Source organism: Meriones unguiculatus, chromosome 6, assembly GCF_030254825.1.
Source record: "Meriones unguiculatus strain TT.TT164.6M chromosome 6, Bangor_MerUng_6.1, whole genome shotgun sequence".
Taxonomy (NCBI): domain Eukaryota; kingdom Metazoa; phylum Chordata; class Mammalia; order Rodentia; family Muridae; genus Meriones; species Meriones unguiculatus.
The window spans coordinates 44,643,082-44,708,492 of record NC_083354.1 but is presented as its reverse complement, the minus strand read 5'-3'; the positions used below and the strand labels follow the sequence as shown (position 1 = coordinate 44,708,492).

The following is a 65,411-nucleotide window of genomic DNA, read 5'->3' as shown; positions in this document are numbered from 1 at the left end:
CACACACACACACACACACACACACACACACACACGTATACCCAACCTGTAGTCCCAACTGCCTGTTGGCCTCTGAGCCCAACTGGGTTGAAATATCACTGTTCATTAGAACAGTTTGTGCCCTTGTACCTTCAGGGCACCATTCCAGACACCGCAGCCATTGTCTCACTGATCTTATTCAGCTAGCCTGGTGCTTTCACCCATCTAACCTCCAAAGGCCAGCCAGGCCTTGCTCCATATCCTCTTATGGTGCCTGATGTGCTGTACAGCACACAGAGGGAGAGCTGTAAGTGCATGCTGGGCAAATAGGATGCATGTGTGTCAGGGCGTGGGAGTAGTGAATGAATGACTTGTCCAAAGTCCCTTTGACAGTGTAGCGCATGAAGGACTTGAACCTAGGACCTGTGCATACAAGTACTGCCTATCTTACTCTGCACTCAGTCAGAATCTCCTCTAGGCTGTCTATACAACGGAGCATCTTTGATCCGTGTTCTCACTTCTAGATGACACTGGCCAGAGTAGATCAACAGATCCTGTGTGGGTGTGTCTCTGTGTGTGTGTGTGTGTGTGTGTGTGTGTGTGTGTGTGTGTTCTGTTGCTATGCTATGATGCCTCGCATCAGACCCCAAAAGGTTGGGCTCCTCTGGAGAGAGAAGGTACTGCCTAGCCCAGAAGTCTTTCCTGTGATGTCGCCTTTTGGGTCCGGAGCAGAGACACAGCTGGGAGAAGGCCAGTGAGAGGGGTGAGTGGTGGGAGCCAAACAGCCAGACGGCATAATGGTTTGAGAACCTGCAAACACCCACCCCAACTCACCTTCCACCTTCTCCATGCCCCAGCTCAGTCAGCCAGGCCTCGGTACAGCTTGTTTCTGCCAATCACTGACTCTGTGCCCTCAGGCAGCCTGCTTCCTGTTGAATCCTTAGCTGACTCACCCAGAACCAGGTGAACAATGAGACAAATACAAAAGTTCTCTGGATACAGACTCCAGGCCTTTGTAGGTTCCACAAATGATGGCTAATCTGTATTGCCCCATTTTCTAAAAGGAGAAACAGAGGCCTGGAGACTACGGTCCTAGCCTGAGGGCAATGACAGGCCCAGATTCTCCTGGATATGTGGCTGCATGGTGACCACAGTGACTCCTGGTGTGAGGAAGGGGTCAGGTCCCGGAAGGCCCAGCAGCTGAAATCTATGGTTTCGTGTGTAGAGAAAAGTCACTCATGTTCAGTGACTCCGTCTATGTGGCCTCATAAACAGGGTACCTGGCTCACCCTTATGCGGACTGCCCCGAAAGGAGACTCTGTCCCACACAGTTTGTCTAAAATTCTACCTGGAGTCATCAGTCCTTTTTAATGTTGAACCATGCCCCACCCCTGCACACGAAGCCTTCAGGATCACTGCCCAGGGGCTATCTTGGGCCACACTCTTGGCCTAAAACATCTTCTGGGTGTGGCTAGACACCCATCTTACCTTTGAGGACATTGGACCAGGATGGCCAACACCTTCTTGGCTCATTCTCAGAGCTGCGCCAAGGTACAGGCTGTTCCTGGAAGACAGTAACATGAGCTGGGCCTGGTGGGGACTGTGCCCATGGCCCACAAGGCCCAAGGCAGCTCTCAGGGCGGTGACTGCAGGCTGCGCCGTGATGAAGCTCTGCAGAGCTCTACTCAGACACAGCAAGGCATGGACTTCAGGCATGTTGTTAGAAACTTATTCTTTCCTCACAAAAGGGGCTAAACACCATTAATAACCCTACCCTCAGCTTCATGGAGCGTGATAATTCTGTGTACCTCACCTATAGTTAGTGAAGTATAGCAATAGCACCTTTCTCAAGCGGTGATGGTTGTAGAGTTTTGTAGACCAGGACCTGAGCAGTATGGGCTTTGCTAGCGGTTTCTCTCTACCTTGGCTGTGACTCTGGGAGAAGGGGCCATCGTCATTCTCCTTCCATAGATGAGGTTGTAAAAGCACAGCAAGGACGGTCCATAGTCTGCAATCACACATCCTTCTAACTCAGCCTGACCCCCTGCACCGGAACCCTAGCTACCACCAGTACCATGGAAGGCATAGCTACTACTAGCAGATGGACTAGAAGCCCAGAGAGCCAGGCTGAGTGGCAGGGCAGCCAGGGACCTTGCATTATGGAGAAAGAAGCAGAGATCACCCCAGGAAGACATCCTGGTTGGACCTCTCTTTTTGCCTACTCACTGGACAGGGTTAAAGCTCTACAATCTTGAGGTGTGGCTGCACAGGCAGCAAGGACAGTGGCTACTCGCAGACACCCCTCAGGGAAGGCGTTAGCTGCACAGATGCACAACTGTCTTGTAATAGTCTGTGACTTGTTCCTGTCACTAAGAACTGGCAAGCCATGGATACTCCCATAATCCTTTCCAAATGCCTCACTGCAACTGTCAGAGCAGAAAAGATCTCCAGTTGAAACCCTGTCGCTGCCTCCCCAGTGACTGGAGCGCTTGAGGCAGGTAGTCACTGTTCTCTTTCTCGAAGTGTGGTAGCTAACACAGAGACACTCAGTGTGTGTGTGTGTGTGTGTGTGTGTGTGTGTGTGTGTGTGTTAAAGGCATGGATGATGTTTGGCTGGATGGCTACGCTACAGGCTAGATGAATCGATGGTGTGTGTAGTTCCTGCAGCTGCTGTTAAGAGATTACCATTACCATGAATGTAGTGGCTTGAAACAATACAAATTTATTCTGGAAAGGGTGTCTCCGTAGGCTGAGATCTCCCAGGGCTACATTCCATACTCTCCAGGGGAGTATCCGCTTCCTTGCCTTTCCAGGCTTCCTATCTTCCTATTTTCCTTATCTTTCCGGCTCTGCTTCTCTTCATTTTTAGACTCAGCCCTGTTGGGCCAAGTCCTCACACTATCAACTCTCTGCTCCTCTCTTTCGAGATTCTTTTCTCTTCTCCAAGACCCTTGCGATTACATTAGGCCCACTCGGAAAATCCAAGGTAATCTCCCTATTTTGACTCCAGATAATTAGCCACCTACATTCCATCTGCAACCTTAATTCCCTTCTGCCGAGTTAAGTAACAACTGTGAGTGCTGGGGATTAGGACATCTTTGGGGAGTCATTATTTTGCCCCTCACAGATGTTAGTTGTATGGGTGTGTGGATGGTGGGTTGAAGGATGGATGGAATGATGGGCGCCTGCCAGACTGAGTGCCTGCAAAGAGGATGAGGAACTCTGAGACAGAGGAGGGCTTTTCCCTCCCATGATCTGTTTTCTGCTCAAGCCATCGAGAGCCTTGGGTCAGTGGAGGGAACTTTACTAGGCCCTGCTCTTCTTCCCTTGCATTTTATCTCCCCATCTGACCCTGGTGCCTTCAGACACAGAGAACTTCCGTTCACCTACCAGCCTGACACTCTGAGCTGTATTGGATCCACTCATAGTGAGTAGGAGAAGGACTTCACGGGCCATTCAGCTAGAATAGGATATAGAGGAGTGTGGTGATTTCACTGAGAAATGTTCCCCACAGGCTCAGATCACTGGGCGGCTGGTTCCCAGCTAGTGGCACAGTTTGGGGAGGTGACGCAGCCTTCATAAAGGCTTTCAGAGTTCACAGCCTGACCCCATCTCCAGTTCATGCTCCCTGCTTGACACCTGTGGCTGAAGATGTGATGGTTCAGGTCCCTGGTCCGGGCCATGGCCATGATGTGTAGCCATGCCTTGCCGCCCTGACAGATTCTTGTCCCCCTGGAACCGTGAGCCGCCAAAACCAACCAACCAACCAAACAAAACAAATCTCCTCCTCCTGTCTGTTGTCTTGGTCTCAGGGTTTTATCCCAGGAACAGAAAAGTAACTAAACAGCTGTGGCAGGGATGCTGGCAGTGCACGCTTTCAATCCCAGCACTCAGGAGGCAGAGGCAGACAGATCTCTCTCTGTTTGAGGCCAGCCTGGTCTACAGAGTGAGTTCCAGGATAGCCAGGGCTATTACACAGAGAAACTCAGTCTCGAAAAACCAAACCAAACAAAGAAAAACAGAGAGTAACTAATACCAGCAACCAAAAGCAACAACAGCCTGGAGTCGGAACTCCTGGTAAATGTGATGGAGCACCCATGAGCTCAGCCCTCAGAACCAACTCACTTCTGTGGGACTTTGTCCCAGGGTGAAGGAAGTCACACCACTAATTATGTATGTATCCCCTGTGTTTATCTGTTTAAATATAACAGGTTTGACATAAAACAACACCTGCAAGGGACAATAAATAATGGTATAATGGACACTTGTGATCTACCCCAGACGACATGAGCCTACTTTGCCAGTGGACAAGCTCCCTGAGGTCTAGGACTGGCCCCGCCTTGCTCAAACCCCTTTCTCCCCAGCGTTAGGAAGAGCACTTGGCACCTTCGGGCCCCAATAAGCGTCCGTAGATGGAAGCTTCCTAGTGTGCCTTGTTTACCCAGCTCTGCTTCCCTCCAGAGTGTCACAAATCGCCATGTGTCACCTCCCGGCCTTCTAACAGTTTTACCATGTTTATGTCAACCCCTCAAACCGTACTGTTTAGCTTTGTTTGGGGCTTTGAACTGAATGTAGCCCCTTGCAATTTGCTTGTTTCATCCCCATCAACATGGTTTGGGAAACAGTCAGTGGTGGTACACCCCTTTAATCCCGGCACTCAGGAGGCAGAGACAGGTAGATCTCTTGAGTTCCAGGCCAACCTGGCCTACAGAGTGAGTTCCAGGACAGCCAGGGCTACACAGAAAAACCCTGTCTCAAAAAAAAAAAAAAAAAAAAAAAAAAAAAAAGGTTTAGGATTCACCCATGTGGCTAGGAGAGCCGCAGTTAATTTCTGTTTTCTGTCGATGCTATTCCTGGAGTTTCTAGTTTCTGCTTAGGAACAGTGCTGCTAAAAACGTCCCCAGAGCTGGGATGGGTTACTGTTCTTAGAGTTATCATCACTGGTCTTGTTCCCCGTCAGGTAGAAGCACACTTTCTATTCCTTTCCCTGGACCCCTTACTTGCACAGCCAGGTCCTAGTCACTGGACTTCTGTAAACTCAAGCCAGCAGTGGGGGAGTCCTGGGGGAGGGGGTGACAGGTTTGAGGCACAGATGCAGGGAATGTCTCTTATCACAACCCATGCCCTCCAACCCTGAGGTGCTTCATGACCTACCCCTTTTCCAGATGACTGCCATGCTGGCCTCTTGCTGAGTAGCCTTGGGCTTGGCCTTCCAGGCCCTTGTGTCCCTTCTCCCCGATCTGTCCCGGTGGCCCGGCTACATGGAGCTGGAGATGGCACAGGGGCCATCATTGCAGGGAGACCATTCTCAGCAGCCACCATGGACCACACATGACCCAGTCTCCAGCCATCACAGTCTGCCCTCCACAAACCCGTAGGTCCTCCGTGCTCCCCATCAGCCATCTCCGTCCAGAGGACTCCAGGTCTAACAGAGGCCCCATTGTCCTCTGAAGGGTGGGTCACAGGACAGCCCCTTGGCACCAAGGTTTGGACAGGAGCCAGGAGCCTGACACGCTATGGATAGGTGAGATGTGGCCCGCACAGTGGGGAATGGGGTCCAGCGCTTGGTTTCACAGTCTTGCCTAATTTTCAGATGAGGATTCTGGGTTCAGTGTTCCACACAAGGAACAAGACATAAGTCCAGATGCACGCCTCTGCCTGATGCCTGGTAGGCCTGCATTCCAGGCATAAAGCCAAGAAAGAGTGCGCAGTGTGTGTGTGGGGGGGGGGGGGAGGCTAGGCTCCTGCTGTGTGTGTGAGACAGAGACAGAGACACAGAGACACAGACAGAGACAAAGAGTGTGTGTGTGTGTGTGTGTGTCCTTGTCCACACATACTCTGCTGTTGGAAAGAGCCCCCATGCCACACCTCAGCCAGGCCAGTCACTCCAATACCAAAGAGCAGGGGTGAAAGCTACCTGCCTCCAGCCCTTCTCCAGAAGCCCCGTCCCAGAGGAGTAGACCTGGAGGCTGAAGGGAAATGAAAAGAGACCACGCTCCCTTCCGCGAACTGCACCCTTTCCCACCTGCCAACTCCGCACTCTTCTCGGCTTCCTTTCAGGGAACCCCCTCCTGGCTGCTGCCACATTCCCTACAATGTCGCCCCCGCACCCCCAGGCCCCTCCTCTGCGCCAGGGTGGGAGCCGCAGCGATTCAAGTTATTTTTAGCCAAACTGCCTCCTCCAGGAGATTCAAGTCAGGGGAAGCCGCCCCCGCGCCTCCAGGAGCTGCTTGCGGAAAGCGACCGATTAAAACCAGTGCTGCGCGGGCTGGGTGCCAGGCGGGCAGCAGGCGGTGAGACAGTCCTCTCCCCTGCTGGCTCCGGGTGCTCGTGTGCATTGCTAAAAGTGCCGAGGGTCCCCATATGCCCTATATTGCCACCTCTCAGCTGCTGGTCTTCAGCCCAACCCACAGGTCCTGTTCCAGCTTCCACCCCAAACCACACCCTCATCCCAATCCATTCCAAGCAATGCACAAAGAGAAAAGGCAGTCTCTCCTCCCATCAGGGGAGATTTACGGGTAGGGTAGGGGAGCTTCTATTTTGCCTGTCTGGCTTTATGCTCCATCCATCCATCCATCCATCCATCCATCCATCCATCCACCCACCCTTCTCTTCTCCTCTCCTCTCTTCTCCTCTTTCCCTCCTTTTTCTCACTCCCCTTCTTGTCTCTCTTCTCTTTCAACAAGGTCTCCCGTAGGCCAGGCTGTATCAAACTTACTGATGTCTGCTGGTCACTGTGGTGCACACCTGTAATCCTAGCACTCTGGGAGGCAGAGGCAGGAGGATTGTTGTAAGTTCTAGGCTATCCTGGTCTACAAAGAGAGTCCAGGACAGCCAAGGCTACACAGGAAAACCTTGTCTTGAAAAACCAAAACCAAACCAAAACAAAACAAGCTTACTGATAGCCTAGATTCATTGACTTCTGATCTTCCCTTATCTCTTGAACGCTGTGGGGTTACTTGAACCCTTTGTCATTTGAGTGAACTATCAGGCAGGATGAGAAGGCGCTGACCCCAGTTGTCAGCTCCTGGTCTTCAGGAGTTGCCAAGAGGCAAAGTCCAAAGCAACAGTCAAGCCCAGGGAGCAGGTTATCATCCTGACCAGAGAGCACCCGTGTGAGCAAGTCACTGAGTCAGGGTCCTTCCTCTAGATGCGTAAGCTGCCATCAGTGTCCAAGCCCGGAAGAGCACCCAGGAGTAGTTTGGCAGAGGAAAAACAAACCTCAGTCTTCCCATCTGCATCATGGGATCACCAGATCTTGGTGAGAATTTAGCAAGGTCTCATCATAACCATGCAAAGTTTCTCTGATGCCGTCCCACAGGAAGGTTCCTTCCCCGGCCTGACCCTGGTTTATAGCTGAGTTCAGGGGAGGTAAGACCTACCCCAACACACACACACACACACACACACTGCCATGTCTCTGGCGTTTCAGAAGAACAGTGGTGGTTTAAGAAGGTCTGGATCAGCTTTGAGAGCTGTGGGGAGCACCTGGCCTTGGTCCTGTCTAGCCTGTTATGTCCTTACCATCCAGCCTGCTTTTTCATGAGGGTTCTCAGGCCTCTTCTCCATCCCCTGGGATCCCTTCCTGCTCCACCCTTCCTCTCTGGGTGTTGTGTTCCACAATCCCCAGCCTCTGCACATAGCACTCTAGGTGGTGGCAGTAGTGACCCTGGCCTCACAGACACAAATCTGGGCCTTGAGCCTTACAAGAACAGCTGCTGATCTGCCAGGTGGAGTCTGAGGGTCGTCGCCCTTTGTGTCCCCAGCCTGGGTGGAGGGAAATGGAGAAGCAAGCGGGGAGGTTTAGCGGCCCCTGGGCAGTTAGTTGAGTATCTTACCCAGTGTCACCCAGCTAGCAAATGGGTGTGCTGGGATGAGAAGCCCAATGCCCTTTGCCACAGCCCCTCTGTCAGGGGGCTCATGAGGCATTCAGGGGCATTCTCACAGATCTTCTGTTCTTCCTGTAGCATCAAATAGCCTTTGTGGCCAGAGGCAGGTTTCATTATCCTTTATTCGGCCCACATTGCCTTGGGTTGGTGACAGAGGCAAGAGTCTCTCAGGGTCCAGGAGCTGGAGGAGGCCGGGCAAGCTTTCTGGGAATCCCTAGGAGGAACTGCCAGACACTGCCTTCCCCTGCTGTGTTCTTCCTGTGGCCATCCTTGCTTGCCAGGCATGCCTCAGCCCTTTTCTTCCCTGCCTAACTTTGCCACATACTTCTCTCTCACCACCAGACTAGTGCCTTCTCCCCTGCCTCAGTTTCCCCACCCATAGGCCTGTTGATCTTCAAGCCCCTGTTCCAGGCCTTGGTTCCCTAAGCTTGGCAAGGGGAGCCCCCAGGCCACAGCCCTCAGGCTAGTAGAAGAGGGTGGGGACTCAGAGAGTCAGGGCTTGAAGTCTTTGGGCCATGACAATCCCCCTCATCCATTCAAAGGAATTCTTTGAAAGGTCACGTCATCCTGCCCTCTCTTCCCCTTCAAGCGCCTTCCAGAAGATCTCCAGGGAGGGGCAGTCCTGGGAGGCAGTCAGAGCTTTAACCCCAGTGCTGCTTGGTAAGCAGAGTCCTCCCTCCCTCAGCTAAAGAAGGGCCTGGGCTGGGGGTGGGGTGGGGTGGGGGACAGACAAGAGGGGAATCCAGGCAAGAAGGGGTTACAAGAGAAAGGGGAACTGGAAAGGGGTTGTGGTTGCCACGGCAACGGCATTGCTGGGGCCAGTGGAGGCTGCTGGGGAGGGAAAGGAGAGGGGTGTCCCTCTCAGCCCTAGGCTTCATTCTTCCTGTTCTGATGCTCTTTGTTAAAAGAGTTGCTTTAGCCTCCTTTTGTGTCTGGGGCTGGGTGTGGGGAGCCTAGCCCAACTCACCTATTCCCTCCCTCTCTCCCTCCCTCCCACCTTTCTGTCTGCTCAGTTTCTTACTCTGAGCTTCTTGGTTCTCACCCACCAGCCTGTCTTCCCAGACCAGCAACATGGCCCTGACCGGAGCTGTAAGGGGCCTGTCCACCTCCCAGGGACATACATACCTTCTTTCTGGGCTTGCTGAAGGTTGACAAGATTGTTTGAGTAGAAGAGCTACCAACACACACACACACACACACACACACACACACACACACACACACTTGAGACATTCCAAGCGTCTGTTGGCCAGAGAAGCCAGGGACTTTTATATCACCTGAATGTCACTGTCATTGGTATCCCTGCATGGCCTCATGGAAGACAAACCATCTCACATTCTAATCGATCCTAGTGTGTACCTGGACCACGGTAGCTCTCTTTAGGGCTGTGGACCCTCTAGAAGAGCCCTGTTTCCCCAGCTGTGATGTGGGTGATCAGAACATCTGTCAGCCCCAGCTGCTGTGCTGCCTCTGGAGCCAACCCTCAGCCTCTAGGGCATACAGCCTGGGCTCTGGGAGGCGTCCTGCTCAGTCAGTGTTGGGTGCGGCAAAGTGAGGTTCAGTGAGGGGAAAACGCTATTCTAGCCCGTGGAAGTCAGAATCTAAACCTAAGTGTGTCTCTCGTGTTGCAGTCTGTCCCTTTAACTGCTGGGAGGCATGGCTTTGGGGAACCTGGAAGTGGCCCAGAGAAGCCGTGTCCAGTGGTGCCCACCATTGTCCTTTTCTTCTCTGGGGGAAGACATTTCACTACCACCTTAGGAGTCCAGGATGACCTGCAGGGTCCGTATCTGCAGATTTGCCAGCCAGAAAGGAATGAGAAGTGGCTTCAGCCTGGCCGCTGCAGTGTCCTCCTAAGGGAGGCAGCAGAGCTGGCGTCTGCCTGCTCTGCTGCTGCTGAACTTCATCTATGGTCCCACGCTGCCTCCTTGCGGACAGCCTCACATTCTCCACGTGGGATAGACTAGCCCACAGCCAGGTGTCTGTCTTTAGGGATAATCAGTAGCCTCAGGCTGAAGGAGGGAGTCGTCTGTGGTGACCTAGTGATGGACCTGGGCTGCACCTCCCACTTCCCCTGAAACTGACAGATCCTGAGCCCCAGGGAATGTCGATGGAAGCACATCTTTCTCCTAGGGACTTTGGAAATCTAGGCTCTTGACAGAAAGTAGGGTTAAGAATTGTATTTTCAACCTTTCATTCCCTGTCCTTGCTTGTTGGTTTGGTTTGGTTCCCTGCAGTGCCAGGTGCTGTTTCATATCTCTTATTTTCAGGCACTCGCTACCTGCCTCTGTGAGCAGACAGTGGCTTGGAAACAATTTGGGGATCAGGGTCTGTCCTTACCTCATGGAGACTTAGAATCCCTCCTGTAGTCAAGGTTGACCTTGCATTTGTGAAATGTGTGCATTTATTTATTTTTGGTTTTTCAAGAGAGGGTTTTTCTGTGTGGACTTGACTGTCCTGGAATCAATTTGGAGAACAGGCTGGCCTTGAACTCACATAGATCTGCCTGCCTCAGCCTTCCAGAGTGCTGGGATTACAAGTGTGCGCCATCGTGCCCAGCTTGAAATGTGTGCATTTAATTCTTCAGACATTATCAGGTCCCCACATACACCCAATACTGTGAGAACTACTGCTAGCGTGTTACTTTGCTAAGCTGGCGCCGTTGAACCCCACTTAGATTGAAGGCTGTGTGGTTTAGAAAGATGGCATGCAGATTGTTCAGTCCAAGTTTATCTTGGATTTGTCTTTGTGCCTTAATCGTTCTCCATTTTATGTCCAAGATGAGACTAACTAATCCATGCACTGCTGAGTTCAGCCACTGTTCTGCTCAAAGACTGTAGCTCAGAGAAAGACAAGATGGTCCAGGCCTCCATGTGGACTGGAGTCAAGGCAAAAACCACTTACTCAAAGATAGTGTGGGCACACTCCCAGCCCTTTGGAGTCAGAGGCCTGTTTCCTGTGAGTTTGAGGCCAGTCTAGTCTAAATATCGAATTCAAAGCCGTCTGGGGCTATATAGAGAGACTCTGTCTCAAGTAAAAAGATAGATAGATAGATAGATAGATAGACCAAAATTAATAAATAAATAAACAAATGAAACAAACCCAAAACAAGACACAAATAGAATGGAAGGAGTTATAGTCAGAGAAAGGTCTTCATTCTCTGTCTTCTTAGGCTGGTAGCACGTCTTTCACACTGGTCTCTTCCTGTGCTCTCTACCTGTCACAGCCCAGTGGTATACATAGTCATCCACCATTTTTGAATCTGCCTCTTCCTCAGACTGTGGCTTTTCCATACTGTTTATTCTGCGACCGTCAACTTTTAAAGTTTGTTATTTTTATTTTATGTGCATTGGTGTTTTGCCTGCATGTGCGTCTGTGTGAGGGTATTGGATCCCTGGAACTGGAGTTATACACAGTTGTGTGTATTGCTGGTGGGAATTAAATCTGGGTCCTCTGGAAGAGCATTCAGTGCTCTACACTGCTGAGCCACCTTTCCAGCCCCCACTACGCACTTTTTGAGGAGCTGTTGGACAGAACGCCTACTCACCTGGAAGATTAGTGTGGGATGTCACAGGCCACAGTGCATGTGTGGAGGTCAGAGGATAATTGGGGTGGGGGGGTAGGTTCTCTCCTTTCACCATGGGATCTGGGGTTCGAACTTGGGTCATTCGGCTTGTGCAGAGGGCTTTCCTGCCTGTCCCAGCCTGGTCCCTTTAAAGTCATCACAATTCCCTTTGCTAAACCCAACTAAAAATAGTTACCTTTCAGCTTAGTACAACTAGAAAATAAGAATGAAGAGGAAAGCCGGATACAATAGCGCACGCCTGTAATCCCAGCACTCAGGGAGGCAAAGACAGGTGGATCTTTGTGAGTTTGAGTCCAGCCTGGTCTACAAAGAGAGTCCAGGAAAGCCAAGGCTACACAGAGAAGCCCTGCCTTGAAAAACAAACAAACAAACAAACAAATAAATAAATAAATAAAGTTTCCTTTCATGCCCTGTTTCAACCTCTGACCTCACCACTCCTGTAGACAGCTGGGTGTTTCTGGGTTCTTGATGTGCTGTTTAAAAAAATTAAAGCCAAAGAGATGCTGGTTACTGCCCATGGCTTCCTTTCATGGACCCAAGATTACGAGAAATTGGTTGCTTGGGGCAGGATATGGGTCCTTCTAAAAAAAAAAAAAAAAAAAAAAATTGTTAAAAAAATGGAGAAGAGGGGCTGGAGAGATGGCTCAGAGATTAAGAACACTTGCTCCTCTTTCAAAGGTCCTGAGTTCAATTCCCAGCAACCGCATGGTGGCTCATAACCATCTATAGTAAGATATGGTGTATAAATAATAAATAAATCTTGAAAAAAATGGAGAAGGGGGTCTGCTGACCAATGGTGGCTCATAACCATCTATAGTAAGATATGGTGTATAAATATAAAGAAATCTTTAAAAAAAAACAACAAAAAACAGAGAAGGGGTCTGCTGATCAGTGGCTCACAACTTTGATCTCAGCACTTAGAGGCAGAGGCAGACAGATCTCTGAGTTCAAGGCCAATCTGGTCAACAGAGCAGGTTCCAGAACAGCCGGGGCTATTCAGAGAAACCTCATCTTGATGAAACAAACCAAGCAAGTAAACAACACTGTTGATGGCCAGGTGTGATGGTGCTCACCTCTCAGCACCTGACAGGCAGAGGCACATGGATTTCTGTTCAAGACAGTGAGTTCCAGGACAGCCAGGACTACATAGAGAGACTCTGTTCTCAAGAAATTTTTTTTTGTATTTTTAAATTTATTTTTTTTATAAATTACAGTTTATTCACTTTGTATCTCAGCTGTAGCTCCCTCCCTCATCTCCTCCCAATCCTATCCTCCCTCCCTCCCTCATCTCCTCTCATGCCCCTCCCCAAGTCCACTGATAGGGGAGGTCCTCCTCCCCTTTCCTCTGACCCTAGCCTATCAGGTCTCATCAGGTCAATCTGCATTGTCTTCCTATGTGGCCTAGTAAGGCTGCTCCCCCATCAGGGGAAGGTTAAAAAAAAAACAAAACTTTTATTTTTTTTTTAATTTAGTTAATGCATATTGGTGCTTTGTCTGCATGTATGTGTACCACTTGAATGCAAAGCCTGAAGAGGCCAGGGTGGATATCGGATCCACTGGAACTCATTACAGATGGTTCTGGGCCAAAATGTGGGTGCTGGGAATAGAACCCAGGTCCCTTGGAAGGGTAACCAGCCCTCTTAACTGTTGAGTCATCTCTCTAGCACCTCTTTGCTTTTGTTTTGATTAATGGCTTTGGAATACGCATGCCTGTATTTGCTGAGCACGTCCTTTCCCATGATACTTCCGTTATTCAGCACATGCATGCGGCATCAAGCATAGGTGTAAAGATGGAAAATAGGAGTTTTCCCTAAGAGTCCACATGGAGGACACCATTTAGCTCATCGCTCAAGCACCCCAAACTAGCCCAGTGCATCTAATCCTAGAGCATGTTTCAAGATGTTTTTGAACACAGAAGAGTAGCTACTAAGAGGGTTCGAAGGAGGTGTTAGAGCGGTGAGCAGTTTAGAAAGGGGTGTGCTGGTAGCTGATGCAGGTCAAGTGCCTCACTGGGAGAAAGGTGTGCATGTGACTAGCACCGTGTGGGATCCTGGCTTGGTAAACTAGCAGATGCTTGCCTGTCTCACAGCCATGGGCTGAGGCCTTGAACTGTAGCCAGGCATATCGCTCCCAGCTCCTCCAGTCCTCCTCCTGCTCACAAGCCCTTCACCCATGCTTAACACCCCACGTGGACTCTGTTCCAGACATCTTCCTCTCTGGCTCGAGCGTTCACCTCTTGGCACGAGCTTGCACTCCACTCTCCCAGTGAACACCTTCCTTTTCAGGAATGCCAGAGTAAGCTTCCCTCTTCATGTTCACGGTCTCCCTTTCCACCCCCTCCCTAACCTCTGCAGTTCCATGGACTTGCCTTCCCTGGGACCATTTCTTTAACAGAAGTCACAACACTACCACCCTTTGCCACTGTCATCTGGCAGAGGAAACGATGAAGGTGGTGAACCCAGGGCCAAATTCAGCAACGTGGCAAGGAACGCACATGGGATAGAGAAACAATGTAAGTAGAGTCTGGAAAGGTTCCTCGGAGGAAACAATTAGAATGAGAGGATGGATTGGGGGGATGGGGTGGAGGCTCTCCATCTGACACAGGAAATGATCACACCATCCAAAAGGCAGGGAAAGGGTAGACCAGGTAGAGAGAAGGATGCAGGCAGGCTTCAAGGCAGACCAGGCATTTGTGGTTGGCAGGAAAGGCCATGTGTTTGGAGGCAAGGATGAGACAAGGAGAGTTGCCAGGGTCAAGCAGGTAAAGCATTTGTGTAAGGGATGAACTTATTTAAGAGATTGTATCTGGTACTGGGAGGTGGTGGCACACGCTTTTAAGCCCAGTCCTGAGGAAACAGAGGCAGTGGATCTCTGAGTTCGAGGCTAGCCTTCTCTACAGAGTGAGTTCCAGGACAGCCAGGGATATGTAGAGAAACCCTGTCTTAAAAAAAAAAAAAAAAAAAAAAAAAAAAAAAAAAAAAAAAAAGTAAAAAAAGAGATACTTATCTGGTGCAGATCTTTATTTCTTTTCTTTTTTTCTTTTTTGGTTTTTCAAAATAGGGTTTCCCTCTGTAGCGTTGGCTGTCCTGGACTCACTCTGTAGATCAGGCTGGCCTCAAACTCATAGAGATCCGCCTGCCTCTGCCTCCTGAGTGCTGGGATCACAGGCGTGTGCCACTGCACTGGGCTCTGGTACAGATGTTTAAAGGGACGGCCCTCAGAGGCTGAGGGTGTAATTCAGTTAGTACAGCGCCGCCTAGTGTGCGGGTTGTTCTGGGTCCTGATCCCAGCTCTGCATAAATCCAGGAGTGGTGGCTTATCCTGGAGTCTCAGCATTCAGGAGGTGGAGGCAGGAGGATCAGAAATCCAAGTCCATCCTTAGCTACGTGGCAAGTTTGAGGCTAGGCTGGGATACATGGGTCCTCATCTCAAAATAAGCCAAAATGAAAAGGTATAAAATATATGGAGTCCATGGGCTGACTCAATGGGTAAAGGCACTTGCCACCATGCCTGACAACCTGAGTTTGTTTCTCAGGATCCACACAGTGGGAAGGATGGCTAACTCCTGTATGTTATCCTGACTTCCATATGCATGCCTTGGCACATGTACACACACACACACACACATATTTTAAAGGTAGATTTGGTTGGAGAGATGGCTTGGTGGCTAAGGGCACTGAGTGCTCTTCCAGAAGGACCCATGTTCAATTGCCAGCATCTACAGGGCGGCTACAACCGTCTGTGACTCCAGTCCCAGAGGACCCAGTGTCTTCTTTTGGCCTCCCTGGGAGCCATGCATGCACGTGGTTGTGGACATACAGACAAAACACTCATGGGACCTCCGGACTCACTGCTACATGGAGTGTGAACTGCAGGGGAAAGAGGCAGAGGACAGAATCGCTGGAAAGCAGCACTGATTTAGTTTAGATCTCTCCCTCTCTCTGGTTCAGGGATTGAATTGAGAGCGTATTAGACAAACATGTACCATGTTACCATTGTAAGCCTGCATATATGCCTGCAGGCCAGAAGAGGGCACCAGATCATATTTTAGATCGTTATGAGCCACTATGTGGTTGCTGGGACCTTTGGAAGACAGTGCTCTTAACCTCTGAGCCATCTCTCCAGCCCCTAGTCTTTCACTGTTTTAAATGCTTTTTTATTTAAAAAAAAAAAAATCACTATTATTGTGAGTCTGTATGTGGGTGTTTAAGGCAGTCACAGGACAACTTTCAAGGGTCTGTCTACCCTTCCACAAGTGGATCCAGGGTTTGCATTCAGGCTTGAGCAGCAAACATTCCTACCTGCTGAACTATTGTCTGACCGGCACATTGTTTTTGCATTTAGAGACAGGGTATCATGTTACCCAGTCTAGTTTCAGCTATGTAGCTGAAGATAACCTTGAGCTCCTGATTTTTCTGCTTCTGCCTAAGACCCTAAGTGCTGGGTGGATGGTGTAAGCCACCATGCCTAAGTTTAAAAAAAAAAAAAAATTGTTTTTGTTTTTGTTTTTTTGAGACAGGGTCTTTCTACATAACCGTGGCTGTCCTGAAACTCACTACATAAACTGAAATCACAGAGATCTGCCTGCCTCTGTCTCCTGGGTGCTCGGATATCCCAGCAGTATTAAATCTTTTGGAGACAAGGTCTAGCTGAATTACTCAGGCAAATTTCAAACTTACAGTTCTCTAGCCTCCAACCAGCTATTACAGGCCAATCTCACCTCATCCAGCTTCATCTCACATCTAATGTATGTAAAAAGAAATCACAAACCGACACTCCAGCGGGGCGATGGTGGTGCACGCCTTTAATCCCAGCACTTGGGAGGCAAAAGCAGGCAGATCTCTGTGAGTTAAGAGTTCAACCTGGTCTGCAAAGCAAGTCCAGGACAGCCAAGACTACACACAGAGATACCCTTCTGAATAAAACGATCACTCAAACACCCCCCCCCCCCCATCCAAACAACAAAAACCTGCCACTCCCTCCCCCCCCCCCCCCCCCCCCCGTGTACTCAGCACCATCATCTACCCAGACTTCTGAACCAGACTTCGGCTATCTTTGCCTCTTTTCTCTCTCTCATCTTCTGCACCACAAGTCTAGTCTATTCTTTTTCCTAGTTAATTCCTCACCATCCTCCGGCAGCCAGCCGCACTCTTGTGTGGTGGTCTGCACAAATCGCACAGCATTTCCTCCTCAACTCTGTCCCTCTACAGTTCGCTGTACACGAAGCAGCCAGGTGAGGTTGTTAAGAACACAGATTCGGAGTTTCCTAACATTCATCCCTCAGAGACTCCCTTGGCTTTCGGGGTCTTCAGAAGTCAAGCCCTAAGAGCAAAGTAGGCACTACAGGGAGAGGCTGAAGAAGACAGATACGGAACTGGCTGGCGTTGTGGTCCACGGCAGCACCACGCTCTTAACCCCAGTAGCAGAAGGCTGAGGCCGTAGGATGGAGAGGTAAAGCCCAGTCTAGGCTACAGAGAAAGAAAGACCCTGTCAAAAAAGAGGGGAGAGGAGTAAATAAAAGAAAGTGGGCAGGACCAGGCTCCAACCCGTCCCCTGTCGACTTGAGCCCTTTCCGGCCTTGGAACCTTTTTTTCCCCCCCAGTATTGAAGGAAGCTTTTCCGTTGGACCTTCCGGCGGCACCGGCCCTATTTCCCATGCTGCACTGCGGGCCTTTCTTTCTCTTCCGGTCCCGGACGCTGTGGGAGCCGCGGGTTACTGTGAGTGTTGGCAGCGAGGCATCCGATGCCATCCGTGATTTCTGGGCAGCGGCTGGTGGCGGGGCAGGCGACGCGGGCCACAGGGAGGACAGGGAGGGCGGCTGCGTGGCTGTGGCGTGCCTGTGGGACGTAGAGGTCGCGGGGCGGAGATCTTGCCCGATCGTCCTCAGGTAGTGGGATGGAGGGGAAAGCCGCCCTGGAGGCCGGCAGACTTAGTTTCAGGACCACATTTGCTCGCGTTTGAGAGGTAGGATCGCGTTCTGTGACTTCGGCGAGGCCTGTGGATGTCGTAAGTCGGAAGCGCCTGCTGCAGCCTTTTGCCTTCATGTTACACTAGCTCAGGGCAGCAGAGGTGGCCCAGTCTGGGGAACCCCAGCTCTGATCTCTTGTCTTTCCTGCAGGTGCAAACATGGCCAAGTCCAAGAACCACACCACACACAACCAGTGTAAGTTTCTTGGGCTCCAGCTGTCACTTGTACCCTAGCAAGGATTGGTTTAGGGTTGCTAGATCCGCGGGAGGGAAGAGACTTCTCCGGTCAAGTGAGCTTGTAGCTGATTGGTGTATTTAGGGTAGTTTTGAGATTACAAGATTGGGAAGAAGGTTCTGCTTTGCACTGGGTCCTGAGTGTTTTCCCCAAACTCACAAGACCATGCCAGCTGTGATGCTAGGTGGTCTTATTACCTCCTTTTCTGATATGTAAATATTTGTTACCCTACAGCCCGCAAATGGCACAGAAATGGCATCAAGAAACCCCGGTCACAAAGATACGAATCTCTTAAGGGGGTGAGTGAATACATTGGATCATAAACTATCTCTGGTCTCCGGTCCACAGTCTAGGGCCTGTTGTATAATCATGATTATCGCCTCTGGCTATTTGGGAGCTGGGTTGTTCCTGACAGGGTTTCTCTGTGTGGCCCTAATGTCCTAGAACTCAGAGCTCTGCCTCGCAAGGTGCAGCAGGGGTTAAGGACACCAATGCCCAGGACCTCTGGTTACTCTCAACTGTTCTTTGATGTAGTGATACCCCAGGACCTTCTGCTCCTTTCTCTTCCCTGCCAGGCTCCTGGCAAAGCTTTCTTTGACCTTCCCAGTCCCTGGTGTAACTTGCTCCTGAGAACAGAAGAACTGCTTCCCTTGCTTGGCAAAATCATTGAGGCGGAAGTGATTTTGTGTATTGGGTAACTTATGGTCTGCATCTTTTGCACCATGTAGTTCTATACATTAGATACCGCCTAGTACTAGACTGGAAATAGCCAGGCCTGTACCTGTTCTGTTTGTTGCCTGCAGCCTTCCTCTCTGGTGTAAATCTAATGGACTGGCCTTGGCATTTAATTGATAATCTCCATTGAGGTGGGGAGGGTGGCCCTAGGGGAATTTCACACCCTTTAACTCTTTCATGGTTAAGTTTGACTTAGTGCTGAATTTCTTGTCACCCTTGTAGATGGGGCTCCAGGAAATGGATTGGGACTGTTAACATGCTACTACATGTATCTTCTCTGTTTTCCAGGTGGACCCCAAATTCTTGAGGAACATGCGCTTTGCCAAGAAGCACAACAAGAAAGGCCTGAAGAAGATGCAAGCAAACAACGCAAAGGCAATGAGTGCGAGAGCAGAGGCCATCAAGGCCCTTGTGAAGCCTGCAGCTGTTAAACCCAAGATGCCAAAGGCCCCCAGCCGCAAACTCAGCCGCCTGGCTTTCATCGCTCACCCCAAGCTTGGGAAGAAGATTCGAAGCTACATGGCTAAGGGTCGTAGGCTCTGCAAATCAAAGCCCAAGGTTCAAACCAAGGCAGAGGCCACAGCTCCAGCTAAGGGCAAGGCTCCAGCTCCAGCTCCAGCTCAGGCTCCCAAAGGTGCCCAGGCCCCTGTGAAGGCCCCATAGGAAATGGTTCTACTAATGTGAAGACAGACGGACTGGTGTGACACACCCACCTACACACTATTTACAGATGACCAGTGTCCTATGCTGTTTTTACAAATAAACCTGAGGCAAGATCTGTTAACTTGTGCCTGTTGTCATGGTGTGGGGTGGAATCGCAGCCCCCTGTAGAAAGATTTCAGCCTGCAGTGAAAGGGGTATGGTTTGGAGTCATGAGGCAAGAGCCTGCAAGGGAGGGACTTAGTGAACAATAGTTGGCTGAGCTGAGGGAGTGGAAGCCTTACACACCTTCGCCTGGGTGCTCTCCAGCTGCTCTGGCTTGATGGAATGCATCTGACGGGCCACTGCTGGGTTGTGCTGGATCAGGAAGGGGAGAATCGGGCGATGATACACCTTTCAGCCCTGCTGGCATGGCCCTGCTATTGCTCCAAGTGGTGCTTCGCAGGCACAGACCTTTAAGATCTTTTCTAAAGTTCTGAGTGGGGATTCACTTGTGGTCAGAGGACATGTGGAAGGAATGTCCAACTAAACAGTCCTGCCAACCTTATAGCCTTGCATTGGCCTAGGCTGGCGCGGAACCTTTTCTCTAGTTCTTTGTGTGTGGGAGATAAATGGGGTGGCATGGAGCTCCTGTTGGAGGGTAGGTTAGAGGACAGCTGGGATCAAAATTCAAGATGAGGTTTAGCGGTAAGTGAGCCAGCTAGGCAGCCCTGGCCTTGACAGCTTCTGGTAGGGTCTTAGTCTTCAGAGCAGCAAGTAAGTGACTGGTTTCTGAGGCATTCTGTAGAGCAGAGTGAATCCTTTCCTGAGTACTATTAATAACCTTCAGAACTAGCCTGGACCTCTTTGTGTCTCAAATGGATGCTATAGTGCAGCTTTAGCCCATGACAGACCCTCTGAGGTGTGTGCTGGCGGTATTCTTGCTACCCATGAATGGGATCTGATCACATAGCTAGGGAGGGCGGGAGAGGCAGTCTTCCTCCTCCTTTAAGGAGCTCTGTTCTGAGGGGAGAGCCATGGCCCTAGTGCAGAATGTCTGTTAGGACCTCAGTGCAAAGGCTGGCAGGGCTCAGTGTGAGTTCAGAGTGCTGGCCCCTGGTAGCCCACATGCCAGGGTTTGAATTTTCTCTCCACAACTAAGGTCCGTAAAAAGCCCCATCTCTCCTGCTCTGTGCTCACGGAATTTAGGTCAGAGCCTAGTTCCTGGGGTCATGGCTAATGGCTGATACATAACCCACTAGGGGATGGCCCAACCTGTTTTCAGAGAAGCAATACACCACCTCTCCAGGCCCTCGGCATCCACTGCTGAGGTCAGAAGTATGCTGGTTCACACAGCAGCTGGGTTCTCAGCTGGACACCGCTGTGGTGGCGTGGGACTGAATGTTGTGCCATGCCAAGAGCGAGCAGTTCAGTTCAGGACAGAAAGGTCCCAAACCCAGGCTCTCTTTTTTTTCATTTGTGAAATGGAGATAAGTCCCCAGAGAAAAAATTTCTACTCCATGATTGTCAACAGTATAAAGAAGATCCCATCCAACACTGGCTTTATTACTGGGCAGGAGCAACAGATCCTTGGCAGTGGCTGGGCTGGAAGCTGCAAGGATTGGAAGGCATGGGGTTCAGCTTTCGCCAGGTAAGGCGGGCACACTAGCAAGTGCAGCGAGTAGGTGTGTATATATGTCAACCCCACGTAGGAACACAGCCTCATGCAGCCGTTCGTTATGGTCATGGAGCAGCACAGGTGTGCGGTTCATGGGCGAGAAGCCCAGAGCTGGGATTCCCATCTGCGGGGGTGATAAGGCACTGTTAGAGAAAAAAGGCAGTTTTCAGGCACCCCACTGCCTAGCACTGCCCTGTAGTGAGTCGCTCACCGCCCGGATATAGCGGCTGTCAGTGGCAGCAGGAAAGATCTCTGGCTCCAGAGTGAGGTTCCTAAGGGGAAGAGCCTGGTAAATGGAGAGGAAGGGAAGGGAAAAACCAGAGGGGCATAGGACGGTGGGAAAGCGGGGGAGAACAGGGAGGAGAGGTTCTGGGGTCTGGGCTGTTGGAAGAGGACTGGTCAGCACTCACATTTCCTTGCAGGCCCCGCTGAAAGCTGCCCACCAGGGATCAGTATCATCAGTGCATGTTATTCGGGGCTCCATAAACTTCTGGGGAAGGGAAGGAATGAAATGTTAAGGACTCACAGAATGTGCTGTGCTTGGCACAGGGCACACCTACCAGGCTTCCAGGTGGCCAGCACAGCCCCAGGCCCTCTTCCATTCCTTCAAATGTCCTAGGTCTGGGTCTTTTCCTCATTCCAATCTATTTCACTCTAATTTTCAGATCCTAGCCTAAATGCCTGTTACTCAAGTGCCCTGGGCCTCAGACCGGCAGAATACATATTCTCTGAATACAAGGTCCTACTTTCCTGGACCAACATGTGTGCATAGTCACGTAATTATATCAGTAATTTTTTTCTTTGCTTCAGGACAGGGCTTCTCTACATAGCCTGTCTGTCCTCAAACTCACTATATAGACCAGGTTGGCCTCAAACTCATAGAGATCTGCCTGCCTATGTCTCCAGAGTGCTGGGATTAAAAGTGTGTGCCACTTTACCTTGCTTTTGTATTGTATTGTACCTTGCTGGCCTTGAGTGTGACCAAGGCTGGCCTTGAACCTGCCACCTCCACCTCTGAGTGCTGGTTTTATAGACATACGCAGCATTCCTATTTTATGAGGTACTAGGGATCAAACCTGGGGCTTCATTCATGCTAGGCAAACACTCCACCAGCTGTGCCACACTCTAGATCTATCAAAGTCCAAAAACATTCGTGCCTCCCCACTCTATGCTATAGGGAACAAGAGGCAAAATCCCCCATTTTACCCCTCACCATTCACAATGGTCTCTACAGCTATCGCTTACTGGGTAGAAGAAACGAAACATCTCTTACGGCTAAGGTGCCAGGCACTCCTACATTGCCCTCCTCAGATCCCTGTGGCCCCGATGCTCCCTCATCAGAGGTCCCACGTCAATACCTGAGCAAACTCAAAGGTGACCCCCTCGCCTGCTTCCTGGCACCAGCTCTGCAGCTGCTTCTCGAAGGCCTGGAGGAAGGGATGTGAGCTGAGCCTCTAGGACACGACTGAGAACCCAGGCTGTCTCCTCCCTCAGACCTGGGTGGCGCTGGTACCTTCATGTCTACATCTGGTGCCACTCGGAAGTCAAAGCTGGCACTCATAGTAGAAGGTACCACGTTATAGGCCACGCCGCCTTCTAGCTTAGTCATATTCACCGAAGTCACCGCCCCCTCCTTCAGGTGAGGATTCTCCTGCAGCCTGCGTTGGCGCAGCAGGGAGCGGGGAGGCAGAAGACAGGCATAGCAGATAAAAGAAGGTAGAGCAAGTTTCTCGTCTTGCACAGCCACCCGAAGCCGCCCCCACGCCCCACGCACTTCCTAGGCTGCCTTACCTCTGCTTTTCCTTCTCCCGGAATGCCAAGATGGAGCTTATAACCTTATGCTAGGAGAGTATGAGATGAGATGTGAGAGCAGCCCTAGGACAGAGCCTCCCGAATGCCCAGACTCCCCACGGGTCACACACCAACTTCTCTGCTGCTGTATCCTCGATGAAGCGTGAGGCGTGGCCTGGCTTCCCAGTGCTGGTAACCCGGACCCCTGGGAGGAAGAGGGTTTTCAGCATGAGAGAGCTGGAGACTCAAGGAGCCCAACAATGGGCCCGGGTCTTTCCCAGATTCTGAACTCTGAGCCCATGGCACAGAGCAGGGTCCTGGCAACAGTTCAGCACCTGCCCTCAGAACCCAGGAAGGAAAGAGCTGGGAGGCAAAACTCTCCATGCCTCAGGCATCAACATCTCAGATCCTGTACTGGGCAAAGGTCTTTCTGGCCCATTTTACACCTGGCTAGAAGTGGCTGTTGAGGGGTGAGATGAAGCCATTCCTTAAGCGAAGCCCAACAGCGCAGGGAAAGGGCGGTGCACAGTGGGACTGGTTGCTCTGGTCATCTGACCTAGGGGACTGCTATAGGAAAGGAGACAGCAAGTGACACTCCCCCCCCACACTCCCCCCCCACACCAAACCCATACTCACACCAAGGGCTCCGTTCACTATAAAAGACGGTGAAGGCATCAGTGGGGTTGGCCAGGCCTGAGAGAGAAAGTTGGTAACACAGGGTGGAGTGATGCAGCTTCCCCTTGCAGCCTGGCTACCCCTGGGAGGCTTGCCAACCTGCTCACCCTCATCCAGGGCAAAGCCTGCCCGCAGAGCCTGGAACTCGGGCCGCTTCACAAACAGCTCCATCCCTTTGTGACCTCCAACCTCCTCATCTGTAAAAGTGTCAGGGGTGTGATGGGAGATGCCTCACAGCACACCTTCCTTCCCCTTCTGAAAGACGCCCCTCCCCAAGCCACTCCTACCAGGCACAAAGGTCAAGTGGATGGTTCTAGGGAAGTGGCAGCCGTCACTCTTTAGCCTCCTCACAGCCTCCAGGTACCTAAGTGAGCAGAGGTCAAGTGCTAAGGCCATGGACAGTGTAGTTTTGTGCCCTAGACGCTTTCCTGCCATGTTATTTCAGGGACCCCAGAAAACTCCTAGCCCTTTTCTGGGCCTATTTCACCAAGAGTGGTCATGGCAGTAATTTCTGCTTTAGATAGTAAGATGGTCCCTGCTCGGCTTGGGGGTTTTCAACAGGTATCTGTGCTCTTGCTGAATCCAGCCGGGGGTGGTAGTGGTGCTGGGAACGGAGGGCACTCACTGGATGCTAACACTCTTCATGTCCTGAGCTCCCCTTCCATAGATGTAGCCCTCGGAATCCTTGAAGGCTTCAAAGGGATCATGATGCCAATGTTCCTGGGAGCAGAAGTGGGAAGAGGGGCCCGCCACAGAATTGAAATGGTGAGAGAGATAGAAGGCTAAAGAAAACAGCTACCCGATTTGCATCCCCTATTTGTCTCCTGCCTTCACCCCGTCCCTAGCACAGAATTTTACTGGACAAAGACTGCTTATATGGAACCGTGTCGTCTGAATGTTAAGCTGTGGTGGATAAACTAGGCGTAGTGGTGTAGGCTTTTAATCCTGGCACTCAGGAGGCAGGGGCAGGCAGATCTCTTGAGTTTGAGGTCAGTCTAGTCTACATAGTGAGTTCCAGGACAGCCAGGGCTACATGGTGAGACCCTCTCTCTATCTCAGGAAAAAAAAAAAAAAACAAGAAACAAAACAAAAAGAGTAGTGGTGTAATGAGCACCATGGGTCCCAGGGGAAGGGTGAAGTCCAACGGTATCCACACACACCCCTTCACGCATACCTTGAAGACAGGTACCACATCGGTGTGGGAGTTTAGCAAGATGGAGGGGAGGGAAGGGTTGGTGCCCGGCCAGGTCAGCACAGTGATCACATAGCCTGGCATCACCTGCAGGGAGTCAGGACAGGAAGCAGTCAGCACCAGGTAACAAGGTGTGCCCAGCCCATGGCCCCCATCCGCTCAAGCCCCAGACTCATCTCTATTTTCTGACAGCTCAGATCCAGCTGGTCAGCCTGCTCCTCAAGGAAGGCAATAGCACCGCCTGGGAAAACGGAGAGCCTTGTTACAGCTTTTGCTGGTACCCAACAGCCCCAATATAGCAGCTGCCTTCCAACACAATTCCAAATCCCCAAAGACACCTGCATCTGTGTCCCCAAGGAATACGATGTTCTTGGCCCATCAGTGACCTTCTGGGAAGGTCAGGTGTTACCTTCCTTTCTTTCTTTTTAATATATCTTTTTAAAAAATATTTATTTATTTATACACATGAGTTCATGCCTGTGTGACAGAAGAGGGCATCAGTTCACATAATAGATGGTTGTGAGCCACCATGTGATTGCTGGGAATTGAACTCTGGACCATCTGAAAGAGCAGGCAGTGCTCTTAACCACTGAGCCATCTCTCCAGCCCAGGTGCTATCTTTCTTAAAGATAGAGGAGTCAGAGATAAAGAGACTCACCCAAAGTCCCTCCACTCCTAAATCTTACAACAGGATTTGGACGCATGCACAAGACTCCTAGGCACCAAGCCGATTCCCTAAGGGTTGTGGCCTTTATATATAACTTTGGTAGATAACTTTGGGGGCTGAGATGTGGGTGGGGGCCGGGGATGGGCACACCTTGTTACCTGGTGCCCCAGGTGTCTCTTTGTGGTTGCCCCAGTCTCCCTACACCACTCTGGCCTTTGAGGAGTGAGGTGAGGCTATTCCTTCCTTAACTAGCTGCCAGGAGTCACCATGCAGAGCTGCGTGGCATAGGGAAAGGGTGGGTGAACAGTGGGCCGACCTAGGAGATGGCTACACGAAAGGACCCCCAGCAGAGTGGGGGTCCACCGGATGGCCAGAGTTGAAGGTAGCATACAGCACACTCCCAGCCCTTGAGGCCCCGTCACAGGCCCTAAGACCCTACATTCTCACCATAATCAGGACTGGGCTGCACAGTGCAGATGCGCAGGTACTGGCGGAAGAGCGTCACGGAGGGGTGCTCCGACTGGGGACCCTTGGTGGTCATGGCGCCGCGTGCTGTCTTGGGCAAAGGGAGTAGCTAATTACTATTCCCCTCTCCCGCCCAGCAGCTGGGGCCCGGGGGGGGGGGGGGCTGCACCTGCACTCTGGCCTTTGCAATGTTCTTCGGGGAGGAGGATACCTTGGCTTGACTGCCCCATTTTGTGCCAGACGGTTTTTAAACGTTTCCTCATTTAATCCCCAAAAGAGTGCCGGGAAGTAAGTTTGTGCCTCTGAGTGCCCGCTTGACTGAGAGAAAACTGAAGCTCAGAGCCAGCTAAGGAAGTAGGAGAACTTGGTTTGAAGGAGACATTGACTCCCGCCACCCTCCTCAAAATATTTCCCTCAAAGGCCGGGCTTTCATGCCACAGAGTCACGGAGCCCCATACCCCTCAACCCCTCCTTAAGGTCCTCCAACCTTGCTCTCTCCAGGTCTCCGTCCTGTGCTGTCCTCTCTCCTCAGGGCCCTCGCGAAATTGTGGCCGGGACTCGAGAGTCCACCGAAGTCGCAATCTCAAAACCACCCCGGGGCCACCCACCACGTGGGCTGGGCGGGGTGAAGGGGCGGAGACCGGGGACTGGAAGGGCTGTCCCAGTTCCCTTGGAGGAGCCGGCGCCGGCGCCGTTGTCCCTGCCTGGCTCTGCGTGGGGCCTGTGCTGGGTAACTGGAAGCTTGGATCCGAGATCCACCTCCTAGGTCCTCCTCACTGAGGCCAGCCCCGCCCTCCCCACGCCCGGAGCCCGAACCGCAAGCCCAGAATGGTCCCGCCTCCAGAGGCTCTTCCTCCCCCTGCAGCCTCCGGATAGGACAAGAAAAGAGGGCGGGGCCTGGCGCTAAAAGTCCTCGCAGCTAGGGTTGGGTACTCAACTGCTCTCGAGGTGTTGAGCCGCCAAGAGTATCCTGTGTCCCTTCTGTCCTTTTCTTGCCGCCTCCACTTCTCAGGGAGGCCCTCCCAGATTGCCTCATTCCTCCAGTAGTCTCTGCCCTCCCCACCTCGTGAGTTCCAGGATGCCGACGTGCCCATGGGGTTCTAACCCGGGCCAGGCAGAGTGGGCGGCTCGGCAAGGTGCCACAATCATAAATGAAAGCTAAGTGCCCGGATGGGAGAACCGGTGACTCTGTGAACGCGTTTCGGTGTGGCCAAATTTATGTGACGGTGGATATAACCATATGTGTGACATTATGAGTCCGAGATGGTGGCAGTGCCGAGCGTCATGGGCAATCGGGTGAAGCAGGTGCAATTGTGACATCTCTCGGTATGGGAGATGGGGAAGGAACACCTTGGCTGACCCTACACCGAACCCTAAGCTCTTCTGCCTCCTGCGGAGAGAGAAACAGAGCCATAGCTGTTCCTCTGGCCACCAGCAATCGGGGTGTAACTGTAGCTGCTCACATGTGTACCTAGCTGTTCTTTGTACTCCCAGGAGGTTCTGTCCTCTGTTCCAGAGACTGAACCAGCTTGGGGGACCGGGCAGAAGACTTTAACCCTGGGACCAACAGGGCAGGCAGGGAGGATCAAGGCGGGAGGGGGAGGTGTCCATCCCACCCTCTTGGGGTTGAAGTCTCTGGCTGCTCATCCCTAATAAGGAAGCAAACAGGTTTGATGGTTCAACAACGTTGTTTTAATTCTTAAACCACACCCCGCCTCCACCTTCATGTACTCTGCATTCCTCTCACACAGCCCTGTTGGGAAGTGAATGGCAGCCACAGTGGCTAACACTCACCTCTCGGCACCCCTCTCTTAAACACATCCAACCTCACTATCATTTCCCCTGCCAGATACTGTCACTAGGCATTTTACAGAGAAGGAAACTGAGTCACAGAAATGAGAGCACAGATTATGAAGAAGTAGTGCACTCACACTTAGACTCCCGGGAGCACCCCCCACCCCCAGTCCCAAAGCAGCTGCAAACTTGCCTCCCACTCCCCGGCTTCCCCACACAAGTCAGGAAACAATGTCACTCTCCAGGAGAGACAAAGAGGCTTTTCTTTATTGTGCTTGTGAAATGAAATCAAAAGTCCTGGCTAGGCTTGATCCTCTATCCCCAATCCCAGCCAAGGACTACCATCCTGGAAGAGGAAAGAGATGGTCTAGACCCTTCAAGGGCATTCCTGGGAAGTGAGTTCAGTCAAGGCAAATGGTCAAGGAAGGCAAGAAGGGCGAGGTGGAAGGCTTCCGGCTTGTGGAGGTAGCAGGCATGGCCCGCGTTGTGTAGCTTTACCACGGAGTGGTTGGGCAGGTGGTGAAGCTGCCGAAGTGACTCTGGGGCCAAGGTGTGGTCCAATTCCCCATAGATGATAAGAGTTGGTGTCTGCAGGGGAGGCCAGAACCTGTTGTTTCTGGGGCTTGGAGAGGACTTGCCCCACAAGCTCTTCCTTTATGGAGCCTTGTCCCCACTCTACCTCCATCCAAATGCAGGGACCAACCCTCTAGGACTAGAAGCCTACTCCCCACCCCCACCTCACACGACACAAGCCAGCGGTAGGGTGCCAGGGACTTTGCAGATCATTGTCTAAATACCTTCACGGCCCAGAATTGTTCCTGTGTGTAATTCCGGGTGGAGGTGGGTGCAATGGGCACAAATCCACGTAGCCGGTGCTGGCTTCGCATCAAGAAGGGTAGGGCATAGCTGCCACTCAGCGAGGGGCTCACCAGTACAGCATTCCGCACCGCTAGGTCCCGCAGCACTCGCTCCAGCAGCTCCGCTCGACCCGCCTCTGTGCTTGTCTCCTTTGAAGGTGCTGAGTTCCCAAAACCTGGGAACAGCGGCAGGCACTGCCTGAGAGGAGCCCGGAAGTGCTCAAAACTTCCTGCCTACCACAGTGGGAGAGAGGTGACGGCGTAGCACATTCTATACCCCAGCTGTTCTTTTTTTATAATATAATAAAGATGTTAGAAAAACATCTTTCCAGCATGGGCGGCATGGCTCAGTGGGTAAGAAGCACGTGCCGCACTCACCTGAATGATTTGAATCTGATCCCTGGATCCCATGTGGTGAAAGGAGGAAACTGATTCACATGAGCTTTTAAGCCAATAAGACCCAGTGCTAGGGAGATGCAAGAAATGGACACCCCCGTGACTGACGGGAGGATAAATCTATACAGCCTTCTGAAAGGTAAAATAGTATTCAGAAAAAGTGTGTGCCCTGACCCACCAATTGTCCTTGATAGCTAGAGAAACTATTACCCTAAACGCTTTGTTTTTGTTTTCATGACAGGGTTTCTCTGTGTAGCTCTGGCTGTCCTGGAACTTCACTCTGTAGACCAGGCTGGCCTCAAACTCAGAGATCCACCTGCCTCTGCCTCCTGAGCACTGGAGGCATGCACCACCATGCCTGGTTCTTCTATACTTAAAAAAAAAAAAAAAAAAAAAAAAATGTCCAAAGAGGTTTGAGTTACATATTTGGGCATTTCAGGTGACAATGTTAGAGCTACCGGTTGAGAAATGAGCATACAAAGCCTGCCCTTGACTATTATGGTTCACGCTGCAGCATTAACAACAGACAAGGAGGCTTGCAGGACCCGGCTTGATCCACAAGTCATGATGCAGCCAGGGAAATTAAGGTGTAAAAAGCAGACAGGATGCTAATACTCCCAACCACCTACAAAACCTGCACATTGTCTCCGCCTTTCTCTTTCTCTCTCTCTCTCTCTCTCTCTCAGTCCAGGCGGACTGAACCTAGAGCCTTGTATATGCCAGGCAAGAACCTGGGAATTATGTTCCCAGGCCTTTTTTTGCTTTTTATTTTGAGACAGGGTCTAAGAGACTAAGTTACCAGGCTACTCTTGAACTCACTCTGTAGTCTAGGCAGGCCTTAAATCTGGGATCCTCCTGGGCAGCTGGGATTATGGTCTGTGCCACCAGGCCCACCCGTGCGTGGAGATGCTTGAAAGTGGGGCTGTCACACTCAGCTGTTCAGAGAGGAAGGAGAAGTGACTCTTTCTTTTAAAGATATATTTATTTATTTTATGTATGAGTACTCTATCTGCATGTACACCTGCATGCCAGAAGAAGGCAGCAGATCCCAGTACAGATGGTTGTGAGCCACTGTGTGGTTGCTGGGAATTGAACTTAGGACCTCTGGAAGAGCAGCCAGTGCTTCTAACCACTGAGCAATCTCTCCAACCCCATGATATTGCTTTCTAAGGCCTTTACTTTTTTAAAAAAGTATTGATTTTTATTTTTAATTTAATTTGTGTATTCCTACATGTAGGTTTATACACATGAATCCAGGTTCCCTCAGAGTCCAGAAGAGGGCACTGGATCCCCAGTTTGCTGCCTACAGGGGTATTAGGAAACAAACTCAAATTCTCCGTAAGAAAGCTCATGCTTACTGCTCAACTGCTGAGCCACCTCTCTAGTCCCTGGGCTACGCTTATCCACTGCCCCACCCACATACCCCCGCTTTTCTGCCTTTTTCTTTTCTTTTCTAGACAGGGTTTCTTTGTGTAGCCTTGGCTGTCCTCCTGGGTTTGGTTTGTAGATGCAGCTGGCCTTGAACTCACAGTGATCTGCCTGTCTCTGCCTCCCTGAGTGCTTGGATTAAAGGTGTGCACCACCATGCCTGACTCCCATTTTCATTTTTAATTAGAAAAATAACAGCACAGGGTTGGGAGTGTAGTTTAGTGATTGAGTGCCTGCCAAGCATTCATTCCCCCCCCCCCTTTAGTTTCTTGAGACAGAGCTTCTTGGTATAATAACTCTGGCTGTCCTGGACTCATGCTAAGACCAGGCTGGCCTGGAACACACAAAGATCACCTCCACTGATCAGAGTGCTGGGATTAAAGGCATGGGCCACCACTGCCTGGCTCAGCCTAGCATTCCTGAGGACCTGGGTTCAATCCACAGCACTAGAAACAACAACAACAAACCCAGAGGATAACACAGTCTGTGTGTACAGGTAAGAGGAAGAGAGGCTGGTGAGGTTGCTTATTGACTGGGTAAAAGGACTTGCTGCCAAGCTTGACAATCTTAATTAGATCCCTGGGACCCATAAGGTGGAAGGAGAGGACCAACTTCCACAAGATATCTGCTGACTTCCACAGGTGTGCTCTCCCCCAAGGCGGGGGGTGGGGGAGAGCCACAAGAATTACATAGTCCCAAAAAGCACAGTGAAATCCCCTGATGGTTGCTCATGAAACGATCACTTTTCTGTTTTTTCTGTGACATGCAATAATCCACATTGTAGTTTTCAGGGCAGAAAATAAAAACAGGTCTTTACTGTGGTACCCTTCCTGTGACCTGAAACTGGTGTGTCTGCGCATGGAACCCATGCCCCCTGCTTGGCCACCCTTCCAATTCTCCCTTCTGGCGACTGCGCCTCTGTTCCTGCTGCAGCCTGCCCTCTCTAAACTTGGATGTGGGGGCGCTTACCTGGAAGGTCAATGGCCACAGCCCGGTAACCCCTCTTTGACAGTAGCTGCAGCGTGCCCAGCTGCTCCCATGTGTGGGAACTAAATGCCTTTCCATGGAGAAACACGACTTGTGGCCTGCAGATATAGGGGGGGAACGTGTGCCATGAGACCTGGACAGCCACCATCTTTTCTTCCCAGGTATCTTTCACTGGCCCCACCCCCAGGCTCTGAGCCCCATGAGTTGGACTGGGGTCCCGCCACTAAACCCTTGGTAATCATTCACCTATGTGTCTGCTGGATTGGCAGCGCCTCACGGTAAAAAATTTGAGAGTTGCCTCTGGTGAGACCAGCCAGGACTGTGACATTGGGACCTCTCCAGAGCTGGGAAGTCTGCTCAGGTGGGCCAGGCAGCCCCACATACAGTAGGAGCATGAGTACCAGGCCTAGACCCAGCAGGGCAGCCTGGTACCGGCTCATGAAGATCTGTACCACACAGCCTGGAAGAGAAAAAAAGAGATAGGCTGAGGAAGACCTCTACCCTTCCTTCCATTGCTCTGGAAGAATGTCTAAATGCTCTTAATGCTCTTATCCATCTACATCTCAGGCCGGGCCAAAGCCCTGGGACAGCCCACTAAATGTCCCTCTGACAGTCTTATCTAGTGACCACCATCATTGCTGTGTTAGGTAAACAAGCTCTTCCGGCTGTACCCTCTGAGCTTGGCTTTCTACGTCAGGCACTCAGAGGCCACAGAAAACGCAGGGAACAGATGTGATTATAGTTCTCTGACACGAAGGAATCCAGGCTCGTAGGTGAATTCTCTGCTGCAAGAGCAGCCGGGGAACTGGGACCCAGGGGCTAGTTTCCAAAACACCAGGCCACATGTGTTCTGGAGGAAAACACAGTGTATGGCAGGAGATGGATGAACTGGAGATGGCGGGATGGCGGTGGATGGAGGAGGTGGGCTGCTACAGGTCAAAGTGTGCCCAGAGACCTCCACTGAGGGGAGTGCCTGGAAGTGAGTCTCTTTTCTCACAATGAACAAACGGCTGCTAAAAACAGGATGCACTGTGCAACAGGAGGGGACAGTTCTCGGTCACCCCAACCAGTATGGGCTAGTTCACAGAGAACGTGGGGGATAAGGCTAAGGCGTGAGGTAGTGGTGGCTGGGAAGAGGGAGGCTGGCCTAGAAATGGAAAGGGAAGCATGCAGGCCGGAGAGAATATTCCCCACCCTCCACCCCACTTATGCTAAATGCTCTCCCTCATGGACTCCTCCAGTCTAGGGCCTTTGTTAGCCAGAGGGCTGGACCTAAGTGGGGAAGGTGGTCTTGAGAGTTCCCCTATGCCATGAGTTTCAGCAACTTGGTACTGAACCTGGTACCCAAGCTTCTTGTGAGATTTACACAATACACTCCACCTAAGCTGGTGGGGATGAGATGTCCCTGTCATCATTTATTGGGCCTAAGATGAACATGCTTGTCTTGCTCTGAGGTTCTGGGTGCGTTTTGATTGACTGTAAACTGAGCATGTGGTAGGGCTAGGAGTTGGGACCTGCCTTGGGCCACACCCACCTCTTGACTCTGTGGAACTCTTCTAGAGGCCTCACCCTCTAGCTCCGAAGTCGGGCAGTGTGTGGGCAGCAGCAGATCCTCCAGTGCTGATGAGAAATCAGGAGCCAGGCGGAAAAAGCCCGCTCTTCTTCCTAACCTGGAACAGCCAAGGATGCCGGCCTCCAAGGCACCTTCAGCTTGGGTTCCCAAGAGGTGGAGCATCGGGGTGGACCACTATTAGTGGTCCACCAGAAGCAAAACCTGTGCGGCTTTCAGGGTGAAGGGGTGGGGTTTCATTCATTGCCACTGCAACCCAGGGTGCCCAAGGCTAGACAATGGTAGGGGTTCTAAGGCAGACTGCTCTGCAGGTGGAGGAGGGTAGAAGCTGAACTGTGCTTGCTCTGGTTACTGGAATGCCCCTCTACCACAACACACAGCTGTACACACACACACACACACACACACTCACACAGACACAAGAGTCTTGCTTCCACACACTTTTCAAGAAGCTATCCCACAAATGCACAGCGGTCTCTTTGTACACACATCGGCCTTACAAAGAGACAAAGTCAGTCTCTTACAATGACATACACAAAACTCCATGCACAGTTGTGTTAACAGTTAATACTCCATGCTGCCAGGGAGCTTCTTAAACAGGGAGCTGAATGTCGCTGGCTGGTCTTTGCTACTTTGTGGGTTCTTTTTATTTTCTTCCCACCCTTTATCCCCTGGTTTCACCCACTATCACTAGATGGGAGAAAAAGAAAGATGGAGGAGAGAGATTCGTGAATCCCCAGAATCTTCTTTCTTCTTTCTTTTTTCTGTTTTGTTTTCTCAAGACAGGGTTTCTCTGGGTAGCCTTGGCTGTCCTGGACTGGCTTTGTAGACCAGGCTGGCCTCAAACTCACAGAGATCGCCTGCCTCTGCCTCCCTGAGTGCTGGGATTACAGAGTGTGCCCAGCTTCGAATATAATTTCTTTCCTTTTGATTTTTCTTTGAGCATGACTACTAACAAACCACAACCGACCAAATCTACTGGGGTGCTAGCATTTACCCTCTGAAAAGTTTCCAGAATTCCAAACATTACACAATTGCCAAAACTATCTATAGATGGCAAAACCATGCCTCTGCTAGAGCACAAGGCAAATCATAGCTGCTGTGGTCAGTTCAAAGTGGCCCACATCCCCACACCTGGGATGAAAATGAAAATACTTTCTTGTAATAATACTTCTGTGTTATTTAAAGGAACCAAAATTCCAGAATTCTCACTACAGGTGAACAACCAAAAATTAGCTTTACGAACTCCCTCAAGGGGGCTGGAGATACGGCTCAGAGGTTAAGAGCACTGGCTGCTCTTCCAGAGATCCTGAATTCAATTCCCAGCAACCACACGGTGGCTCAAAACCATCTACATGAGATCTGGTGCCCTCCTCTGGCCTGAAGCATACATGTAAGAAAAACAAGGTATGGTATACATAATAAATACGTTAAAAAACAAACAAACAAACAAAAAAACTCCCTGAAACTGACCGGATTCACTAGACACTTCCCTGCCAGAGTAAACAATAAAACTCAGACCAAATAAAGCTAAGCTGCAAAGACCCTGAGAACAAACCAGCTCCCTGAAGAAACCAGCTGAGCTGCCTGGGAGAGGTTTAGGCCAACTAAGGCACTTGGTTGGGCTCTCTCCAACCTGTTGAGCTGCAGGCAGGTTGTGCAGAGTGCTGCAGGTCCCCAGCTTCTGTGAACTCTCACCCACACAGGGGTGGGCTTTGGTGACACAGCTGTCTTTGAGTCATTTCTGCCTCTGCTGTAAGCAACCCCTTATCAATACTCCTGTAGGTAACCCCAATAAAAATTGGTTCGCCAAGCTGGATTTTGGTGGTATCCGTACTTTCATCTGTCATGGCTCTCCATCTGGGATGAGTAGAGAAGTGTGTTTGTCTCCCCAGGAACACAACAGCCAAGTAGCAGGAAGGCAGAGATGGATACATATGATTTCATATACAAGCCAAGCATGGTGGCCCATGGCTTTAATCACAGGATTCAGGAGACAGAGGCAGGAGGATCTCTGTGAGTTTGTGGCCTACATAGGGAGTTCCAGGTCAGAGAGACACTGTTTCAAAAAACAAAAACAAAACAACAACCCATACACAGGTATAGCAGCTAGAGAGACAGGAGGACTGTAGGTTAAAGTAAATTAGGCTGCTTGGTAGGCCCTATCTTCAAGTGAGCAAACAAAACCAACACCCACAAAACCAACACCCACAAAACCGCACACAAACTCTCAGAGTATTCAAGCACAGAATCCTACCCAAGCCTTAAACCACCAATAGACACACAGTCCTGGCCTCAGAATTTAGCGCTCCAGAATTTGAGAGCTCCAGCTACATAGCAAGACCCTGTTTCAAATAAACAACAGAAACTCAGCAACAACAATAACAACAAAGGCAGAAACAAACGAGGGGCTGGAGAGATGGCTCAGCGGTTAAAGAGCACTGACTGCTCTTCCAGAGGACCTGGGTTCATAATCCCAGCACCCACATGGCAGCTCACAAATGTCCATAACTCCAAGATCCGACACCTTCACACAGATGTACATGCATACGAAACACCAGTGCACATAAAAGTGAAAATATAGTTAGTGTTGGCTCAGTGAGTTAAGACACTTACAGACAAGGTCTAACACCCTGGTTCCATGTGCAGGACCCATAGGATGAATGGAAAGAAACAATTCCCAGAACTGTCCTCTGACTTCCATACACACAGCACTGTATGCGTCTTTCCCCCATAAATACATAAAACATTAGAAGGGGCACAGTGACAGGCACTCGCTGCCAGGCCTGACCATCTGACTTTAAGATCCCTGGCACTCTCATGGTGGAAGGATGAACGGACCCCAGCAAGTTGTTCCCTGACTTCCCATGTGCGACCCCCACACAGTATAAATAAATGTTTAAAAGAAAAAAAGGGGGGAGGGGGGACAAACTACTAGCAAGCAAGGACCTGGGGACAGGCCGGGGAAGAAACGCACCAGCTGACAGACACAAACCAACCTTCAGAAACACAGATGTGGACAGGAGCACAGGAAAGAAGCAGGCAGGCAGAGAGGACACCTCCCTAAAACAACCCCTCAGCACCCCCTCTTCTCCAAAGCGAAGAGAAGCACCTATACCCAGACCTTCAAGAACACAGACACTTGCACGCACAACACACTGCACACGTGTTGCCCAACGCTTGAGCCTTCGGCAGGACTCTGCCCCAAGCGGCGGGGACAAGGTTGGCCGACGCCCGGACAACCTGCGGGCCTCCTTCCCGGGAGACACTCACCGCGCAGACAGGGTGACCAAGCGGGCTCCGGTGAGGCGGGGCCGGGCCTAGGCGGGGCCAACAGCCAAAACAGCCTGACGGCTTCTAGCTCTGCCTCCTCGTTAGAAACTAGCCGGCCAGAGTCCGGCCGCCCAGGCGCGCCTGCGCAGTACGCAGCTGCACAGGGCCTTGACTGGTTACTAAGGGAGGATCTGGGGCGATGCCCCCAAAGCCCAAAGGCCCGCCTCTCGGCTCAGACGATCGGAATTGCTATTGGCCTGAAGCCTGAGGGCCTGGGTTCTTTGCTTTTTGCAGGTGTTTGTTTGTTTGTTTGTTTGCTTCAAAATGGATAAGGATGTCTTAGGATTTAAGGACAGGTCAAGCCTCAGAAGAGTTCCTGGCAGCAGGGGTCTTCTAGTATAAAGGCTAGGTGATGTTATTGTTATGCAGCAGCTCCGGGCTTCCGTCCAAGCACTTTCTTTACTTTCCCACTCCCCCGCCGGGTGAGGGCCTGAGGCGGCCTCCGACCCTGGTCTGATCAGGACGCCTATTCTTGGTTGGCAACCTGTGATCAACTGTCTGGTCTGCCCCAGGTTCACCGGGGCAGGGAGGCCATGAAGGGAGCAAAAGATTGGTACCCTGCCAAGGTTGACATTAACCAGACTCGTTCTATAGGCTCAGCACTGCCTCCGATGCCACCTGGCTGAACTCTGGCGGAGCCTTACACTCAGATGCGTGGGATGTCAGCTTCAGGACAGGTGCACAGCTGTCCTGACACGGGGTGAGGGCGGGGGGTGGGGGGCGGACGGCAGAGATACCAGAAATAGCTTTCGCCCTCAAGGCAGGGCACTTCCGTGTGGGGCAGATCGCCGAGGGTTTCAAGGTCTCCTTCAACCCTGCTCTTGGGGCGCACAGGGATGGGGATGGGCTTGGGGAAACGAGTTCAGAGGAGAAGGAAGGATTAAGGCGCGGACCAGCCTAGTGGTAGCTGACCAAGAGAGGGCGCACAGAACGCCAAGGCCTGTCCCCTCCTCTTGCCCAACCCCTTTCCTACTTCTTTCCCTACCCGCCAACTGCACGCGCCATTCTCCTTGCGGAAGACCGCGCGCATTCCCAGGTACTACCCTGCACTCTCTCTTTGCGTCTCCGCTCAGAGCCCGCCTGCCCCAAGTCTCCTCATCTCGGCTCTCCAGCTCACCTCTCTCTGGGCTGCCCCTCCTTCCCGTGCTTCCTCTGGACAGACCCAGGGATTCGGGAACTGTGGTGCGCCAGTGGACCGGGGGGGAGCCTTGGCAGCGCGGGTGACCTCAGCGTCAACTGGTTGGGCTCCAGCGGCCAGGGCGCTGAGCACCCCGCGTCCCTGGCAGTCAGGCACTCCAAAGTCCTTGCCGACCGGTGCATGTGTTTCTGCCTCTGGAAAAAGGGCCTTCATCCCAAACAAACTTGGTCGCACTCTGGCCTGTATTGCTAGTTCACCTACGCAGTCCATAGTGCTGGTTTAGACGAGGCTGACTATGAGCCTGTATCAGTTTTTTGTTTTTAATGCATAGCCTCATTTAGTCCTATCCACTGTCTATGAATTAATATTTAATGGTCCTATATTCCAGTTTTTACTACCAACAGAAACCTTAACTGGGAGAGATCCACCCAGATTCTTCACTTTTTGCATAGTTTCTTTCTTTCTTTCTTTCTTTCTTTTTTTGACAGGATTTCTCTGTAACCTTCGTTGTCTTACAACTCTATATACTAGGCTGGCCTTGAACTCAGAGATCTACCTGCCTCTGCCTCCCAAGTGCTGGCACTAAAGGCATGCATCAGCACGGCATGGCAGTTTTTTTTTCAAGTTCTTAAGTGACATTTCTAGTTCTGCCATGTTTCTGTTAAGGCAGCTGAAGCTCAGCATCACCTAACCAAGCAAAAGAGGACAGACCTGCTTTTCCTCCTTCAGATCCTAGAGACCTGAGCCACCTAATGCTTCTCGCTGCCTCCCGGCAGGGTGTTCTTCCATGAAGGCACGTCACGTCGGGCATGGCCAGTGTGGATCAGCGTGAGGGCACCATCCAGGTGCAGGGCCAGGGCCTCTTCTTCAGAGAGGCTAAGCCTGGCAATGGGCAGGCAGCTCGCTTTTCTGTGCTGCTGCTGCATGGTATCCGCTTCTCCTCAGAGACCTGGCAGAACCTGGGCACTCTGCACAAGCTGGCCGAGGCTGGCTACAAGGCTGTGGCCATTGATCTGCCAGGTACTGGTGGGGTAGGCTTGTGGGCCAGGGTTGGGGAAAACTTGAAGGTGGAGGACCAGAAGGATTTAGCCATCCTGGGCCCTGATAGTGACAGAGTTGGGTACATAGTGCATGTCCCTTTGAACTCGTCTAGTCATGCTCTAGAAGGATCGATCCACTGCCCAGCTGCTTTTCACTGTGACTGGGCCTGTGTCTCAACGTCTCTGGGTTTTGCTTCCCTTATCTGTAGGGGTGGGTACCACACTTCTGCTGGTCACTGTCTCCGATGAGCATGGAATGAGGTTATCTGTGTGAATGTATTAGCTAGTACTTGACAGGTAGTCATGGCTGCTCAGCTGATTGGATGTAAAGGACCTTGACAGAGCTATACCGGCAGGCTCTTGGGGGGAGCACTGACACCAAGTCTTCCATAGTCTTAGGAAACATGGCAGGGCCTGAAGGATGGCTAAGTCCCTGGTAACCTATTTGCAAGCAGAGTCCTTGAAGTGGGCACCCAAGGAGGTGGGAACAGCTCCCAGATTGCCTGCTGTAACTTGGATCACTAGGCCCCACCCCTTTTAGTGTCTAGTGAGAAACTGGAGGCATAGACTATAGACTATACGACAGGGTCTAATCCCCTCAAGGGCTAGAGCTGCTATGGTTTCAGGTTTCAAGGGCAGATCTCCAGTCTGGCCAGGCTTGCTTTCAACTGTGGGTTGGGCTGGCTTCAGCATGAAGGTCTACACTAATGCTGTTAAGGTGTGTGTGGGTGTGTGGGGGATGACTGTTCCCAGCGCAGAAGCACTTTCGTCAGCTCTGATCCTCCAAGACTCGGTCTGGTTCCTTTTAAACAGTTAACTTAATTTCCACAAGTTTAAATGGTGAGAACATTCCTTGTCACTTTTAAAAAGAGGGGGAAAACTGGGCAGTTGAGGGGGGCTGAGAGGCTCTACCTCTGGTCATCTTTATAGTAAATGGAGAACTGGGACTCAGGCCTATCCCTGGTAGACTCAAACTCCAGAGATTCTTTTCAGGACACTGTCAGTATGAACACAAATATGGAAAGAATTGTCTCCTTCTTGCCACAGACATAATACGCTGGGCTATGGGTGTGAATGAATTGAGTCCACTGGGTGTTACTTGAACCTGGGCGCAGAGAGATTGACCTTAGGAGCACTTGCTGGGAGAAGGGACCCTTCCCATTCATTGCCTTTGTCCCCTCTACGTTTGAATCCCTGCAGGTCTTGGGCAATCCAAAGAAGCAGCAGCCCCTGCCCCTGTCGGGGAACTGGCCCCTGGCAGCTTCCTAGCAGCTGTGGTGGATGCCTTAGAGCTGGGGCCCCCAGTCGTGATCAGCCCATCACTAAGTGGCATGTACGCACTGCCCTTCCTCGTGGCCCCAGGGTCCCAACTCCGGGGCTATGTACCGGTGGCTCCCATCTGCACAGACAAAATCAATGCTGCTGACTATGCCCGTGTTAAGGTACCTTTGTGTGTGTGTGTGTGTGTGTGTGTGTGTGTGTATGTGTATGAGAGAAAGAGACCAAGATGTCAGGAGCAAGGCAGGGTCCATCCCTGGGCCTTCTCATCTGGGACCTGGGTAACCAATGGGGTGGTTTCTGGGGAGATCTGACCACCTAGCTCCCTTTGGTTGACTTAGCAGATTACTATGCCAACTCCTGTATAAAGCCCATGTCCCCACCCACTGAATCAGCTTGTCCCACGGAAATGGTGATGAGGGCTGAAGCTAACCTTTAGAAGGCTGGGGCTGGGCTAGTGTGGAAAGCCCCTTGATCCTTTCCTCCTTTCCTTTCAGACCCCAGTTCTGATTGTATACGGAGACCAGGACCCCATGGGTTCCTCCAGCTTTCAACACCTGAAGCAGCTGCCCAACCACAGAGTACTGGTCATGAAAGGGGCAGGGCATCCCTGTTACCTGGACAAGCCTGATGAGTGGCACACAGGGCTTCTGGATTTCCTTCGGGGGCTTGCCTGAGACTTAGTCCTGCAGATGAGGGCGACAGATGCCTGTCCTGAGCTCTCTCGCTGTCTTCTCCTGGTCTCTGGCTTGTGCCTCACCTGTAACAGGTCTGTCTATACATCTGTCTGGGTTCCTGTCATTTCTGCTTTTCTCTTGCAGTGACAGATCAGATCAAGGAGATAAAAATCAAATGGAAGAAGCCTCGGATTCAAGGGAAGAAACCTGATTGTGGGTAATTCATGAGCTTCTCCTACAGGCTCCTTTGCTTGGCTTACACTTTTCTGCCTCACTCTCTGCTCCACCTCCTTCTTCAGCTGCTCTGCAGGACAGCCATTCCCTCTACTCCCCTACCTGTCTTAGGCCACAGATAACATACATGTGTGAATGCTCGTTTAGATCCACACACAAACAGAACCTCCCCTTGGGAGCAGCACACAGGTCCACAGTACTGGACTGACACACTCTTGTGAGGCTTTGCAGTCCTCTGGGAAGGGAGGTGGCACTCTCTTATGAGCCGGTGCTTGTAAGAGACCCCCCCTTGCCAGGATAAGGATGTGGCCAGCCCTAGATTTCTCTTACCTACACGTTGCACCTGGTCCCAGACCAGAACTGCTTCCTCAGAAGGGGTGGAGCACCCCTCTGCCTTTCAACTCTCCCCATTTTTCTCTTCCCCTTCTTTTTGGGGCCTGCACACCTCCCCAGGTCATCAAGCATGTTGCCTGCTATGAGGCCTGGGAGTGGGTTGGGGAGACCGACTGTGGAGGTCCCTGAAATAAAGTGATGCAATTAGACCTCACATGCTTTTGCTGTCTCCCGAGCGCCGCCCCTCCCCCTCCCCCTGGGGACCGCCACTGTGGGCTCCTCCCCCACCCTGGCGGGACCAGATGGTCCCCCTGCCCTTTGTCCACTAGGCCAGATGGAGGGAAAGGGAGGTTGGATTCCCCTCCCCACCCACACACATCCAGGTGCCAAGAGACTCAGCTGAGGGGGGAGGTGGAGGTCAGTGGGACCCGCATGAGCCGATTACTGAAAGGGGGAGACTATCTGCTCTGGGATGGGGGAGGAGCAGGCTCAGTTCCCCCCACCCATCCCCCCAACACTCCTATCCTTTTCCTAGTAAAGGATTTAATGGCCCTCGGTCCCAAACAACCCTTGCTCCGAAAGGAATTTAGCACTGGATCTGAGGGATCACGGGACAGGGTGCTTATGGACCACACGGGCTCTCAGGCCCCTCCTCCAGCTGGTAGGGTAACCTGTGCTGGGCGGACCGGGGTCGAGCTGTAGGGAAACCGTAGGTGGCGGGTGTTGGTGGGATGGACCCCGGAGTGAAGGATGTTGAAGAAGCAAGAACCCGGGCAGGGCGCAGGGCCGTGGGACAGAAGCCGGGAGGTGCGGCCCGGGTTGAGATGAAGGCTACGGGGAGCTGGGCAGGAAGAACGGGCCGAGAGAGAGCCACACAGGGAGGATCCCGGGGCCCGGGTGAGCCGCAGGAGAGGAGGGTCGATCGTTGCCTCCCGGAAGCGGCGCCGGCCGCTCGGGGCGCCGTACCGAGCGGAGCGGGGCGGGGCGGGGCGGGGCGGGGCGGGCGGCTGCGGCACTGAGGCTGCTGGGGCGGGGCCGCCGCGCTGTAATCGGATCCGGGGAGGGGGCGGGGCGGGGCCGGGCCAGGCGGGCCGGGGGGTGGGGGTGGGGGGGGCGCGGAGCCGGGCTCCGGGCCGGCCGGGCTCCGCGCCTGTCAAACCCCTCATTGTTCGCAGCTGATGTCACTCGCAGTTGTGAGCGGCCGCCTTTCCCGGGGACAATGTGGGACTGAGCGGCCCAGCCGCCGCTGCCGCCGCCGCAGAACAGCCCCAGCGAGGTAAGGCGCGGACCGGGCGGGGCACCGCGGGCTATGAAGTTTGGGGGTTCGCTGGGGGGGAGGGGGAGTCCGCTCCCGTGTGCACCCGACCGCGATCCTGGGGCCCCTGCGAGGAACACGTTTCCCGTCCTATACGGCAGAGGCCTGCACAGGTGGGGGGGCGTTGGTTTTCCAGGGGAACACCCCACTTCAGGGAGGGGTTTCTTGGACCTCAGGTACCAGGTTTGCGGCTCTCATCCTATTTGCAGTTTCTGTCCTTTGAGCTTGCTCTTAGTTCTAGACCTCATGCCCCAGGTTCGGGTTCTACTTCGTCTCTGTTCTCATCTGCCATTCTCTGCAGCTTCTGGCTCTCACACACCCCTTCCCATTTTCTGCAGTCCTTAGAGGAGCCAGACACAAACCTCCAGGCCAAGGGTGGATGGAGATGATAGTTGGGAGCACAAAGTGTTCTCCCTTTTCCTGTGGCTCTTCATCTCCAGCTCTGACCTAGCTTCTTGCCTGAGGTACTGTGGGGTGAGGGTGAAGGGGCTCTGCCACTTACTTCGACCTGGCCCTCGTGCATGCATGGCCAGGAGAGGGAGGTGCCCACCTCCTCACTCTCCTAACCCAGGCCCGCCATCTTGAGACCTGTGGCACCCGGGGCCCCGCCCCACCCTGGCACCCAAGGGAGTGGTCTTCAAGGGGATGTACCTTAGTCCATTTACATCCCTTCTCTCAGAATGGGTGGCTGTGGGTCCCTACCAAGCCAAGGATGGTTACCTTCTTGCTGAACCAATAAGGCACGTGTCCCCAGGGTCCCATCTTCCCCATATAAAGAGCTCTTAGACCCCAGGCTTTAGTCAGGAGTTGACCTCTGGTTCTCAGTGTTCAGTGAGGTCACCCTGGTGGCCTCAGGGCCAACACCTGGTGGGGTCTATTGTTTCTCCATTTGAGAATATCATCCCTCTAGGTCCTGGAACCCCCCTCAACTTTCAAAGCACCCCTATCCCAGCCCCCACCCCCTAGCCTTCATCAGCATGCAGGCTCAGGCTGCCCAAACACAAGGGGATTGTTCTCTTTGCATGCTCAGGGTGGGGGGCTGGGAGCGCGGCCCACACACCCTGGCAGGCCCAGGCCGAAGAGAGGCTGGCTTGCCCCACCCTATGTCCCCAGACAGGCTCTGTCCGCCCTCCTACTCTCATCACTGCCCTCCAGCCTCCATCACCACTGCCTAGCTCTAGATGGAAGGGGCTCTGAGCTGTACAGGTACCCACGGGTACTGCTGGCCTGCCTCTCTCCCGTGCAGTTTTCTAAACAACTCCCTTCCTCCCTAGGCCTCAGGTTCCTCTCTTGATTGGTGAGGTTTTTCCAGTTGTGATTGGCCGAGCCCACCTCAGTGTTGGGAAACCTATCTCACACTCCAGCATTCCCACCAGCTCCTCTTCCTGCTAGGGGACCCACTCTGTTTCCTCAGAACTCTCAGGTTCCCCACTTAAACAACATGCCCAGGAAACCAGCAGACTCAGGGGCTGGGATGCTGAACTTGGAATTCTGACCAGGCATGGCCTGACTCTGCCCATGCGCTTAGTCCCTTAGTCCCAGGATTCTGAGGTGTGCCGGTTTCCCAATGTTCCAAGGCCTGTGAGCCCTAACTCCTCCCCCCTTCCCCAGGGCCAGGTCCAGTCTCAAATTTCCTATTCTTCTGTAGCAGAAAGATAGGCTCAGAAATGCCCACTGGGCCTCCTTTGACTTGCAGCTATGCCTTTGAGAAGCACGGAGGCCAGAGGAATTTGATTTGATTTGAAAGGTTGGGGAGGGCTCCATGGAGGAGGAGGCATTTGAGGAGAAATTTGCCAGAGAGTGAAGGGGATAAGTATTTCAAGCTGTAATTGTCAGCCAGCAAAGGCTCTGTCTGAGGCCTGGAGGTGCTAGGCCTCTTTTGTGGCCTGTTATGTATGAGGGAAGGATGGGGTAGAGATGCGACAAGAGATGCTGGTAAGGGCTGGACCATGGAGGCCTCCATTGCTGGTGCATAGAGGTCAGTTTTATTCTTTGGGTCCTAGGGAATCATGGGTGTTTGTTAAGTAGCAGAGGGAACACACACTCTTCAGCATGTAGAGTAGAAATTAGAGAGCTCTTTCAACTTGGATAGACAGTACCAGCGAGCAGGTCCTGAGCCTGCCTTGGTTTCCCTTGGTTGTGGAGACTCTTGGGAGTCTCTAAGGAGGGTGTAACATTTCTGGCACCTACTAGTTTATCAGCTCCTAATCCATCCATGTTCCTCTTCCCTGTCGCTTTACTTACAAGACAGGCTTGAATCAAGAAACCAGAGCCTGGAACTTTCCCCTCTCCTCCCTCCAAATTGGGGATAATTGACTACCCTGGGAGGCTGAAAAGCTGAGGCTGGGCCCTTTGGGTCTGAGGATGCTGGGCAGTTTTGTGGAGACCAGGCTAATCAGCAAGGGTGAGCATGACCAGTGTAGGGGATGGACAAGGGAGCAGGAGCTCTCAAGGCTGTTAAACCCCTCCCCAAGGCCCACTGTCCACCCTCCCGCCACACCCTGCCATGCCTGATGGTTCACCATTCCCCAGCATCATCGGGTGTGGCCAGTATGGCTGTTTTTGGAGTAAGGATTGGAGGAGACTCTGCTAGGTTAGGGTTGCTAAGGGGAACATGGTGAGCATGAGCTATGGGGTGAAGTTGGAGACTGGATTCTCCCAACCTCCCCAGCCCAGGTGGGTCCACAGTATCTAGTGGTCCAGACACACTGGGCAGTAGGGCAGAGGGAATCCCCCGAGGGGCGGGCCAGTCTGCTGGGTTCAACTGGCTCCAGGAGCCCTCCCCTCCCCTGGATTGTTCTTGCACTAGAACAAAGCCAGGGAGGACACTTGATCCCTGCGTGTGGGGGGGAGCTGGCTAAGCCCCCGGCCCTTTGATTGGGCAGCTGTCATGGGAGAGCGACAGCTGGGGGGGAGGGGCAGGAAGGGGGCAGCCACCGTCGCTTACACAGCTGTCACCCCCCCACTTTCAACCCCTTCCAGCCTGAGTGGCAGGAAGCCAGGTTCAGAAGGAGTAGAGCACTTGGTCTGGGGAGGGGGCCTGGGAAGCAAGACGACGAGGAGGCCTGAGGTCAGAGGCTTGGTCTGAGCGGAGGATGTTCTGCCAGGGAGCCCTGCTGACCAGAGGGGGGCTGGGCACCCTCAGAGGTGAGCTGGAGGTCAGTGTGGCATGATGTGTGGCTGCCACGTGGGTGGCCCAGCAGAGACCTGGGGCCCACCAGACCGAAGCAGCAAGATACTCCTTCAAACTGTAGTGAAAGCGGGCATCTGGTAATGAATGCCTAGTGGGGCCGATTATGCTTAGGGCTCTGGGAGAAAGGCCTGGAGGAGGCTCAGAAGCCTTATTCTTTCCAAAAGATAGGAAAGACTCAAGCATGTCTTAGAACAGGGTCACAGAGATACCAACAACTCTCCCTTACTCCAACTCCCCAAACAGTGCAAGTGGGTAACTCCAGATCCAGGACAGGGAAGAGCTAGGCCAAGGTCACCTACTGAATTTGGGGCAGTGGGTCTCTTGCTGCAGACCCAGGCATCTTCATGGCAAGCCTAGCCATTGCTTATCCTGGTGTCACAAGAAGTGGGGGAGATGAGGAAGGATTGCCTTTAGATCTCCCACTGTTTATCACCCAGTTAGAGTCCACGGAATTCTGGAGTTTAAGATTATATGGCTGTGCCGTGGTGGCGGCTCATGCCTTTAATCCCAGCACTTGGAAGGCAGAGGCAGGTGGATCTCTGTGAGTTCAAGGCCAGCCTGGTCTACAGAGTGAGCTCTAGGACAGCCAGGGCCACACCAAGAAATTCTGTTTCTGAAAATCAAACAAACAAAAACAGCAGCAGCAACAACAAAAATGATTATATGGCCCCAGAAAAGCCATCAGTCTTTCCAAACAGGATGAATATCCATGGGTCAGGCAGGAGCTCCCCAGGCCACCAAAGTTTAAACACCGCTTCAGAAAAGGGCTGAAAAACCCAGACTAGAACGGCTACAAACAGGACACAGATGGAGTGCTCGCTTGTTAGACCCTGTTTGTCCCTCTGTGCTTTTTTTTGTGACCTTGGGCGGGTTACAGACCCTTCTGTGTAGCAAATTCATCTGCTCCCGTCAGTGGCATGTCTGAGCACCCTCTCTAGCCTGGCTCTGGACTGAGCCCTGGGGACACAAGGAGAAGGTGGCAGCTTTGGCTCCTGTTCTAAGGGGCTCCCAGGCTTGGCTGTCCAGAGAGACAGAAACTATTCACGTCATCACAGGCGCTTTGATGGGGGAAGTGCAGGCAGCCAGGGGAATGTCTAGCAAGGGCAGCCAGCATGAGGTTGGCCAGGATGCCCAAAGAACACAGGCCCTGAATCTATTGCTGGTCTCCACCCTCTGGCGAGTCTGTGGCAGGACTCAAGTGGAAGAATTGGGTGTTAGGGAAAAGGCAGGAGGAAAGGTGACTACTTTTGGTACAGTGGCTCACTCAGGTATCCAAGAGAAAGCCAGGTTGGGAACTCCCCATCCATGCCATACCCAAACTGTGGCTGGCGCAAGAGATTCAGAGGAGGGCTTTGGGCAGAGCTCTGAAACCTTGACCCTCGTGTCAGGATAGGTCAGAGGGCTGGCGAAGGTGTCCTTGAGTCCTCCAAAGTACTGCCATTGGGAACACTTATCTGTTGCCCCAACACCCTTCTGGGCAGAAGGAATTCCTATGGTTAGACCCTCTGGGCGCCAGTTGGTTCCATTGTCTGTTCTCCTTTAGTTCTGGTCCCCAATAAGTTCACCATCAAGGCTGGGCCTTGGCGGGAGACAGCCTCTGCTGAAGGATTTCTGAGGAGGATTAAGGTTCAGGATTAAGTTGAGGCATGAAAAGGGGTCGGGTGGGGAGGGTTGGCGACTGAGCTAATCCCAGTAGCTAATCTCAGGCTCGGCCTTGTTCCATCAGTTAATGGCCTTGACATTCCTGCAGCCCACCAAATCCTTCTCTTACCCGTTACTCAGACCCAAGGAGACAGATCCTCTCTGCTGTAGGTGGAAATTAAGCCCCGGAGACTCAGCGATGTGTTTCCGGCACAGTAGTGTGTTGTAGGTGGGGGCCCGACTCTGTACTTACCTTATGCACATTCTAGACGTAGGGAATGGATCAGAAATAGCACTGTTGAGAGAGCCTACCTTCACCCCCATGTCAATATGGAGTGGATCACACCCAGAGCAGTCTGCAGTGACCCTCTCCTCTAATGATCCCTGGTCTATGGGAAATGCCCTCAAGCAGGAGCCCTTTGCCAGGCTCTATCATCCTCTTCTCCACCATTGTTAAGCCAGCCAGCTCTGGCCTCTGGAAGCAGGTACCTCATATTTAGAGGAAACTTTTCTCTTTTTTTGAAACAGGATCTTACTATATAGCCCAGGCTAGCCTTGAATGAGAGCCTCCTGCCTTAGCTTGAGTGCATCCTGGGTTTATAGGCCTGTGCTCCTATGCCTGGCCCAGAGCACACTTTCAACCTTAGCTCCACAGTGGAGGCTCAATCCATAGCGGTCATGTGGTTTCTCATAGACCTCTTCATCCATCCCCCCTCTCTTCCCGTTCTGGTGCTCAGGTCTAGGACAGTGTATACTCTAGGCAAGCATTCAACCACTGAGCTGTAACCCCTGCCATCCTTCTAATAGGTAGGAAGAAGGGAACAATAGTCATGGAACTTGGGTATCTATCATGTGACTGTCTTTTGTTTTTGTTTTTCGAGGCAGGGTTTCTCACTCTGTAGACCAGACTGGCCTCAAACTCACAGGGATTCACCTGCCTCTGTGTCCTGAGTGCTGGGATTAAAGGTGCTCGCCACCATGCCCGGCTTGTGACTATCTTATTTTAACTATCAGAAGTTTGGAGTGTAGGCTTCAGTAATTATTATTGCAGTTGGGCGACTGAGGCCCAGAAGGGTTAAAGGACCAGGATTGCACAGCTCGGAAGAGGCATGCAAATACACCGGTCCGAGGGACATTTAGAACTCAAGGCCCACGCTATTCTCCCTTCTCTCTGAGTTCTGCTGGCCTGGCTCTGGGGTTCCCACGTAAGTGGCAGGGTAACGAGGGCTTCTCTCAGGTGCCCTTTTCTGCTGCCCCGTCCAGAACCAGCTGAGCTACAGCGTGGACACACTCCCAGGCCTCCGTGGCCCCAGCCCCGCCTGACAGGATGAGCAGTTCAGATGCGGGGCTGGAGGAGGGGTCGGAGCTTAGCATCACCCTCACTCTACGGATGCTGATGCATGGGAAGGTGAGTGGGGGTGGCTGGCACAGCCCAGGGGTGGCACACGTCTGGTCGTGGTGCTGCTTCCCTGCCTGAGTGACAGGAGGAGCTGGCCGGGGGCAGTCACACCCATCCGAGCCCACTCTTGTTATTTTTACAGGAGGTGGGCAGCATCATTGGGAAGGTAGGTATCCAGCTCTGCTCTGTTTATTTCCCTCAACCTGAGTCTTAGCCCCGGCAAAGGGGTGACCACTTAGGAATCTTGGTTTTTGTCTCCCACAGAAGGGAGAGACTGTCAAGCGAATCCGGGAACAGGTAAAGATGGGGTCAGGGAAGGAACCCGGGGCCCTGATGTTGAGGGGAGGGGAGGTGGCCATTTCCCCCTGAATCACTCCACCTGTGATAAGTGAATGCCCAGAGGAATGGCAGTTTCTAATCTTGGCTGGGCCCAAGTGAAAGAGGCAGACAGACAGACCCCTGCCACCACGGTGGGGAAGACGCCAGTGCTTGTCCCACACCTGCAGAGCAGTGCCCGGATCACCATCTCTGAGGGCTCGTGCCCTGAGCGAATTACTACCATCACCGGCTCGACAGCTGCTGTCTTCCATGCAGTCTCCATGATTGCCTTCAAGCTGGATGAGGTTCGTGGGAGTCTGAGGGTGGCTGCCTGTGAGAAACCTGACCCGGTCTCCAGATAGTGGCCATGGGGGGGGAGGGGAGGTCAAGGCGAAGGCCAGGGTTCTCTTCGGAGCAGAGAGGAGGTACTTGCCTTATCCCTCTTCAGGAAAATACCTGATAGAGGATTGAGGAGCAGCAGGGCCATACCTGGCTGACTCGCTGTCCCCCTGCCCCAGGACCTTTGTGCTGCTCCTACAAATGGTGGCAGTGTCTCCAGGCCTCCAGTGACCTTGCGCCTTGTCATCCCTGCCAGCCAGTGTGGATCACTGATAGGGAAGGCAGGCACCAAAATCAAGGAGATCCGAGAGGTGAGCTGAGAGAAACAACCACCCGTGGGCTTATGCCTCCTGTCCTTCACTAGGAGAGGGAACTGGAGCTCCCAAGGCGCTCTAGGCTCTTGGAGCCTTTCTCTTGTCCACTGGAGTCTTCAGAAGTGGTTACTGTTTTCTGTTTGTAGACCACGGGAGCCCAGGTGCAGGTGGCGGGGGACCTGCTCCCCAATTCCACAGAGCGTGCTGTCACCGTGTCTGGGGTGCCTGACGCCATCGTGCTGTGTGTGCGCCAGATCTGTGCTGTTATTCTAGAGGTGCTTCCCGGGGTGGGAGAGAGGGCAGGAGAGGCCCCGGGTGCTTGTCAACCGTCCAGATCTTACGGTTGTAATATAGGTGGGGTGGGGCAGGTAGAGCTGCCGAGATGGATTGGTTCTAAGCCTTAGGGCACTCTGGGATACGTTCCCCGAGAGCCGTGGGAATGCCGTAAGGCTGTTGGGTTCTTGGGGAGGCCTGCGAGGAGCCTGACAAAGCTTCTCAATCTGTGCCTCCCAGTCCCCACCCAAAGGAGCCACTATTCCGTATCATCCAAGCCTCTCCCTAGGTACCGTCCTCCTCTCTGCCAACCAGGTGAGGGAAACATCGGGAGAGGCTAGAAGCCTTACTGGAGAAGGGGACCAAGGTGGAGGAGGGAGTGGAATAAAGAATGGGGGGGGAGTTTCTGCAGAGGGGACAGGGAATGAGCTGACTAAACTGTCCTGACCTGTTACAGTGACTCCCTTTTCAACTCTTCTGTCCCCATAGGGTTTCTCTGTCCAGGGTCAGTATGGAGCAGTGACCCCTGCGGAGGTGAGTGACCCACAGCCTGAGACACTCCTTTCCTGAATTGCCCCCTCTAACCTCTGACCCTGTTCTCTGGCACAGGTCACCAAGCTCCAGCAGCTCTCAGGCCATGCAGTTCCCTTTGCCTCTCCCAGTGTGGTGCCAGGTAAGCGGTTCTGGCTGAAGGAGACCGCCAGGATCCGGGCATCCTTTGCCGTGGACCTGGGAGGCCCTTAGAAACCCAGAACCACACGCACAGTCCTTTTCCTCTGCCGCAGGACTGGATCCCAGCACACAGACCAGCTCACAGGAGTTCCTGGTGCCCAATGATGTGAGCAGAAGCTGAGGGGCTGGAGGGTGGCGAAGGGATCCAGGGCTCTAGACCTTGCCCAGGGTTAAATTCTGCCTTCCCCCTAGCTGATTGGCTGTGTGATCGGACGCCAGGGCAGCAAGATCAGTGAGATCCGGCAGATGTCAGGGGCACATATAAAGATTGGGAACCAAGCAGAGGGTGCTGGGGAGCGGCATGTGACCATCACTGGCTCGCCGGTCTCCATTGCCCTGGCTCAGTACCTCATCACTGCCTGGTGAGCACAGAGTGGGCAGTGGGAAAACACAGGCGGGGAGGAAGGGATGCCCTCCTGTCTCTCTGGACCAGTCCCCCGCCGCCCCTCTCCTTTTCCTGTGGTATTCTACCTAAGTCATCTCTGTGGCCTCATTACTACTTCTGTATCCTCCCCTCACATCCTACCTCAGCACTGTTGCTTTTTCCTGAGTCTTCTCTCCTAGCTCTCCTCTTGACCCATTATGTCTGCTTGTGTTTTCTGCTCCCCTTCACTTTGCACCTTTCTAATCCTTCCCCAAAACACACCCACCCCATGCCACTGTTCCTCAATCTACTCTCCTATCTTTTGGCTAACCTCACGGCCTCTGTCTTACTCCCACCTTTCCCTTCATCTCCCCCCTGTATCCCTCTCTCCAGTCTAGAGACGGCCAAGTCTACCTCTGGGGGGACGCCTGGCTCAGCCCCCGCAGAACTGCCCACCCCTTTCTCGCCACCCCTGACGGCCCTGCCCACAGCTCCCCCAGGCCTGCTGGGCACACCTTATGCCATCTCCCTCTCCAACTTCATCGGCCTCAAGCCTGTGCCCTTCTTGGCTCTACCACCTGCTTCCCCAGGGCCACCGCCAGGCTTGGCGGCCTACACTGCCAAGATGGCAGCGGCCAATGGGAGCAAGAAAGCTGAACGGCAGAAATTCTCCCCCTACTGAGGCCGGCTGAGGCACAGGCGGGGGCAGGCAGGACCGCCAGCAGGGGCTGCCTCCACATCCTTCCTGCCCAAGGAGACTCCACCATGGGGTCTCAAGCGCCAGTAATGCCAGACGCATGGATGCGCACCCCAACCTTGCCCCGTCTTTGGAGTTCCTCCTCAGAGAGGGGACAGTTTCTGGCCCAGGGTTCTAGGAGCTATGGCAGCAGCCCCAGGGCAGGGGCTCCACCCCTTCAGACCTATGCTTGGATGCAGGGCATGGCTGGGCTCTCCCCAGTGCCCTGCCGTGGGAGGCAGCTCGTGTCCTCTCCATCCCTTTGGGCTTTCAGCCTGCTGCCCCAGTGGGAGTTGGAGGAGAGTGAGGGGTGGCTGGGGCCAAGCTTCTCTTCATCCCCTGCAGATCCTGCTGCTTTCACCGATACCCTTTTGACTGGAATAGACTGGCTGGGCTTGTCAGAGGGCAACCCAAAGAGAGGGCTCTGCCTGTAGCCGGGGGGAGTGGCCTAGGGGCAGGGGCCCAGTTCTCAGCAGCAGACACTCTGTACAGTTTTTTCAATCCCTGTTTTTGAATAAATATTCTCAGCGACCAGAAAGCCGTGAAATAATCTGGTGTGGGGGTGACAAAACTTCCAGGAAAGGGTAATAGCCGAAACCCCAAAGAACCCCAATCTGCGAATCCACCAGCTCTGGTCAGTCTACAGCCCCTTCCTCCTGTCAGTTCTGAGGTGAAATCACAGGACCCTTTGGAAGTCATGTGCTCAGCCTCCTGCCTTTAGTACCAAACCAGTCAGGCTGTTTTCCGAGCAGCTTGAGTGGTGACTTTGAGTCGCACTGTTCCCCACGGCACAGATGGCAGGGAAATCTTCTGCATGTCTCTCCACTGGATCCTCCTAACGTGGTGTTACCCAGACCCTGTCCAGCTTGGCTCATCCTTCTGGCTTGCCTGCCTTTCTCCTCTCTGGATCAGGGTGCATCCATGATTTTAAAAAGCCTACACTGGAGAGGTCCTTAGGAGGTGATGGTATAGATGGTATAGGGTATAGATGGGAAAACAGGCTCCAGGAAGGCAGAACTGAATACAAGACCACCCAGGTAGTGTTGAGCCCAGAAGCGGGTTCCTGAGAAACTTCACCAGGCTAAATACTATCCTCTCGCCCAGTTTCAGAGCCAGCAGTCTGGGCAGAGTACCTGCCACAACTTGAGCAAGGGGTGGATGTGCCCCTCTGATCCCATCCTTTCCCCAACTCAGGAGAAATCTCTCAGGTGGCCTCAGACACGCTAGAGCTCTGTCCTGACATTTCTCGGGTCTGTTCTGGTGCCTCGCAAGGGCCTGCGGCAGGGTCCTTGCGGAGTCCCTGGAGGCGCTGGAGAAGTGTCCGTAGGTGCCAGGCCTGCGACATGCAGTCTTTTTGGGGCCGAGGCATTGCTCGGCGGGTGAGGCGGCCCAGCGCCAGGCGCACCGGGCGCTGCAGCAGGCCATAGAGGAAGGGGTGAGCCGCGAAGGCGGAGTAGGCTACCCAGGTGACAGTCGCCTCGGCCGCCGCGGCGCGCCCCGCGGGCGCCAGGCACGCGCAGCCATAAGGCAGCCAGCAGGCGGCAAACTGGCCCACAGCCAGGGCCGGGGCCAGGGCCGCCTTGCCCCCGGGCAGACGTGGCCGGAGGGATGGCAAGAAGGAGAGGCGGCTGTCCAGAGAGTCCGAGCGCAGACGGGCCCCGCGAGGGGGCCGGAGGGCGGCTCGCCGCGCCACCAGGAAGATGCTCCCGTAGGCGGCCAGCAGCAGGAGCGCGGGCAGCGCGAAGGCCAGCAGCGCCCAGAGGGGCCGGAAGGGCCCGAGACCCCCGGCCAGGACAGAGCAGCGAGCCGGAGCCGGAGGCGGCGCGGGCGGCGGCCCGAGCAGAGAGAGCGCGCCCAGGAGCGCGGCCGCCGACCACACGGCGGTGAGCACCAGCGCTGGAGCCGGCCGCGCGCCTGGCCGCAGGGGGTGCACTATGAGGCGGTAGCGCGCCAGGCCGAGCGCGGCCACGCCGAGCGTGCAAGCGGGGAGCAGCGTCGCCGAAAGGAATCGCGCCGCCCGGCAAGAGGAGGGGTCCAGGGGCGTATTGCCCAGGCCGGGCGGCGCGGCCAGCAGGCCCAGGGGCATGATGGAGGCGGCCGCCAGTAGGTCCACGATGCACAGGTGCGCCAGGTAGAAGGCGTCTTGCAGCCCCGGAGTGCGCAGCACCACCACGAGCAGCGTGCCGTTGCCCAGCACGGCCCCCACCTCCACGAGAACCGCCAGGATAAACCCCACCGAGGCTGCGAGTTCGGTGGCGCCCGAGGGGTTGGCCATCTGAGCGCTCAGGCTTCACTGGGGCTGCTATGGGGAGAACGAAACCGAGCCTCAGGCTCCAGGATTCCCATCACCTGTCCCATGCTCCTCGGGGGCCCCTCACCTTGTAGGCTGCCCAGGGGGTGACTCCGACGCCCAAGCTGCCATCTTCTTGTGGGTTTTAGTGGGCCCTATGGGAGGACGCAAGGCAGAGCCTGGCTCGGCTTTCTCCCCCTGCCCTAGCCCAGCTCCAGCAACTCAGCCGCTGTGGAGATGGTACCGGCTGTCACTCTGATGCTTCCCGTGGAGATACACACAGCTAGTAAGGGAGGGGCAGGGCCTGGTGCCAGCCCCCTTGGTCCTAGCAGCTGCCAGCTGGAGACTGGAGGCTGCTCTGTGAAAATGCTCGAGGGTAGAGCTTGCTGAATCTAGACCCTTCCCTGCTCTGCTCAGGGGCGGGGTGTCTTGCTCAGAAGTGGCTGCCAGTGTTACCTTACAACCTCACCTTGTGGAGTGAACCTGAGGACGAGGCCTGAGGACTAGGCCTTAGCAGAGAAATGGATGCTTGGTAGGTTCTGTACTTTCGCTTCTGGCAAACCAGCTCGCATCTATAAAGGACCCGGCACATGCATTAGGAAACCTCCCCTTCCCAACCGCAGAACCAGCAGCTTGAGCAAACTTCTCCACCTAACACTCAGTCCTGGTATGTGGCATTCCTACCGCCGTCCCCCAACGCTCGCGCGCGCGCACGCACACACACACACACACACCAGGGGTGGCTCAAGGAAAGCCCTGTAACTCCAGTGGGGCCCATGTGCCAGTTACAATCATCCAACCCCATGGCGAAACCCTCCATGTCTTACCACCATTACCTCATCCCTGCCAGCACTGCTGCCGACCCAGAGTGTCACAGCACCCTCATAAGGGGCCTGGCCTTTGCTCTTGAACCTCAAGCTGCTCACCTGATTTGCCCTTTGGTCCCTTCCCCACTCTACCTTCCTGAACCTGTCTTTCCCAGGCCGATGAGAGCCAATGAGAGCCACCAGCAGAAAACCAGAGAGTGGGAGGAAGGAGGAAGCTGGGATGTTTCCCCTCTGCTGCTTAGCCTGGGGCTCTGCAGCCCTCAGTGGAAGACAGCCTCTTGCCCTGTAGCTATGGCTTCCTTCATGGAATCTCTTCTGTGCTCTTCTTGCAAGATGAACCTGGCCCCAACAACTGTCTCCTCCCATCACCCCTCCAGCCTCAAGGTGGCAGGTTGGGAATGCTTTCCTTGCTGTTGCTCTTCTCTGAACTGCTTCATTGTCTCCTGTTTGATCGTTTCTGTTCTTGCCCTGTGCCCAGGCCCCCTGGTCTTCCACCATCTAGTGTGATTTCCTGTCGTGCTGGCTAGATCTTTCACTGACTTGTTCTCTACAGTTCACTCTCAGCAGTGGCTAAAGTGGATCCTTAAAAAAAAAAAAAAAAAAAATTCAGGTGGCATCGTGAAACCTGTTCCTTCTGTCCAAAAGCTATCCATCATGAATGGAGCTCCCCTGTGCAGCGAGATGGTCTCCCTCAGCTATCTCTTGTTCACCTCCCACTCTTCTCCTCCAACATGCTTCTAGGAGTCACTTCCTGTCTGTGCCTCTCCTCTGGCAAACCGCTCTCCAGGATTTCGCATTGCTGCTCCCTCTGCCTGCCCATGACCCACTCCCTCGCTTTGCTGTAAGTTTGCCTACCGCCTCATCCCCTGTTCTGGAACTTGGGACATATACCACTGTAGCCAATTTCTGTTCTGTCATTTTACTCCAGTTTTCTACTCACAAGAAAGGCCTGCCTTGAGCATCCATGCTGAAAGCTTTCCAGCTTCGGCTCACATTAATCCTTCCACCGTGCTTAGTGCTCTTACAGGCACCTTCTTTCCGGGTATTCTGGTGCATACATATGTGTGCTGTCATGGGGAGCCTCTTTTCCTGGGCTGGCTGTAAGGGCAGGGTCCTTGTCTGCCTCTGGCTTGGACCAGTGCCTCCAAGGTCAGCATCACTTTCAGCTCTAGAGATCAGGCTCGAGGCTCTTGGTGCGACTCACTCCATGATGGAATTTGATAGGTCACAGCCCGAAATTTCCATCATTCAGATGAGAAGCTTGGGTCCCAGGGGTGAGGGTGGGAGGTTGGCATGTGCTTCACAGCATGCAGCTGGCATTCTGGTCACCTGCTTCCTAGAGCTCGGTCCACACTGACATCCCTCTGCATACCTGGATGTGGTGTTTGTCTCTAGGGGGTGAAGCTGGATCTCTGAGGTTTTCATTCAGAGGGTGAGGAAAAGTGGCTCTTCACTCCTCTCTGCTCTGCCAGGCCTGCAAGTGTGGGGCAACCTCTTGGGCCTCCACAGCCCAGGGGAAGCTCAGCAGGGTCCATAGGAACAGCCAATGAAAAAAGGGGTCTAGACAGAATAACAAAAAGGTGGGAGCTGTGGGGAGTTGGTGGGTGCATACAACCTCCTAAATCACTACATTTAATTTAAAAAACCAAAAAGTAGTCAGGCATGGTGGTGCACAGCCTTACTCCCAGCACCTGGGAGGCAGAGGTTAGAGGATCTCTGTGGGTTCAAGGCCAGCCTGGTCTACAAAGCTAGTACCAGGACAGCCAGAGTTACACAGAGATATCCAGTCTCAAAACACCAAAACAATAACAACAAACCCCACCAAAACCAAAACCAGAATTCTTTGTAGTGAGGGTATATGTCTATGTAAGTCTGCAGAGGAATGCAAGGAGGACAAAGCTCAAAACTGACTGCTGTGAGCAAACTCCAACACATGAGTGAGAACGAGGGAAGGGACAGGGAGGATCTTCCATCATTGCGGGACATGTTGGGCTACGGTGGCCCAGTGTGGAGGCCATTCACCATTATGTGGGTTCTGGGAGGGGAACTCAGGGTGCCAAGCTCCATACTAGGCCCCTCACAGCCACCTGCAGCTCCAGTAGCAGGGGATCTGATGCCCTCTTCTGGTCACAGACATATACTTGCATGCAAGTCACCCATACACTGGAAACAATTTTAAAGAGACATCCTATGAAACACCTGCCCCGGACTCTCCCGAATGTCAAAAAGAGACGGGTGTGTGGACACACTCCTGTGACCGTAGCGCTTGGAAGGATGAAGAACATAGGGCAGCCTAGGCTATCTAGCAAGAACTTGAAGTTACGAAAGAGAAAATGGTTGAGAAGCATTTGCTGACCCTGAGCCGTCTCTCAAAGAGATGCAACAGACAGCAACATAGGACCCACAGAAGGGACCTTGACCTTGCTTTCTGGCACCTGCACCCCAGGCAAGGACAGAGATATCCAGATGACAGCTGTCAGTCTTTGAGGATAGCAGAGCTGTGGCCCTCTGACACACTCAGCTTTTTATAATATCCAGACAGGAGGCACACAGCGATGCCTGGTTGTCCTGGCAATGGTTAAGCTAAGGAGACAGCATCGGGTGGGTTTCCAAATGACAGTTTCTGAGTGGATGGCAAGGCTCCTCCTCAGACACCCGGTCATTAGAGGAGACAGAGTGCTACAGGGATAACCTTTGGGGGGCAGGAGTGCGTGTGGCCATCATCAGCTTATGTGAGCACACACTTGGTGATGCGCAGCTGGAGTTGTCATGTTCAGGGCCACCAAGGAGAGAAAGGATGCCTGTGGCCACTGCAGCAAGACACGATAAGGCTAGGGTCTCCTGATTAACAAACCTGCCTGAGAGGCTGGCTCAGAGGTTGAGACCTCTTTCAGAGGTTATGAGTTCAATTCCCAGCAACCTCAAGGTGACTCACAAGCATCTATAATGATGAGATCTGGTGCCCCCTTCTGGTGTACAGGTCTACGTGCAGACAGACCATAATAAATCAATCAATCTGTAAACAACAACAATAAAAACAAACCTTCCTGAGGGTATGGGATGTAGCTCAGTGTTGGAGCACCTCCCTTAACATGCCTGAGGCCTTGTTCAGTCCCCAGCCACAAACACTGAAATAGAAACATAACCCACAGATGGGCTGCAGATGTAACTCGGTTGGCAGAGTGCATGCACTCAGGTTAGGGATAGGGTCCTACCCCCTTTTAAATATCGCTTTAGGAGGCAAGATTCTGGGGCTCCAGCCACGACTGGGCTAACTGGAACTGGAGGGTACTCTTTTAGATACGGGGGAGGGAGTGCTGGCAAGAAGAGGTAAGATAGACCCAGCAATCACAATGGCCCACATACATGCAAATCCCCCTAAGTGTCCCTTGATGGGCGAACGGGTGAAGAAAGTGTGCAGAACGCACGGTGGAATACTACTCAGCCTTTAAAACGGAGGAAACGCTGTTGTTTTAAACAACAGGGAAAATCTGCACAACTTTATGTTGTTAGCCAGGCACAGAAGGACAAACCCCACAGGAAGTCACCTACATGTGGGGCCTAGAAGGAGCTGGACACAGGACGTAAAGAGCAAAGGCGCTTAGGAAGAGGTGCGTGCCAAATTCTGTCAGACTGGAGAAATGAGTTCGAGACTACTGCACAGCACAGCAACCACACATACGACACTGGATAGCCATTCTTACGGTGACATATCTTAGGAACTTGACCCTAAGTGATTTTTGTCATTGTGTGTAGATTGTGTTTACACAGACTGAGGTGACAACGGGTGCCGTTAGGTGATATAATCTTAGTATATGCAGCTAGTCCATCACTGACTAGAGCGTTGACTTTTATGTTTTTGAGGCAGGGTCACACCCTGTAGCTCAGGATAGCCTGGAATTCACTATTTATTCCAGGCTGACCTGGAACTCAGAGTGATTCTCCTGCCTCAGCCTCTCAAGTACAGGGATTACATGCACGATTCATCATTGCTTGCTTCAACACTTTATTTGGATTTTCCTCATGGCTATAATTTTTTCTTTGAGACATGTCTTCCTCTGTAGCCCAGCTAACCTCAAAATCCAATGGTAAAGTGTTTTTCTTGCCTCTTCCTCCTGAGTAGGTGAGCATCACTGTGCCTGGCATGCATTATATTCTTGGAAGGCAAATGGAGTGAGTGATATGAGAGCCAGAGAGGAGAGTGAAGACTGTGGCCCCGCCTGGCAGGACCTGGGAAGGGCCAGCAGCTCAGAGGTGGATCTCCACCAGGTAGCGCAGGCGACACTGACTCTCCTTGTAGATGAAGTACTCGCTCTGGCTGAAGCTGGAGCTTGTGAACGATGGGCAGGGCACAGGCCGGCCCTGAGGCACCACCACCTTCTGCCCATCCAGCTCTAGTTCAACGTCCTGGCTGGGATCTGCAAGGGATGGAGGATCAATGGGTCGCTGTTGCCTGGGGCTATCCACGTCTCCTTCCCTGGGACTTGCTCCTTGCTACAGGGGATGAATGCCACCTTATCCCCCATCTTCCTCTGGGAAAGCCCTAGGCTAGTGCTCAGCTCATGACTTGTCTCTTTCCAGCCCTCTTACTACCCTGGAGAGAGCTGCTGAACCTGTGGGTGTTTGTTGGTTCACACAGGGGATCGGTTCCTTGAGAAAGCCTGTGTGTTTTTGACTCTCTCTCTCCATTCTCCTCCCTCTGCCGTCTTCTCTCTGAAAATGCCCCCAGTCCCTTGTGTCAAGCCCACTGTTAGCTGTGGAACTGCCCAGTATCTGGGGCTCACCAGGCTCTGTCTGGCCCTGGGCGATGACACTGTCAAAGCCAGGGGGTGGACTCTTCAAGCTGGGATCATCCATGGTGATGCGGTGCTCTTTGCCGAGGGCCACCTCGCTCAGGAACATGTAGCCCACCTGGTGGCCCTCACAGGACATGGGAGTAACTAGAGGAAGCAGAGGCTCAGTGGCAGGAGGGAGCAGCTCAGGCTCCCAACCCCATCTCTCCTGCAGTCCAAGGAAGCACTTGCCATCTTCCAGCACATCTCATCCCGGCCTGCTCCCTCCCATGACAGCTGCCACCCTGTCACTTGTCATTCCCCCCTAACACTTATACCCCCCAACCCCCGCACACAGGCTCTCAGCTAAGGAGTCAACAATGGCATACAGGCCTGGGAGCTGGGAAGGAGCCACTCTCCTTGGCCTACTCTCTTCACTCTGTCACTGGCATCCCTCAGGTCCTACCGTGGACTCTTTGGATTGAGGCCCCACAGCCAGTCTTTCTTGGAATACTCTGTCCTCTAGGCAGGCCTCTTGGTTCACCAAGAACTTCAGCTCCATTAGTTTTTTGTTAGACCCTCCCTTGTCTTTTTGAATGGTAGGTGATGGCGCCCTCCAGTGTTGCGGTCAGCCAGGGCTGATAAGGTCACTAAAGTGAGGATGCTTTAACCATGAACTTGGAAGTCACTGGAGACCCCTTTGACCCTCTTCCACATGTTACCATGCTGCCTTACACACCAATCTCATGGGTTCTCTCTCTCACTTCTGTAGCCTTGGGGCCAGAGCCAGTGCCATAGAGAGAGGGAGAGAGAGGCAGAGCCATTGAGACAGACAGACAGACAGACAGATACACACACACACACACACACACACACACACACACACACACACTGGCACACAGATCCCAGTCCCCACTCCTCTGCCACTCTCTCCCCTGCTCCAGCCACTGAGATTCGTTGGTGGGCACAGCACCTGGGCTCTCCGTGGCTTTCTGGAGAAGGTTCCCTTGATGGTCCCATCTCCTTGCCTCTCTTCACCTGACCCTGCTGGGAACTTCCACACAGAACAGGCTGGCGAGGCCTTCGCCCCTCCCTGTCAAGATTTCTCTTTTACTCCTCAGAGTCGGTTTGCTGCTCTCGTCCCATCTGTCTCCCCTCTTTCAGGATGGCACATCCTCAACTGCCAGGTGCTTCTTCGGAGCCCCTGAGCCCTGGGACACCTCACTGAGTGCTCTGGTCAGTACAGCTCTCAGGATTCATCCTTTGGGTCTCAGCCCAGTCCATCTTGGTGGCTCCACCCTGACCCAGGTCTTGACCCTGGGGCACCTTACCATAACTAGCTGACTTGCTGTTCTCCGAGGCAAAACAGATAACCTTGCCAACACGACCACGCGAGTGTGGCATGATTCGGAGCCCATTGGTAAGGATAGCCGCCACCACAGCCACATTGGTGCCATGCCACAGCAGCTTCCGATTGCACAGTTCGGCATGGACCTGGAACCTGTCTCTCTGAGTGGGTGAAAGGTAGAAATGGTAACTATATGCCACGTGAGGGTTCAGGCGTCCCTCCCTCCTCTTGGGTAGTGTGACCAAAGCTTATGGCTCCCACAGTTCACTGGCACATAGTCCACCTGGTGGAAACTGGTCAGAGTTGGAAGCCAGTTTAGCAAGAAGCAGAGAAGTAAATGTAATCCCCCTATGGGTCACTCTGGGTGGTGATATAAGGGCTGAATCTTCCTCACCTCCCCTTCTCTGTTTACTTTCCAAACATGCTGCAGAGCTGGGCATCTATCTCTGTTGCTGGTCTGTTCCAAATAGGTCTGTATTACCTGAGGAGAACAGAGGCTGATGGCCAAGAGTGGGGGACTTGTAGAATAGTGCCCTGTGGTCCTCCCACTCCAACGCTCTCCTTAGGTCTGGACACACAGGAGAGAATGCTGGGAGTCAGGGCTCCCTGGTTATCTCAAGGGCAGGTGGGCAGAGTTCACCTTGTACTCATTGCTCCCAGCGTCCAGAAGATGAAGCTGGCACCTGAGGAGCTGATAGCAGCGGTCCAGTGGGTGTGCCTCCTCTTCTGCTTTCTCGGCCTCCACAAGGGCTGCCTGCAAGGTCTGGGCCAGCTCGATGTCTGCTAGCACCTAAGGTAACAGGCCCTGAGCTTGTCTGCCCGATGGACTTCCACCCCGCACCCTGCTTCTCCCATTTGACAGACACCCCGCCTCTCTGTCTCCACTCCATCTCTCTATCTGGCTTTTCTCTCCCTTGGCTCTCAGCCTGTCCACTGCAGCTTGTCCCTATGAGTCCCGTGACCATCTGCTCCTCTCATCTTTGCCCAGTCTGTCTGGTCTCCTCAGGGCCCTCCAGACCTCACCAGCAGCATGTCCTTCTTGGCCTGAAGAATCTCAGGGGAGTTGATGGGCGGAGGCCGGCTGCGGCCAAAGTTGTGTGGGATGACAGTGTAGAAGTGGGAGGACAGTTCCTCTAGGCTCTGGCTACCACCTGTGGGGTGTGTTAAGGCCTCCTCTAGAGCTTCCAGGGCCTCAAAGCCCCGTGCAATCTGCCGCTTGCTCAACACTCCCAGGGGCATATTCCCGTCATCTGTAGGATGAAGGGATGGATTCAGTTCTGGTAGCTCCTGATATCCCGGCCCTGCCACCCTGCTCAGAGTTCCTCCTCACTCTCGTTCATTAGAGTCAGGAATATCTTTTTGCTGAAGATGTTGTTGATAAGCTTCTGAGTGGCAGGGTCTAGGGAGCAGGGCTTATCCACAGTCCTCACAGGGCCTCTGTCCACCTGGGAAGAGATGGCCTCCATAGAAAGGAGTATTTAGGCATTAAAAATGGCCCAGGTAGAGGCCAGAGAGGGAGGCTGGTACTTGAGGGAGTGCTGTCAGGCAGTCAGTCCCTTCCCTCTTCCTCCTCTGCCCCACCCCATCACCTTCACTACAGCCTCTTGAGTCTCTATAAGTGTGTACTTGTTCCAATGGGTCACAAAGTGGTCTCGATCCTGCCATTTGTTCTTGGTCTTCTCCCTGAATATTTTCAAAAATCTCTTCTTTGCATCTTCCAGGCAGGCGAATTCATTCTTCTTGCTCTGGCCCACATCTCCCTGCAAGTGACAACTTTCAGGGGTGTACCCATCAAAAGTGCTTGCTGGTCTCTGGGCTGGGCTGGTAGCCTCGCCTCAGAGCAGCTGAAGGTGAAGTGGGACAGTTAGCAGCCATGACCCTTTGGACACCCTTGAAGTGTGCACAGAGGCGGGGAAGGCGGGGGAGGCCGGGAGGTGGCAATGTTGGCGGGTCACTCACCACCCTTCCCCAGTGATTCCAGTAGATGAATCGGCCTCCCTCCTCCCGCAGCTGAATGATGTAGAACTTATTATTGTTTTTGCCAATGTTGGTCTGGTTTAGGGTACAGCTATAGTCTTCGTGGACCTGTTTGGGGGTGAGTCCGGAAGGCAGCTGGATTAGGCATGGGCTGGGTGTGCACACTGGGAGACATCAGAGGGAACCCCCTTCCATTTTGGTACTTGATGACCCTGCCCTTGGGGAGGAAGTCTGACTGGATGTGATGAAGCCCTGCTGTAGGCGGGGGAATCTGGAGAACATGCAGCTGCTTCCAGGATGAAGAAATCAAAAAAAAAAAAAAAAGCTGACTCTGTCTCATGCGCTGAACACCCAAACTGGGGAAACTGAAACTGAGTCAGACTCCTCAGACTCCTTTCCAGAGTGTCATGGGAAAGGCAACAACACCCTAGTTTTCTGATAGCCAGACGTGACACACACCTGGGCCTGATGGAATTCAGCCACTTTTGTGGTCTTGAGGAGACACTAAGCAACCTCCGGCTTCCTCAAGAGACACTGAGCTGCTGGGCTAGAACAGAGAACCCAAGGAGGAGAAGGTTGTGGTCTGAACATGGGTGCAGCTCACCTGGATTCCGGGGTTACGGCTGAGTGGACATTTGGGATCCACCTGGATGATGTGCTTATCTGCAGGAGCTGCTCTGAGAGCCTGGGCAGTGGCACGGAAGCTGTCCTCCTCTCCTGTCTCCTGTTTCAACATCTTCTTGGATCCCTCAGTCTGCACTGAAGACTTTTGTTTTGAAGCCATGGCTATCTTGGGGTAAGGGGTAGAGAGTGTCCAGGTTTGCCTTTTAGGGAGCTGGCCTCCTCCTACTTCTTGCTACACAAATCTCCATTTCCAAATCTGCACTTTGTACCTCCCCAGGTTAGAGCCTGTCCAATCTAGCCACCCCGGGGCTAAAAAGAAGTTGGCTCCTTACCCTCTCCAGCTGTGCTGTTCGGTGTGCTCTGTGGTGGTAGGAAAAGTGAAAGAAGACTCACCCCTCCTACATCTGGGCACCTCCCTTTCTAGAATATTTCCTCCTCCTGTCAGTCACTGTGGAGCTAGCAAGGCTGCTGGGCTGAATCATCTGAGCTAGAGGGAAGGAGGGCAAGGCTCTACAACCAGCCCTTCTGCAGCCTGATCTACCTCTCTAGAGTTTAGGACTGAGTGGCTTAGAAGCCTCTTGCTGACCGTCCAGAGTTCCGGAGTGCCAGCCAAGGCAGAGTCCTTGTGGAGTCCCTGGAGGCGCTGAAGAAGTTTCCATACATGCCAGGCCTGCGACGTGCAGTCTTTTTGGGGCCGAGGCATTGCTTGGCGGGTGAGGCGGCCCAATGCCAATGAAAAAAGGAGTCTAGACAGGACAATGAAGGGTGGGAACTGTGGGGAGTTGGTGGGTGCATACAACCTCCTAAATCACTACATTTAATTAAAAAGAATAGTAGTCAGGCATGGTGGTGCACAGCCTTAATCCCAGCACCTGGGAGGCAGAGGCTGGAGGATCTCTGTGGGTTCAAGGCCAGCCTGGTCTACAAAGCTAGTACCAGGACAGCCAGAGTTACACAGAGATATCCAGTCTCAAAACACCAAAACAACAACAACAAACCCCACCAAAACCAAAACCAGAATTCTTTGTAGTGAGGGTATATGTCTATGTAAGTCTGTAGAGGAATGCGAGGACAAAGATCAAAACTGACTGCTGTGAGCAAACTCTAGCACATGAGTGGGAAGGAGGGAAGGGACAGAAAGGATCTTCCATCATTGGGGGACATGTTGGGCTGCAGTGGCCCAGTGTGGAGGCCATTCACCATTATGTAGGTTCTGGGAGTGGAACTCAGGGTGCCAAGCTCCATACTAGGCCCCTCACAGCCACCTGCAGCTCCAGTAGCAGGGGATCTGAACCCTCTTCTGGTCACAGACATATACTTGCATGCAAGTCACCCATACACTGGAAACAATTTTAAAGAGACATCCTATGAAACACCTGCCCCGGGCTCTCCCAATCATCAGAAGGAGACGGGTGTGTGGACACACTCCTGTGACCGTAGCACTTGGGAGGATGAGGAATGCAGGGCAGCCTAGGCTATCTAGCAAGAACTTGAAGTTATGAAAGAGGAAATGGTTGAGAAGCATTTGCTGACCCTGAGCCGTCTCTCAAAGAGATGCAACAGAAAGCAACATAGGACCCACAGAAGGGACCTTGACCTTGCTTTCTGGCACCTGCACCCCAGGCAAGGACAGAGATATCCAGATGACAGCTGTCAATCTTTGAGGATAGCAGAGCTGTGGCCCTCTGACACACTCAGCTTTTTATAATATCCAGACAGGAGGCACACAGCGATGCCTGGTTGTCCTGGCAATGGTTAAGCTAAGGAGACAGCATCGGGTGGGTTTCCAAATGACAGTTTCTGAGTGGATGGCAAGGCTCCTCCTCAGACACCCGGTCATTAGAGGAGACAGAGTGCTACAGGGATAACCTTGGGGGGGCAGGAGTGCGTGTGGCCATCATCAGCTTATGTGAGCACACACTTGGTGATGCGCAGCTGGAGTTGTCATGTTCAGGGCCACCAAGGAGAGAAAGGATGCCTGTGGCCACTGCAGCAAGACACGATAAGGCTAGGGTCTCCTGATTAACAAACCTGCCTGAGAGGCTGGCTCAGAGGTTGAGACCTCTTTCAGAGGTTATGAGTTCAATTCCCAGCAACCTCACGGTGACTCACAAGCATCTATAATGATGAGATCTGGTGCCCCCTTCTGGTGTACAGGTCTACGTGCAGACAGACCATAATAAATCAATCAATCTGTAAACAACAACAATAAAAACAAACCTTCCTGAGGGTATGGGATGTAGCTCAGTGTTGGAGCACCTCCCTTAACATGCCTGAGGCCTTGTTCAGTCCCCAGCCACAAACACTGAAATAGAAACATAACCCACAGATGGGCTGCAGATGTAACTCGGTTGGCAGAGTGCATGCACTCAGGTTAGGGATAGGGTC

General features: G+C 52.9%; 7 protein-coding genes across 25 annotated transcripts; 3 read left to right on the top strand and 4 right to left on the bottom strand.

Moving 5' to 3' along the window:
* The first annotated feature begins 17,073 nt into the window (after positions 1 to 17,073).
* On the top strand, positions 17,074 to 19,173 carry Rpl29 (ribosomal protein L29). Of its 2 annotated transcripts, none has more exons than XM_021639891.2 (4): positions 17,074 to 17,169; positions 17,571 to 17,615; positions 17,889 to 17,953; positions 18,678 to 19,173. In XM_021639891.2, the coding sequence occupies exons 2-4, from the start codon at positions 17,579 to 17,581 to the stop codon at positions 19,050 to 19,052; spliced, it is 477 nt and encodes a 158-aa protein (XP_021495566.2). In that variant the 5' UTR covers positions 17,074 to 17,169; positions 17,571 to 17,578; the 3' UTR covers positions 19,053 to 19,173. The 2 variants fall into 2 exon arrangements, with proteins under 2 accessions (XP_021495566.2, XP_060241351.1); XM_060385368.1 differs by having other exon boundaries at positions 17,157 to 17,458.
* Positions 19,174 to 20,564: 1,391 nt separating this feature from the next.
* On the bottom strand, positions 20,565 to 26,229 carry Acy1 (aminoacylase 1). Of its 5 annotated transcripts, none has more exons than XM_060385359.1 (16): positions 25,984 to 26,229; positions 25,708 to 25,842; positions 25,479 to 25,587; positions 24,543 to 24,605; positions 24,347 to 24,453; positions 23,798 to 23,892; positions 23,460 to 23,536; positions 23,280 to 23,369; positions 23,134 to 23,190; positions 22,629 to 22,702; positions 22,498 to 22,547; positions 22,220 to 22,364; positions 22,065 to 22,133; positions 21,117 to 21,196; positions 20,918 to 20,978; positions 20,565 to 20,830 (listed from the first exon to the last, which is right to left on the bottom strand). In XM_060385359.1, exons 3-16 carry the CDS (start codon positions 25,570 to 25,572, stop codon positions 20,666 to 20,668), a joined length of 1,227 nt encoding a protein of 408 aa, XP_060241342.1. In that variant the 5' UTR covers positions 25,573 to 25,587; positions 25,708 to 25,842; positions 25,984 to 26,229; the 3' UTR covers positions 20,565 to 20,665. The 5 variants fall into 5 exon arrangements, with proteins under 5 accessions (XP_060241342.1, XP_060241339.1, XP_060241341.1 ...); XM_060385356.1 differs by having other exon boundaries at positions 25,479 to 25,583; XM_060385358.1 differs by lacking the exon at positions 25,708 to 25,842 and having other exon boundaries at positions 25,984 to 26,228.
* Positions 26,230 to 27,535: 1,306 nt separating this feature from the next.
* On the bottom strand, positions 27,536 to 37,432 carry Abhd14a (abhydrolase domain containing 14A). Of its 7 annotated transcripts, none has more exons than XM_021639858.2 (6): positions 36,979 to 37,432; positions 32,493 to 32,740; positions 31,205 to 31,418; positions 30,941 to 31,056; positions 28,088 to 28,323; positions 27,536 to 27,878 (listed from the first exon to the last, which is right to left on the bottom strand). In XM_021639858.2, the coding sequence occupies exons 3-6, from the start codon at positions 31,396 to 31,398 to the stop codon at positions 27,696 to 27,698; spliced, it is 729 nt and encodes a 242-aa protein (XP_021495533.1). In that variant the 5' UTR covers positions 31,399 to 31,418; positions 32,493 to 32,740; positions 36,979 to 37,432; the 3' UTR covers positions 27,536 to 27,695. The 7 variants fall into 7 exon arrangements, with proteins under 7 accessions (XP_021495533.1, XP_060241350.1, XP_021495532.1 ...); XM_060385367.1 differs by lacking the exon at positions 36,979 to 37,432 and adding an exon at positions 35,802 to 35,966 and having other exon boundaries at positions 28,220 to 28,323; XM_021639857.2 differs by lacking the exon at positions 36,979 to 37,432 and adding an exon at positions 35,802 to 35,961.
* On the top strand, positions 36,768 to 40,775 carry Abhd14b (abhydrolase domain containing 14B). Of its 2 annotated transcripts, none has more exons than XM_021639860.2 (4): positions 36,768 to 36,897; positions 37,776 to 38,019; positions 39,240 to 39,481; positions 39,815 to 40,775. In XM_021639860.2, the coding sequence occupies exons 2-4, from the start codon at positions 37,809 to 37,811 to the stop codon at positions 39,992 to 39,994; spliced, it is 633 nt and encodes a 210-aa protein (XP_021495535.1). In that variant the 5' UTR covers positions 36,768 to 36,897; positions 37,776 to 37,808; the 3' UTR covers positions 39,995 to 40,775. The 2 variants fall into 2 exon arrangements, with proteins under 2 accessions (XP_021495535.1, XP_021495536.1); XM_021639861.2 differs by having other exon boundaries at positions 36,832 to 36,897; positions 37,729 to 38,019.
* Positions 40,776 to 41,094: 319 nt separating this feature from the next.
* Positions 41,095 to 51,723, top strand: Pcbp4 (poly(rC) binding protein 4). Of its 5 annotated transcripts, XM_060385362.1 has the most exons (15): positions 41,095 to 41,222; positions 41,737 to 41,837; positions 42,215 to 42,340; positions 47,974 to 48,118; positions 48,252 to 48,275; positions 48,374 to 48,406; positions 48,616 to 48,732; positions 48,946 to 49,077; positions 49,227 to 49,355; positions 49,594 to 49,668; positions 49,843 to 49,887; positions 49,963 to 50,026; positions 50,139 to 50,191; positions 50,278 to 50,447; positions 50,843 to 51,723. In XM_060385362.1, exons 4-15 carry the CDS (start codon positions 48,038 to 48,040, stop codon positions 51,129 to 51,131), a joined length of 1,212 nt encoding a protein of 403 aa, XP_060241345.1. In that variant the 5' UTR covers positions 41,095 to 41,222; positions 41,737 to 41,837; positions 42,215 to 42,340; positions 47,974 to 48,037; the 3' UTR covers positions 51,132 to 51,723. The 5 variants fall into 5 exon arrangements, with proteins under 5 accessions (XP_060241345.1, XP_060241344.1, XP_060241346.1 ...); XM_060385361.1 differs by lacking the exon at positions 42,215 to 42,340; XM_060385360.1 differs by lacking the exon at positions 41,095 to 41,222 and having other exon boundaries at positions 41,656 to 41,837.
* A 137-nt stretch (positions 51,724 to 51,860) lies between these two features.
* Positions 51,861 to 53,763, bottom strand: Gpr62 (G protein-coupled receptor 62). The gene is made up of 2 exons (XM_021639879.2): positions 53,564 to 53,763; positions 51,861 to 53,487 (listed from the first exon to the last, which is right to left on the bottom strand). Exon 2 carries the CDS (start codon positions 53,458 to 53,460, stop codon positions 52,390 to 52,392), a length of 1,071 nt encoding a protein of 356 aa, XP_021495554.1. The 5' UTR covers positions 53,461 to 53,487; positions 53,564 to 53,763; the 3' UTR covers positions 51,861 to 52,389.
* A 4,528-nt stretch (positions 53,764 to 58,291) lies between these two features.
* Positions 58,292 to 63,480, bottom strand: LOC110550170 (protein mono-ADP-ribosyltransferase PARP3-like). 3 transcript variants are annotated; one of them, XM_021639847.2, is made up of 11 exons: positions 63,356 to 63,479; positions 63,004 to 63,189; positions 62,382 to 62,507; positions 62,012 to 62,182; positions 61,753 to 61,867; positions 61,446 to 61,672; positions 61,063 to 61,212; positions 60,817 to 60,903; positions 60,406 to 60,583; positions 59,087 to 59,242; positions 58,292 to 58,720 (listed from the first exon to the last, which is right to left on the bottom strand). In XM_021639847.2, the coding sequence occupies exons 2-11, from the start codon at positions 63,181 to 63,183 to the stop codon at positions 58,551 to 58,553; spliced, it is 1,560 nt and encodes a 519-aa protein (XP_021495522.1). In that variant the 5' UTR covers positions 63,184 to 63,189; positions 63,356 to 63,479; the 3' UTR covers positions 58,292 to 58,550. The 3 variants fall into 3 exon arrangements, with proteins under 3 accessions (XP_021495522.1, XP_021495523.1, XP_060241336.1); XM_021639848.2 differs by having other exon boundaries at positions 63,004 to 63,185; positions 63,356 to 63,455; XM_060385353.1 differs by lacking the exon at positions 58,292 to 58,720 and having other exon boundaries at positions 59,101 to 60,167; positions 63,356 to 63,480.
* Positions 63,481 to 65,411: the final 1,931 nt, after the last annotated feature.

Bases quoted from the DNA above. Each gene is read 5' to 3' on its own strand.
- Acy1 (XM_060385356.1), bottom strand. From the start codon at position 25,759: ATGAGGAAACGTTTAAAAACCGTCTGGCACAAAATGGGGCAGTCAAGC. The intron at 22,134-22,219 runs GTACCAGCGCCA...CCCTTCCTCCAG, and splicing joins CACCAGATGTAGACATGAAG to GCCTTCGAGAAGCAGCTGCA. The intron at 20,979-21,116 runs GTGAGTGCTGAC...TCTTCCCCTTAG, and splicing joins AGCGGGGCCTGCAAGGAAAT to GAACCTCACTCTGGAGCCAG.
- Abhd14a (XM_021639858.2), bottom strand. From the start codon at position 31,398: ATGAGCCGGTACCAGGCTGCCCTGCTGGGTCTAGGCCTGGTACTCATG. The intron at 31,057-31,204 runs GTGAATGATTAC...CTATATCTGCAG, and splicing joins CCAATCCAGCAGACACATAG to GCCACAAGTCGTGTTTCTCC. The intron at 27,879-28,087 runs GTATTTAGACAA...CCTCCCCTGCAG, and splicing joins AACAATTCTGGGCCGTGAAG to ACACCAACTCTTATCATCTA.
- Abhd14b (XM_021639860.2), top strand. From the start codon at position 37,809: ATGGCCAGTGTGGATCAGCGTGAGGGCACCATCCAGGTGCAGGGCCAG. The intron at 38,020-39,239 runs GTACTGGTGGGG...GAATCCCTGCAG, and splicing joins TGTGGCCATTGATCTGCCAG to GTCTTGGGCAATCCAAAGAA. The intron at 39,482-39,814 runs GTACCTTTGTGT...CTTTCCTTTCAG, and splicing joins CTGACTATGCCCGTGTTAAG to ACCCCAGTTCTGATTGTATA.
- Rpl29 (XM_021639891.2), top strand. From the start codon at position 17,579: ATGGCCAAGTCCAAGAACCACACCACACACAACCAGT. The intron at 17,616-17,888 runs GTAAGTTTCTTG...GTTACCCTACAG, and splicing joins CCACACCACACACAACCAGT to CCCGCAAATGGCACAGAAAT. The intron at 17,954-18,677 runs GTGAGTGAATAC...TCTGTTTTCCAG, and splicing joins GATACGAATCTCTTAAGGGG to GTGGACCCCAAATTCTTGAG.
- LOC110550170 (XM_021639847.2), bottom strand. From the start codon at position 63,183: ATGGCTTCAAAACAAAAGTCTTCAGTGCAGACTGAGGGATCCAAGAAG. The intron at 60,584-60,816 runs GTGAGGAAGATT...TCACCCACTCAG, and splicing joins AAGTAAACAGAGAAGGGGAG to AGAGACAGGTTCCAGGTCCA. The intron at 59,243-60,405 runs GTAAGGTGCCCC...TGCTTCCTCTAG, and splicing joins CAGCAAGTCAGCTAGTTATG to TTACTCCCATGTCCTGTGAG.
- Pcbp4 (XM_060385361.1), top strand. From the start codon at position 48,038: ATGAGCAGTTCAGATGCGGGGCTGGAGGAGGGGTCGGAGCTTAGCATC. The intron at 49,888-49,962 runs GTGAGTGACCCA...TCTCTGGCACAG, and splicing joins GAGCAGTGACCCCTGCGGAG to GTCACCAAGCTCCAGCAGCT. The intron at 50,448-50,842 runs GTGAGCACAGAG...CCCTCTCTCCAG, and splicing joins CAGTACCTCATCACTGCCTG to TCTAGAGACGGCCAAGTCTA.
- Gpr62 (XM_021639879.2), bottom strand. From the start codon at position 53,460: ATGGCCAACCCCTCGGGCGCCACCGAACTCGCAGCCTCGGTGGGGTTT.